General features: G+C 57.1%; 2 protein-coding genes across 5 annotated transcripts; both read right to left on the reverse strand.

Annotated features, from left to right (window-relative positions):
• Positions 1-19,508: 19,508 nt before the first annotated feature.
• GP1BB (glycoprotein Ib platelet subunit beta) lies at positions 19,509-22,530 on the reverse strand. The gene is made up of 2 exons (XM_067699901.1): positions 22,399-22,530; positions 19,509-22,165 (listed from the first exon to the last, which is right to left on the reverse strand). Exons 1-2 carry the CDS (start codon positions 22,406-22,408, stop codon positions 21,558-21,560), a joined length of 618 nt encoding a protein of 205 aa, XP_067556002.1. The 5' UTR covers positions 22,409-22,530; the 3' UTR covers positions 19,509-21,557.
• A 117-nt stretch (positions 22,531-22,647) lies between these two features.
• Positions 22,648-30,829, reverse strand: SEPTIN5 (septin 5). Of its 4 annotated transcripts, none has more exons than XM_067699899.1 (12): positions 30,701-30,829; positions 30,545-30,555; positions 26,232-26,328; positions 26,044-26,130; positions 25,680-25,803; positions 25,467-25,601; positions 25,244-25,361; positions 25,054-25,155; positions 24,160-24,256; positions 23,940-24,075; positions 23,720-23,822; positions 22,648-23,611 (listed from the first exon to the last, which is right to left on the reverse strand). In XM_067699899.1, the coding sequence occupies exons 1-12, from the start codon at positions 30,741-30,743 to the stop codon at positions 23,555-23,557; spliced, it is 1,110 nt and encodes a 369-aa protein (XP_067556000.1). In that variant the 5' UTR covers positions 30,744-30,829; the 3' UTR covers positions 22,648-23,554. The 4 variants fall into 4 exon arrangements, with proteins under 4 accessions (XP_067556000.1, XP_067555998.1, XP_067556001.1 ...); XM_067699897.1 differs by lacking the exons at positions 30,545-30,555; positions 30,701-30,829 and adding exons at positions 26,702-26,764; positions 26,935-29,792; XM_067699900.1 differs by lacking the exon at positions 30,545-30,555 and having other exon boundaries at positions 30,701-30,826.
• Between the last annotated feature and the right edge of the window lie 38,767 nt (positions 30,830-69,596).

Here is a 69,596-nt window from a genome sequence, read left to right on the forward strand (position 1 = left end):
CACGCTCAGGGTTGCGGTTTTAGGAGCTGAGATTCCTCCTGTCTGTCTGAGGCAGCGTCAGGCCCAGCCGGCTGCCCATGGCAGGCTGGACAGGGCCCTCGCCTGAGCCCCCGGGGCCCAGGCTCAGAGGCTGTCGTCCTGAAGCGCGGGGCTGACCTGGGTCCCTCTCGAGACCTTGTGAGGACTGCCGGAGGCTGCAGCACAGGCTGAGCGGAAAGGACCCCGGGCCTGGCAGGCAGGATGCGGACAGGGATCGCTGTGGGGACAGCGGTGGCGCCAGGGCCACCAGGCAGGGCTGGTGGAGCCCAATGGGTGAGGACTGGAGGGCTCGGGGCTCAGAGCATCGATGCGCCGGGGCGATCCCAGGCACAGAGGCAGGCAGCGAAGCCGTGTGGGAATGTGGGGGTGGGGAGGGGGGCAGGAGGGCACCTCAAGGGGCCGACGGGCTGGGAGGCAGGGCTGGGGCGAGGGGAGGGGCCGGAGGGGGCTCTCGCCAGGTGGTCTTAATCTCCTCAGTGAAATAGGAGTCCCGGCCGGCCGGCGGGGGAGGTGGGAGCCTGAGGAGCAGGAGACAGCTGCGGGGAGGGGGCGGCCTGGCGGCCCTGAGGCCCCTGCCCGCGGGCCCACTCCCCCAGTCCCTGGCCTGGACTTGCTCGGAGCTGGTTCTGACACCGAAGCCCCCCCACCCGACCCCTTCTGCCCGCGTGGCCAAGAGGGTCCTGCTTGCATCCATGTAGGGGTGGCCTGGCCCTTCCCGCTGTCTCCCCTGGCAGGGCAGGGGCTGGGTCAATCTCGCCGCTGCTGAAGCCCCCTCTTGGGTTCCCTGCACCCACTAAGCTGTCGGGCCCCCAAGGTGGTGCCAGTGGTGGGCAACCCGGGGACCAGGGCAGAGGGGAGGGACCTCCCAGATGGGGAAACTGAGGCCAAGAGGGGTGGGTGAGACTGGCCTTGGCCCCATGCTATGGGGCAGGAGGGAGGCCCTGTCCTGTTAAGTGGGGACTTGGCATCAGCTGTGCTGGGCAGACAGACAGACGGATGTGAGCTTTCACTGGTGCCCCAAAGCCAACCCAGCCCCTCCCACCAGGGTGTTTGCCAGAACCCAACGCACTGGCCGCCCCATGTTGGGCGGCGTGTAGGTGGGCGCTGGGCTGTCTCAGACCTGACTGAGAACAGCCAGGCCCTGGGGCCAATGGGAGCCCCCGAGGTGCCCACTGGAGAAACCGAGGCAGCCCGGACAAAGCCAGCATGGCGCAGGGGCCCTGACTTCCGTGGCCAGCCCCTCTGTAGAGCGCCTGCCTGCCCAAGTCCCGGACACGTGTCCCCTCCTTCCTGGCGCTGTGCCCTGGCTCTGCCCCCACCGACAAACACGCTGTCTTAGGACTGCCCGCCTCGTGCCTGCTGGGCCCTGCGCTCTGCTTTGCTGCTCCGCCTGGTCCTTCAGCCTGGGGGGTGGGGGGGTGGCATTTGATGGTCATGTCACTGTTCCCATCCAGGCCGGGCATGGGGGGCAGTGAGACCAGACACGGAGGTGACGCACAAGTGGGGCTAAGCCAGCCCTTGTGTGCTGGACCTGGGCTGGGACCCAGGAGTCACCCTGTGCCGGTGGGGAAGGTGGGCCTGGCTGCTGAGCCTTCCTCTCCCCAGAACCTGCAACTCAGCACCCAGAGTCCCCTCAAGTGGCCTCGGACGTGGCTTCTCCTGGGTGCCTCGACCCTCTCTGCGCGCTCAGGACAGGACGCTATTAGTCACGCTCACCTTGGAGGGAATTTTTGCAGATTCTTTCCTAACATCCGCTAAGACCAGCCAGCGCCTTACTTCAGGGGAGACAGGAGGCAGTGATGCCCTGCAGACATGTGCAGGCTGCCTGGGCAGAGGGAGCAGCCAGGTATAAGAGAGGAACGCTCTGGAAGGAGACTGCTGCTCCCAGATGGAGAAGTGTCTGGATGGCAGGGCTGCCTTGGAGGAAGGCTGAGGGGTTGGGGTCTGGAGGGCATTTTCCTGACTCTGGCTTTTGGCTTCTAGCATTGCTTCCCAGACGAGGCCCTCCAGATACAGCATGAGCCTGTTCTTCGCGAGACGTCTGCCCTGGAAGCCGGGCCCCACGCCGCGTGGCTCTGAGACTGTGGCCTTTCGAGCCTGCTTCCCTCATCCACAAGTCCAACGGGAGCCCAGGGCCGGGCAGTGAGGAGTGACCGTGTTATACATCGCAGATAAGGGCAGAGGTCCGAGGCTGCACTGGGGAAAGAAACGTCCCAGCTCGACTGCTGGAGCCTTGGGGGTTGTTGTGAGAAGAGATGGCTGACTGGGGCACCGAGCACCATGCCGCTGTGTCATCTGTATGAATAGACTTCACTGGGCAGAGGTGGTCACTCTGTAGCTGCTGAGGATGTGCCCTGGGGTCTGGACACTGCCCTCTTGGTACGGCATGTCATTTCCTCCATTCTACATGCGCTGTCTCTTTTAATGTGGCCCCAAGTGTCCCTGGATCTGATCTTGAGGCTGGACATCTCCAAATGGGTGCCTAGAACCTTCCAGACCTCCTGGCAGCCCCACCCCCACCCCACCAATCGGTGTATGGCCTGAGCCCAGCCCCAGAGCAGCTCCCGGCAGCCAGTGTGGACATCCAGCATCAAGTATCTTGGATTTCTGACAAAGGGACCCCCCCACCTGGTGGCAGCTGACACCTGAGCCTACCCCACCCAGTGGCAAGGGCAGGGGTGAGTGACCTGGCTGGAGACAGCTGCCATGGGAACAGTCAGAAAATCCCAGCGTCACTCGCCCTGGTGCCAGAGGGAGACTGAGGCACAGGGCAGGGCAAGGCCTCGGGCACCTATGAGGGGCCCTGCCTGGCCAGGGGTCCTACCACAGCCCAGCCTGACCCCGCCCTTGGTGGCCTCCACACCTCTGCTGTCCACCGCCCGCCCAGGCAGAAATAGCCATTTCCTCCGGCTCACGCCCCAGGGAGCAACACGGAGCTGGCAAAACAAACAGGCCGTTCCTCCCGTGGCCATGGCTGGTGATGGATGGCCAGAGGGGCAGGCCTCGCTGACGGACGACCGCCCATCATGTGTGGGCCAGGGGTGGGGGCCAGTGAGGCCCGCGACACAGCCACAGATGCACACTCATGAGCTGCGGTGCTGGTCTCACCCCACCCTGAGACCCTCCCAGGCCAGTCATTCCCCCCGCCTCAGTCTCCCCACCGACGCGGGCCCCCACTGTGGGCAGGGCGCGAGCCAACGTATCTGAGGGTGGAGTCCTCCCCGGCCCCTCCAAGGTGCCCACCTGTCTCCCAGAGGGCTAGAACTCCCACCTCAGTCGTCTGCACTCGGGGCCTGGCCGGACTGGGCACCTCCGAAGGCTCTATCAGCCCCTGTGCGTGCCAGGGGGCAGGTGTGGGGCCTGGTGCCGGCTCGGGAAGCCCACTCAGGGCAGGTGTGGCAGGCACACCGGAGTGTGGGGGAGACGGGCAGTGGGCCCCGGGTCTCAGGGGGTGTGACAGGGCAGGGACCCAGGCACTGCCCCGGAGGGCCCGAGGTCTTGTACCCCAGTGGTCCGGGCTCCAGCCTCTACTGGCACCCTCTCTGTCTGCATCCGGGCAGGGATTGTCACCTCGTTGTACAGATGGGCAAACCAAGGCTCGTGGGAGTTCCAGCAGAATGGAACACAGGCCGGGGCTGGGGTGGGCCCTGCTGGGCACTCCCGCCACACCCATCTGATGGCGACTCCTGCCAGGCAGGGCCGGGTGTGCCGACGGACTCACAGAGGTCGCGCTGACGTGCCTCCAGCCTGGGCGGCCCGGAGACCTTCTGGCACTGACTGCCGGCCACCTGCAGGGCCCGAGGGACACCCAGCTACCAGCCCGAGGCCTGCAGCAGCACAGGCCACCCAGCTGGTGGCTGGCTAGAGAGGAAGGGGCAGCTGGGGCCAGGCCTCTGACCCCCTGGCTGCCCAGCCCTACCGGGAGCACGTCTGGCCAAGAGGAAGCTTCTGAGACCCCCACTTCCTGAACCACAGAGCGGGCTGGGCTGGGGCCGCCCATTTCCCTCCAGAGCCCCCAGCCCTGCCCTCGATTCCTTCAACCCGGCCCCAAAGCCCCACAACCCCCAGCTGCGTGTTTCCTGGGGCGGAGGGTGGAGGGGGGTGGCCGGCAACTTGCCCTGATCTGGGGTCAGCAGGGCCAGGAAACCCCTTCGAGTAGGGTGTGAGGGGCCTGGGCGGAGAGGGAGGGCTGGGCCAAGGAGGGGCCTCCCCTGGAGATGAGGCTGCCCACGGAGCAGGGTTGTGACCTCTGCCATAGGGCCCTTCAGATCCAGGCAAGCCCGCTGGTTCAAGGCCAGCCCTGTGGTGCCAGATGGGCCCGCCTCTGCCATGGCCGGGGAGATGCTCTAAAGCATCTGTCAGCTTACAGGGCTGGGCCGGGGACTGCTGAGGTCACCGTCCACCGTGGAGGTGGGCTGTGGGGGCAGCAGGTAATGCCAGAGCTGGGGTGTCTGATGGGGGGGTGTCTGTGGGCAGGGTGCCGCAGTCCCAGGTAGAGGCTCTCAGGTCCTCGGGTCTGGGGAGTCTGGCTCGTCCCTGCTGGCCCGGGTGAAGCTGGGATGGCCCTGCCCCTCCACGCTGCTGGGGGCAGGAAGTCTGGGTCTGGCCTGGGCTGGCAGAATTGGGGGCAGGACCAAGGCCCACAAGGGGCAGGAAGTGGCCCTGGGCTCCAGCAGGGATGGGGTGGCCTCCTAGGGGCCATTTCCTCCCTGGGAACATCCTGCCGGGCAGCAGGAGGGAAGAGGGCTCAGTCCGGGGCGGCAGGAAGGACCTGGGGCTAGGCGTCCCCTCAGGCAGGGCCCTGGGAAGTCCCAGGAGGGAATGACCTCATGGACATCAGAGCCTCTGGAACTAAAAGGCCAGCTGGGCCTCTCCCACCCCTGACCTGGAGCTCCTGCCCGCCCCCCCTGAGGCTGGACTCCCCGAGTTTCCAGCACCACCAGCCTTACTCTCCACAGCCGGGAGCTCCCACTGGAAACAGGCAGAGCCTGTGGCCCCAGCCTGTTCCCGGCTATGGACAGCGGGCTCGCAGGCAGCAACCTGCTCCTCAGAGCTCAGCCCGAGCCACCAGGTTGGGCCCAGGCAGGCAGCCCAGCCCAGCTGCCCTGCTCTGGGCCCCAGGAGGGGGTCAGCAGCCTGGTGCCCACCTCCCCCCGACCCATGGCCTAAATATAACCTGAGCAGGCGCCTGGCCGGGAATAGAGACCTCTGTCAGTCCCCAGCAGGTGCTGGCGGGAGGAAGGTCAGCATGATTGGCAGGGATGCAGGCTGGGCGGGCAGCCAGACGTGGGTCATGTGAATGTCCGGTGGCGAGGTCTGGGGGCGGGGAGAGCAGCATGTCCTCACAGGACAGCTGGGTGCCCGTCCTGTCCTGCTCAGGGCCGACCTCTACCCTTTTCCCCACCCCACATCTGAGGTGCTGCCAGGTCCCTGGGAAGGTTGGGCCCACCCAGCACCGCCTGGCCCTGCCCTGCCCTGCCCTGCCCTGCACCTCTCTGCCTTGGGCACCTTCTGGCCTCCACAGCCTCTGCCTTGGGCTTGCGGCCCCACGTGGTGACAGACCATCCAGCCAGCCATGTGGGGTTAAGAGTGGATGCTCAGAGCACTGTCTGGCCCTGTCCAAAGTCTCTATGTGCCGTGCTCCTGCAGGATCCCCTGTGCCCTCCACCCTCAGGCCCCATCCTGCCCTGTGTTTGTTCTTCGTCCACCCGCCCAAAACCTTTCTTCTCCAGGCTGTTCTGAGCTTGATTCTGGAGTCCTCTCCAGACCTCACCTCCCGCCCCAGCCTCAAGCTGCTGCAGACTGACAGGTGAGGTCCGGCCCCACACCGCTGCGGTCAGGGCTCCCAGGGAGGCAGGTGGGGCTCAGCCAGGGACCTAGTCCATGGCCAGAGCCCAAGCCCAGAGTCCATGGTGCTCCCCCCAACCTCTCGGCTGCCTTCCCCAGCCCCTCAGGCTGAGTCCTAGGCCCCAGGCCCTGCCCTGGCCTGTGTCCTGAGCCCAGTGCCACATTCCTCCCTGTGGGCGAGTCCTGGACACCCACCAGCCCACCCTTGGAGGTGGCTCTGCCCAGCTGGCCCCTCAACCGTTCCCTTAAAGCACAAGCCTTGCCTCCCACTCCCTTCTGTAGAGGGGAGACTGTCAAATCAAGAACCTGGAGTATACGGGCTCCCACCAAGCGGTCTGGGGGAGACGGATTCTTCCTCGTTTTCTGCTGCGGTCAGCCCAGTTGCTGGAATCCAAACCCACAGTTTCTCCCTCGCTTGACTAAAGTCCCGTGCAAGGCCCTTGGGGCAGGAGTGGCAGGCATTGGCGGGAGGCCTGTCTGGGGCCTCTGCAGGGTCCAATGGTCTGGCCTGACCCACGGAGGAGGTGGGCGTGGAGGGGCAGGAGTTGGGTGAGAGGGGTGGAGGCTGATGAGATGGAGACACCCAGCTGCCCCTGGACCCCTTGGAATAAGCGGGCATTTGTGACACGGCCAGCACTGCACTCGTCATGGGACACGTCACGGTCCCAGAGGTCAGAATCCTGAATCTCGGGTTCTAGGAGGAAGTTTTGGGTCTGGGGACCCTCCATCTGAAAAGGACCTTGGGAAACTGGTGGTACCTGCCAGGCTGCCCTTCCCCTCTGCAGTCCCCGGCTGCAGTCTTCTGGCCCTGTTTGCACACCCCTAGTGACAAGAAGCTCACTCTTGGGGAGCCCACTGCGGCCAGGACAGTGGGCTTTGCAGCTCTCAAGAGCCCGCCCCTGGAGAGACGAGTGGGGCCAGCGCAGGGGAGGCTGCCTGGGTGGCAAGAAGGGTGGGGAGGCAGGAGGGGCCGACTCAGGGGCACGGCACTCCGCATCTCCTAGGTGAACCCTCCACCCTGACCCTCAGTGCCCCAGGAGGGTGGGACCCGGCTCCATGGCCAGACCTGTGCTGGACGCTGGACGTGCTGGAGGCTGCAGCCTGAGCCTGCTTGTTTGTTCTCCATCTCGTTTTTCTGGTTTGGCGCCTGGGAGCCCAAGCAGGGCTAGGGGCCTGGGAATGCGGGTGGGGGAGGAGGGCGCCCTGGTAGGGGTGTGGCCAAGGGAAGGGATTGGGCCTGGGTGCGAGGCCATCCCTGTGCCCTGTCTCGCTGCCACCTCCTATCCATACCTGCCCTCACCTGCAGACAGGTGGGGAAACTCTACCCTGAGCCACTGGGGTCACCCCATGGGCATCCCAGAGGAGGCCTGGTCCTGTGCCCATCCGCCTCCACCCACTGGCCTGGCTGCAGGCCAGAGAGGGGACCCAGGGCCCAGACTCCACGGGGCTTCTGTGGTCACAGGGTCAGGAGTGCAGGCAAGTTCCAGAAAACAGGGGGGTTTCGTTCTTGGCTCCCTCGGGAACAGTGGGCAGTGGCTCAAGGCCCCAGAATGTGGAGCTCCCCCTGGGGGCACCTCCCACCCACACGGCATCAGTCTCCCTTTGATTTAAAACTGGGTTCCTCTGCTTCCCCCGTGGGGGCCCTGAACTTCTCCACGCCTCTGGAGGGGACTGATAGGGTCTCCCTCCTTCCTCCCCCCTCCCGGCCCCCCATGGCCCGCCTCTTGTCCCCACTCTAACCCTAAATGCCCAGGACACCCTGTCCTCTCCCAAATCCTGCCCGCCTGCTTCTCTCCCAGATACACGTGGAAACTGAGGCCCAAGGAATAGAAGGCAGTGCTGAGCTGAAGCAGTGATGGGGACGGGGGTTGGAGCTCTCCTGGGCTGCCGGTGGCTGTGACCACCGGGAGCCAGTGGCTTCTGGGCAGCCGGGATTCCTGGGAGGGGCTGCTCTACAGGCTTCAGCCCCGGTGGGCTCAGCTCCCCAGCCCCACAGGCTGGCAGGGCTGTTAGGCAGGGGTCTGCCTGCAGACACTGGGGCCTGGTGAGCAGCTGGCTGCCCTTCCTCCAGGCAGCCCACCCTGATCTCCCTCCGAGTATTCAGGACACCCAGGGCTCATCACCCACTGACACCCACATCTCCATTTCAGAACTGGGGAAACCAAGGCACGGTGACAGTGTGTCTGTTCTCACAGCAGGAATCCAGGTCTGGCAATGAGAGTGGCTTGTCCAGTGAGGTAAGGGAGCAGGGCCAGACCTGGGAATACCTGAGGGGACTGGTGGTCTCCCAGGGGGCACCAGGCACAAAAATCCCTCTGTCAGGGGAGAGGAATTAGCAGCTGGGGATGGAGTTGGGTGTGTGTGTGACATTCTGGGGCTCAAGGTTCAGGCCCCTCTGGGTTTTTGAGGGTGCACAGGAGTTCGCCAGGGCAGAAGGGCCGTGATCAGGTGGGGAGCCGGGGCTCAGGGTGAGCAGACAGCACCCAGGCCCTGGAGGCAGGATGCTGGGATTCACAGTCAGGTCTGTCCTCCCACAGCTGCCCACAGTGCCGTCCCTCCTACAGGCCGAGACAAGAGGGCCTCAGGGGCCGTGGGGGAAGAAGTCCACGCAGCGGGGCTGGCTGTAGGCTGTCCATGTGGCCCTGGAAGGCCTGTCCCCTCTCTGGGCCTCGGTTTCCCCATCTGTGAAATGGTCGAAGGAGCCCGAGGAGACTCTTGGCCCTGATGGGCTTGCTGGCTTGGGGAGAGAGGTGTGGCCAAGCCCCATCTGCTGGGACCAGTCCAGGGACTCAGCACAGGTACTTTGAGGACTAGGGGCCCGGCTGACTGGGGTCATGAGGATAACCCAGGAAGAATCCCCAGAACATCTGCCCCCCACTCCCCACATTCCCAGCTGGGCCTGGGCTGGTCCAGCGTCTGGAACACTCCTTACAGACGGGGCCCTATCCCTGTCCGTCCTAACAAGGCCCAAGCCTCCCTGCCCTGCACTGTCCGTCCACCCACCTGGGCCCTCCACCCATGATGCTTCAGCCCTTGAAGCCCTGGGAAACTCTCCCAAAGGAAGATGGCTCCACTGAGTCCAGGTAGGGCCTAGAGCCTGGGCCTTGCCCTGACCAGCTCTGCTGGGCCTGAGCCGAGCCTCAGGCCACTCTGTCATCCAGGCACTGGGGAGTGCCTTCTGGTGTTGAGGTTAAGAAACCCGGGCATGTTGCTTTTTCATCAAACCCGTTCCAGCCCATGGATCCCCACTCTCACACCTGCAACCCAGGCAGACATCACCAATCCATCCCAGATCTCCTGCTCCACAGACCAGGAAGCTTCGGGTTTCCCACCTGAGCTCCAGGTGGCTTCTGCCTGTGGGTCAGAGCAGCGCATGGACTTGCCCACCCTGATGGTGGCAGAGCGGGGCAGTTCGGTGGCATCCCTGGCTCCCGGGTCAGGGAAGGCCAGCCCTAGAGGGCTCAGGGCTTCTGATGGGCCTCTCAGAGTGCTGGAGGCCAGAGAGAGGGACCAGCAGAGTGGGGGTCAACACCAGGCCCCCCACCTCAGTCCTGAAGCTGGCCCTGGCTCTGGCCCCTTAAGGGGGCTCCTGCTTCATCGCCCCTCCCACCACCAGAAATTGTGGCCCAGGGAGGGGCAGGATTGGTTTGTGGGCGGGGTGTCCTCTCCTCTGTGGCTGGCCCTCCCCCAATGAGGACCGGGCGGGCGCCTCAGCGCAGCTTGGGCTCCAGAAACATTTGCTTTAAGTCTTAAAATATCAGGTTCCTGGATCACGGGGCTTCCCAGGGGGCAGCCAGGCAGGCGGGAGGGATTCAGGAATAAGAGGATTCCCCCCAGCCTCACCCCAGCAGCCTCTGTGCCAGGCCCTCAGCCTCAGCTGAAGCCAACCGAGTGTCTGGGGGACAGCCAGCTGGGGGAACCCTCAGTGGGCCCACAGCAAACCCCACCTCTTTGGAGCCCGTCTACCTCCTCAGAACACTTAGGTGGGGGAGGGACGGGTCCTGGCAGCCTCAGGGTCCCCCTAGAGGGACAAACTTGCTCCAATAGGACCCGTGGAATCTTTTAGCCAAGGACGGTTCAGCTGGGAAACAAATGCCCAGGGAGCGAGCCTCTCCCTCTCAGCTGTGGAGTTGTGTGTCCACCCTGGCGTCCAGCCCTGGGGCAGGGGCAGGGCCACTAGGAAGGAGTCTTGAAAAGATGACAACACCAGGTTGGTGCTGGGCCCAGCATTCAAGTGGCTCCCAGGGACAGGGACACTTGCATGGGGTCCTGAAGGGTAAGTAGGAGCTTTAGGCTGGCCCTGGTCCTGGTAGTTAGGCTCCCTGGACAGAAGGACCAGACTGGAGTGTTCAGGCTGGGGCCAGGCTTGGGGAGTAGGATGGAAGGCCCTGGGGGTGGGCCCCGAGGGGCATGGAACACAGGCTCCAGCAGGTGGTCGGCCCAGGCTCCAGGTGAGGTGGAGGTGGGGGGCTCGGGTGATTCACGCTTCGGGACCTGCTGCTTGGGGGACAGGGGAGCCCTCCTGGACAGCTAGTACAGCATGAAGGTGGCTCCCTCCTACTTCTGCTGTCCCGGGGACCACCGCCTAGAAGAAGGCACAGGCCCCCCAGCCTGCCCACTCCCTCCCAGGCAGACCACCGGCCTTGGCCCGGGGGACCAGCCTCGGCGCAGAGCGGGAATTGGAGCCAGGCAGCAACAGCTGGCCCTGCTCGAGCGTCCCCAGGGGCCGCTGCCTTCGTTCCCAGGCCCCCATCTCAGCCTGTTCCCAGGCTGCACCCCACCCCCCAAAACACACTGCTCGGGCTGTGGTCGGACGAGGCTGTGAGGGGACCACCGGCTGGGAAATCCTGCCTACCCCCAACTATGAGGGCACAGACGTGTCCTTGTGCCAGAAGGTGGGGGGGTGGGGGGGGAGAGTTGGATGCCCCCGCAGGCCCCTCCCGGCCTGCCCCATCCTCTGCTCTTGTCCTTGGGCTCAGCGTCCCTGTGGGCAGACACACCCTCCAGATGAGTGGAAGGCCCCAGGGGGACGCACCAGGCAGAGGGGGCCATGTGAAAGGTGAGGCCCCCAGAGGCTCTCAGAGCAGCTGCACACAGGTCTGCGCGGGTGTAGACAGACACCATTTTGGTGGATGCAGTGGTACACATGTCTCTGCTTGCCTCCCTGGGAGCTGGTCTTGGGGTCCCCATGTTTCTGTCCTTACCCCCAGCCATGTGCACAGCCTGGCCGCCAATTGCCATCTGAGACTGAGGCTGTGAACGGCCATGAGCCCTCAGCGCCCCCTCCCCGTCCCCACCCCCAGAGGACTCCGGCCATGGCCACACATCGGGGCTTTCGCCTCCCAGAAGGGCCACCTCTGAGCGTCTGGCCACCAGGCTGCCTGTCTGTCTGCAGGGCCTCCCGCACCCAGGCTGGGCCAAACCTCCCATTTTATGGGGGGAAACCGAGGCTGTGGCAGAATCCTGAGGGTGGAGGAGGAGTCCCATGGACATCAGCCATGGCTGCCAAGTGATGTGGAGAGATGGGGGAGGGGTGGGGGAGGGGTCAGGGGTCGGGGGGACCAGGGCCGGACCCCCGAGATCCTCGCTGTCCATGCTGTCCGGCTTCATGGCCAGGGTCAGGGGAGGCAGGGCCAGAGCAGCTCCTCCCTCCCCCCAGCCCCAGGAACCGTGTCCCCAAGAGGCAGGGAGTTACAGCCCAGAGAGGATTAGGAGGTCGTTGGCGCCCCTGAAACCCAAGCCAGCAGCCAGCTCTGGGAATGGTCCTCTGACCCCTCTGCAGCCTCCAGGATCGCAGAGAAAATCCTCGAGGCCGAGTTAATACCAAGACCAATTTTTATTTCAACAAAGTTAATTCTCAACAATGTGATACTGAGGGAGAGGGATTTTCCTGCCTGGAGGGAGGGGGCAGGAGTCTTGAAGCAGCGCCACCCTTCTCCCTCCCCACAGCTGTCCCCACCCAGGGCCGCCTGGAAGATGCAGCTCCTGGGGACAGAGCAGTTTAGGCTGCGCCTCTGGGATGGCCCCCAGCTCTGCTCCTGGCCTGCAATGCCCTCCCCCACCCCCCCACCCCCACCCCGCCCCTGAGATGGGTGGGGGCACCTCCAAGCGCCCCCTTCCCTTATCTCCTCACTGAGGGCAGGGTCCAACCCCTGTCTGTAAACTGGGCAGGGGGGCTCAGGAAGGCTCGCTGGGAATGCAGGAGCCCGTGTCCCTGGGGTCGCACTGACCAAGTGGACCCCGAGCACATGTCCGGCTGCTTCCAAGGGCCTGGGCTGAGATGGCCCAGGGTGCCCCTATGGTTGTGGGGGGAGGAGCAGGCGCCCCCCACCTCTGCGCCCCCTCCAGAAGCCCAGAGAGGGGCGGAAGGGAGAGGCTGGGCTGAGGGGCTCAGCTCGACCTCACTGCCCCCCAGCCGAGCACGGGGCTGGACCCGGAAGCTGCCCTCCAGGGATAATCGATGGTCTGGGGGCCTCAGCGGCTGCGGGAGGGTCGGGAGGCCTGTCAGAAATCCCTCCTGACGATGACCACATGCGCTGCCCGTCGGGCCAGGCGGCCAGGCCCTGCCCCGGCTGCCCTGCCCCCTCCACAGGCCTCTCCACCTCCATCACCTTCACGCCAGGTGCCCACTGCTCCCCATTCCATGGAGGGGAGAGACCTGATCAGGACGTGGCCTCTACACTGACCCGGCCAGTGTCCAGTACCCGCGGGCCCGGGGCAGGAGGGTCGCCCCGGTGGGACACTCGCTGGAGGACAGGGGTGTTCCCAGCAGAGGGACCAATGACTGCAAAGGTTAGAGGTACGTCAGGACTGCCAACGTTGGCCCCGGGCTTCACTCGGAGGGTACTGCCCGAGGACAGGGGTGGGGCCCCCGGGGCACCCTACGACAGGCCAAAGTCAAACCAGATGGGCTGGGGGCCCCGTGGGGCCGGCGGGCCATTCGTCACCGTTATCTGCCCCGCCGCCAAAATCACAAACACATTTTTAAGTGAAGGACTGGCTGCCACCGGCCTGTGGGCCCTGATGCCGCCCAGCTGTGGCCACACTGGGTGGGGGTTGACGTTAAGGGAGGGTATGGAGAGGGGGCAGGGGGGCCAGCAAGCGGCCTGCCACCCCCGACATGCCCCCAAGTCTGCCCTGGAGGCTGAGCCAACGCCAAACCCCCCAACCCCGGTCCATCTGCAGCCTCCCCTGCTCGGAGCAGTCTGGAGCTGGGGTGCAGAGCCCAGGGAGCACCCCCAGCTATGCCCTGGTCACCCTTCCACCTGCCTTCTTCCCCAAGCCTTGGCATCATAGATTCACCCTCTGACCCACACACTGTGCGCCAGGGCTGCTTGGGGGACAGAGGGACACCGGGTGGAGAGGTGCCTTCTGCATGGGGATGGTGGCTCAATGGTCATTCCATGGGGTGAGGCTGGGGGCAAGACCAGAGCCAAAGACAGAAATAGGGACGAGTGATCAAGAGAGACAGAGACGGGAGTGTGAGCCTGTCACCAGAGACCCAGTCCGAGTGTCACCGCAGGGCCAGCTGAGGCTCAGAGGCATGGCCCAGTCTCACTCTCGCTGTGGCCTGACTATTGCGCTCAGATCTGTCCGCTGGCGCCTGCAGGTGAGGGTGGGGCTGGGCTGTGTCTGGCCATCTCTCTGGGAGCCGAACGCAGGTCCTGCCCGGCACCCTGGACCCCCGGGCAGGCCCACGGGGGTGGGGGGCGCCGGGAGAAATGGCCTGTGACGGGGGTGGGTGTCCCGGGCGGGAAAGCAAACAGTGTCAGCGGCTAATGAGCGGGAACCGGCCTGGGGCTGAGGGCCTGGGGAGGGGCACCGCCATCGCTCATCCTGACAGGCTGGCGGGTAGGGGGTGGGGGGCCGGGGACCAGAGCGGGGGCAAGCATGAGAGCTGACAGAGGGGCCCCTGGAGACCCGACCCCCTTCAGAGACAGACGGACAGAGGGAAGTCAGCGGCCCCCATCCCCCACTGTGGCCCAAGGGGACCTGACTGTTCCATCGTCTCTCCCATCTTCGGACCTGGCTGCGCCCACAACGCGCAGACTGTGCTGGACAAAGGGCCCTGGGAGGAGGCTGCGCCTGGGACCCCCGCATTGCAAGCTGGGAAGCAGGAGTCTGGGCCCTTCTCCTCACTCGGCCTTGGTTTCCCCATCTTTACAAGGAGGAGGAGGGCAGGGGTGCTCTCGGCCCCCCGTCCTGAATTTCCACGCCTCCCTGCTCCCTGTAGGCAGCCCCAACTGCCCTCAGGGTCCCCACCCTTCCAGACAATCCTCTCCGAACCTCGATGCCTCCAACAGGCCTAGTAGCAGTGGGTGGGCTGAGTCCACACAGAGGGAAGCAGCCCCTCCTGTCCTGCCTGGTTCATAGGTGGGAGGCGGAGGTGGGGCAGGTTAGAAGCCCCGACCCCAGCCCGCACCCAGGCACAGCCCACCCAGCCTCTCAGCTGCCATCTGTCCCCTGACTTTGCAGGGCTTCTGAGCCGGCCAGACCTTGGGAGCACTCCTGAGTCCCTCCTGGTGGCCCCCACAATGGCCCGGCCAGCCTAGCGGCCCGTAAGTGCCTGCCTGTGGGGTGTTCGGGCCCCTGTCCTTCCTCAGCCAGGAGGGAGGGGCAGCCATAAATTCACACCGTCAGCCGCCCGCGGGATAAATGTGTCATCGGCTGCACGATTTACGAGCACACCCCTGGCCCGCGAGGCAGGGAAAACAAGCCTGTGTACACACGGCACGGCAGGCAGGGAGGGGCGTCGGCCGAGGGCACACAGGGGCACGGCGGGCCAGTGGGACGCGCGCCCGCGGGAGGTGTGAGGACGCGGACCCGCTCACCCAGGGAGGCAGCACCATCCAACTCCCGTCCACACACGCACACTCACGCGTGAGGAGGTGGCCTGGCTGCTCAGAGACACGGCTTGCCACCCAGAGCACGCGAGGTTCTGTGCAGGGTCTCCCTCACCCCCAGACAGCCCACAGGAGGGTCTTGGTGGAGGGGACCCGGGCCGCTGCACGGGGAGGACACAGGGCGAGCGAATTGGGAGGAGGCGGATTCGGAACAGGTATGGGGTGGTGACGCCTCACTTGTGCCTGGGGCCCACCTGCTCTGACTGTCTCGGAGGCCCAGGGGCGCCGCCTGTCCAGCCACTGAACACCCCAGACGCGGGCGCTAATGGAGTGAGGCTATAACTCAGGAGGACCCTTCATAGTCCTGCCGCCACACCTGAGACCACCGTGCCCGCCGCCCACCTTGTCTACCAGGACCCTGTGGGGTGGTGCCAGGCTCCGGGCTCCACTGGCATCAACCTCAGTTACCTGCCAGGACCAATCCAGGTACAGTAGCCCAAGCCTGAGATGCAGGTGGGTCTGGGAGCCTCAGGGAGCACTTGGAGAGGACCTGGAGGGCCCAGGGCAGGTTGGGAGACTCAGGAAGGATTTAGGGAGGATTCAGTGGACTCACGATGGCATTGCTGAAGAGGTCTAGGGAACTTCACGGAGTCAAGGCTGCAGGTCAGCCTTAGCCGTTGATGCCCTTCCACCTGTCCATGGGTGATCTGGGGACACAGTCATGCTCCAGTCACTCCTGCTGGCCTCGCCACAAGAGGCTCAGGAGTGTGGGCCCCAGGGATTCTGGTGGCGGTGGATCCTCAGCCCAGGGAGGAGGGTCTGACAGATGACCCAGAGGCCACTGTGGCAGAGCCACGTCACCCCAAATAAGGAGAGGTGGCACTGACCCCCCCCCCCGCCAGAGGTTCCCACACCAGAGACCCACAGAGAAGAGGCCTGCAGAGCAGAGGCCCCAGATGAGGGGTCTGCAGCAGAAAGACCCATAAAATAGGGACCTCCCCACCAGGGACTCACAAAGAAGTGTCTGCCCAGGGATGCATTTAGTGCCAGGAGACCCAGGGCCGCACAAACAGGTCTGCCCCACTTTTCTCATAAAGCCTCCTGAACTGCCCCTCTGTGCGACGCCCCTGGATGGCGGTATCCCCGGGCCCCTGCCTGCTCTAGGTCTGTCGCTGGTACACCTTTGGTGGGCACAGGGCATGGGTGGGCGTGCTGGGACAGGCAGCTGTCAGGGGCCCTGCCCCTCCCAACCCTGCCCAGACAGAAGCCCTTTCCTCAGTATCCGCAGACGGGCTGGAATTCTTCAAGAGCATCTTTAAATAAACAAAGCACAGAGAAAAGCAAACTCCCCAACACAAACCACATCAAAATAGATTTCTACGTAGAAGCAAGGCCGCCCACAGGGAGCCCTTCAGAGGGAGGCCAAGGGCGTACAATTCCCAGGGTGATGCCCACACTGCCGGGACCCCCAGCTCCAGGCTGCAGCCTCCCTTTCAGGGGTGGGCATTCCATGCCCATCCACACACCTGGGCAGAAGTGGCTGCCATGGGAACCCTCTACTTCCCCTGGGGTCCGTATCCCCACACCACGGGGGTCCATCAGGTAAAGCTTGAAGGATCCCCTTCCAGCCCCTCCCACCTCTGAGGGTTCCTGTGGGGATGGTCCCAGGGTCCTGTGTGATTGGCAGAGAGAGAAGCACCTGGGCTGGGGGGTGGGGGGCTCTGCTGGATGGAGGTCTGGGGACCAAGGGACCTACACCCCAGCCCTCCCCCGTGCAGCCGGCAGCCTCCAGACAGGGGTGCTCACGGGTGCACGGGTGGGAGAACAATTGGGAATGAATGAAGGATTGGACAGCGTCCCCCCGCCCCCAGCATGCTGGGGGGAGGGGGCCCTCGCACCCCCTCCTTCCCATGGGCTGAGCCCAGCGCACCTCCTGCCCCTGCATTCTCTGGATCCTGCGCTGTGAGGCAGCTCCTGGACATCTCCAGGAGGCCCTCCCATTCCCCACCTCCACACACCGGGTCAGTGCTTTTGACGTCCCAGGGCTCAGGGGGTTTGTTCTGAGGGTCAAGGGACCGTCCGCATGACGAGGCCCTGGCCAGCCCCCAGGATACTCAGTGCCTTTCTCAGGCACAGAATTCCCAGCGCTCCGAAGATCTTTTGAGACGAGAAAGCCCCTGTCCTCGCCCCTACCACTCTTTGAGACAAGCCAGGAAAGATGTCATGGTGGACGTGTGTGGATTTCCCCGTGTACAGGTGGCCTTATCTCTGCCACAGGGGTCCAGCGGGTTGTCTGCAGGACAGACGCCCAGGGCAGGGATTGCTGAGGCTGGTCCGGCTGGGATCGGGGTCTGGGTCCACCCTGCAGGTCCTGAGAGCATCCTGTGGGCTCTCTCAAGCCTTGCCTGACCCCAGGGGGTGCTCACACCTGTGGCGGGGGCCCACCTGGCCCATCTCTCAGCACCCTTTGTCCAGCTGGCCCTCAGCAGCTGGGGGTGGTGGTGACAGGAAAGCAGGATGGAAGGAGGGACAGATAGCATTTCCCCTGGGGCAGAGGGGACCCCCTGGAGGCTTCACTGGGGAGGACCGCTGACCCCAGTTCCTGCAGGGCCAGCCCAGGGTCTCCTGATAGGACAGGACGTCTCCCTGCAGACGTTTCCTGTCTGCAGACAGAGAGAAGAGGGAGGATAGACTGCGCATCCAGTGCAGACAGCACTGGGTGTAGACAGCTCTGGGTTTGTGACTGGGCTGCAGAAAGAGAGAGCTGGAGCAGGGGGATCCCCTAAGGACTGTTAAAGGAGCGGGGGATACAGCTAGGGCCAGGCCCAGTCACCAGGGCCAGTGACCCCAAAGACCCCCCTCAACCTGGGGGGGAGGGCTTCCCGAGAGCCCCCTGCTGATTTATGGTCCTCCAGGGGGAGGGGAGTTATGGCTGCAAAGTCCTTGCTCCCTCCTCCTCTTCCTCCTTGTTGGGGGTTGGCAGGCTGGGTGGGGTGGCTCTCAGCTGGTTTCCAGATGGGCCTGGTGGAGGGGGGTCTGGGGGTGGGACGTAAGGGGACCTGGCGGTGTCCTTGGGCGTCTGTAGCTGCCTTTGTCTCTGAGGTTGTCTCTGTCTCTAGGCCTGTCTCTGTCTGCCTCGGGCTCTGTCTCTGTCGCTCGAAGCCCCCCTTCTCCATGGCAGCACCGGTGGGTGGGGGTGGGAGCTGGTGATTTATCACCCGCTGCCTGTCCTCCATCGGAAACGCTGGGGGTGGGCGCAGACTCTGCGCTGAGCTATGGGCCCCCAGGGCCCCGCCACCCACGCCAGTGTTGTTGCTCCGTCTGGGCGGCGCGCCCACCCCCCATCATGGCCAGGGCTTGGCCCCCAGCCCTTCCCAGGGCCTCGTCCGCGTGGGCCCCTCGAGTCCAAGCCCAGCGAGCGGCCGGCCCCTCCGCAGGCAGGAGGCGCCCACTGGGGACCCGCACTCCGCCGCCAGGTTGGTCAGGAGGTGGCGGATCCCATGTCCCACTCCCTGGGCATCCGGGAGCCAGCCAGCCTCTCACGGTCCCCTCCACGCGGCCTCGCAGCCCCCGTCCGCCCGGTGCACACAGCAGGGACTCAATAAGTGTTTACGGAACCAAAAAGCGGTGGAGGGCGGAGGGCTCACCTGGGCTGACCACCCCCCCCAACTCCCCTCCGGCGGAAGAGGTCCCTTATCTTCCCCGCGACCGGCTGTCAGCGCGCTGCGGGGGCGGGGGGGCGTCCCCTCGTTCTCCCTCCCCGCCCCGCCCCCACGGCCGCGATCTGCGGACCCCGGGGCCCGCCCCCTCCAGCTTGGGCAGGTCCTGCTCTGAGCACCGCTCCCCGGCGAGCCTGGTGTCTCTGCGCCCTGCGCCCCTCCGCCCCGGGAGCCCTGCACAGGCTCTCCTGCAGGTCGCGAGCGCCCTCTGCTGCCGGGCTGGGGTCGCGCGCCCGGGGAGGACGAGACACAGGCATCAGCCCATTTCAGGGATGAAAACACCGAGGCTCCCCGCACAGGTCAGGGTTTTGTCTAACTGCGCCGCCGTCTGGCCCTGCCGGGGCTCACTCTATGCAACCCCTCAGTCGTCGCTCACTAGCCAGGATGTGGTTTGAGCCCCGGGGCAGTCTTAGGGTCCTGCACCACGTGTCTGGGCAGGGCAGGTCCAGGACGCGCCCTGCTGAGGACATGTTGAGTGGAGGCCTTGAATAGTTAGGACATAGAGCAGGAAGGTCATGCCTGCCCTGGGAAGGGCTGGGCCTTGATCTAAGACTGGGGGTCCTGGGAGCCACACCACTGGCCACCCCCCTACCCCCCGGGAAGCTGGGGGGCCAGTCTGTGGTCAGGGGATCCTGGGGCTGCAGGGCAGGGGGCCCTGAATCAGCCAGCCTGGGGGCTGCAGGTATGAGGGGTTGGCAGAGCTTTGAGTGGACCCTGACCTGTTCCCATCTGGAAGGAGTCTGAGGCCCCAGAGGGGACCAGCCTATCAGTGGGGAAGGGACCCTGGGGCAGGTGTGTCATCCATGAGATGGAGGACAGTGCTGGAGGGAGGGGCACCATAGGCCCTGGAGCTGGGGGAGGGGTGTCCACTCCTCATTCAGGGTCCCTGAGCTGGAACTGTTCCAATTCCCCACACTCTGGAGGCTGAGGCCCCAGGGTTAGTGTGTGGAGGGTCAGCTTAGGGTCAGGATTGGGACTGGGGGCTCCAAGCAGGCTGGGCCAGGTCAGCCAGCGAGGCCAGGCCGGCATCCCCCTGTGGTCAGTACCTTGGCCGGAGCCCATCAAAATCATGGAGAACTGGCAAAAGGGAGGGGCAAGCCTGGAGAAACCATGTGGTTCCCCTGCCCCGTTGTCCGAGTGGGAAGTTCTTCCTTAAGTCTGACCACACTGTGATGCCAGCCTTTTCCCTCTTTCAAAGAAGCTCCAGTCTTCTGCATCTCCTGGCCCTCGGGGCCCTCATGCCCACCCTCTCAGCAGGACACTGGCCGTGGAGCTGGGCTCCTGCTCACCACTTCTCACAGCTCGTGCTGGGACCTTGTCCCATGGCCCAGGGGGGCCTCCTTCTCTTAGCTTGGGGTCACCTAGGACCCCAAGGCCACTTTCTCTGGGCCCTGCATTTGCCCCCCAAAGTCCTCAGTGAGGAGGAGAGTGGGTCCCAGGGGCCTGGTTTCAGCTCTGCTCCCAGTGCAGCCATGGAGAAAGCTCTGGGGCCCAGCAGGGAGACTCGCTTCTGGGATCTGGTTTCCTCCTCTAGAAAGTAGGGGTGACACCCACTTCCTGCACCACATTGGGGCTGAATTTAGGGGGTGGCCTCTGACCCACACCAGGGGCTCTGGGACACTCCCTGGGGAGGTAGGGTGGCAGTTTATTTGTACAAAAGGGGCCGCTGTCCCAGATGTGGTGATAAGGCTGGATGGACGGCCAGACAGTCAACTGCAGCCCACAATGGGCCGGATGCCATGCACCTGCCCACAAAGGAGGGGGTGGCTCCTGCCTCACGTCCCACCGGCAGCCCTGAGATAGCATCAGCCTGACCGGAGGGCCATCTGTCTTGTCCCACAAAGGCCAGGACAAAGGCCGTGTCAGTGGCAGCCTCCCCGACCCGGTCAGAGGAGCCGGGGGCCTTCCTGTGCCAGGCAGCTGGGGCTCAGGCCCGAGGCTCCTTGTCAGGGTCCTGTTTGGGGTGAACAGCAAGCAGCCTTCATTGTTCACAGGGCCAGACAGGTGGGGGCCACACCTAGGGCGGGAGCAGGACCCCAATAGTGGGAAATGCATCAGGCCCTCTTTGGGTCCGCCAGGCCCTCATTAGCACCTGAGCCTCACTGGGACACCCACAGAGGATTTCCAGGCCCTGGTGGCTCAGCCTGGATCCAGGGCTGGGACGGGGAGACAGGGACTGAGAAACAGTCGGAGGTGCCTTCCTGCAGGAGGCGGCGGCCAGGTGGAGGACACAATTCAGAGACCTGCAACCCCAGGTGCCTCCTCACCCCTGCAGGGAACTTTACGTGGACCCCAGCTCACAACGCTCGCTCCCTCCTCACCTGCCCTCCAGAACTTCTCTCTCAGATGCCCCGGAAGCATCTGCTGGGCCACTCGACCGCCCTCACCATCCCCAGTGCACCCCTGATACCCTGAAAGCTGCCTGTGTGGCGCAGTCACTGCCTTCAGGGAAACCTCACACCCTGGACTGTCCTCAGAGCCACCTGGAAGACCCTCACTGACTCCCGGAAACCGCCACTCTGAGCATCTGCTCTTTCTGGCAACTACACTTCCTGTGGGGTCCTCACCGTCCCCACACTGTCCTGTCCAGTGTCCTCACTGCTCCACAGTGTCCTCACTGTCCACTGTCCTCACTGTCCCCTGTGTCCTCACTCCCGCCAGTGTGGGCACTGTACTTCCAGCTCTTCTGTGCCTTCTCACTAGAACTTCTGGGAGAGTCGGTGGCAGGTGAGTTCACTCCCAGACCTTGTGCGCACCCCAGAAGGTGATTTTGGGTGTATGAACATGCGATGTGTCCCCTTGAATCATCCCCGGAGCTCTTTCTGGGTTTGAGGGGGGGGATTCCGAGTCGCACGGTGCAGAGATCGGTCGGATGGAGAGCAGGGTTTATTCGCACTGGAGATGGCGTGGGGGGCTCGACTGGTCTGGGCAACGGCTCGCCCCGGGCCCGCTTCGGCATCCAGGTCCAGGGGGTGCGAGCGTGTCGCCAGCGGTGCGCGCGCAGCAGTGGGGCCCCTGCGCGCGGCCGCGGTGGGGGGAGCGTCTGGGAGATCGTGTGGGCGGAGGATGCGGCCGGAGCGGGGGGCCGTCAGCGGGCCGGCCGCACGGCTCAGCGCCAGTCGCTCGGCTCGGGGGTCGCGGGCTCCTCCGCCAGCGGGGTAGTCAGCGGCCACCGGCGCGCGGCGCGGGCGCGCAGCCTCCGCAGGCGGCACAGCAGCAGCGCCAGCAGCAACGCGTGCAGCAGCCCAAGGCAGAGTAGCAGGAGCTGCGCCGCTAGCGCCCCGCGGCAGAGCGCGCCAGGCGGGCAGGCGGCGCGCAGCTCCTCCTCCGCCAGGTAGGACAGCAGGCGGCCCCGTAGCGCGGGGGGCGCGGCGCAGCGCAGGTCGCGGTAGGGCTCGCGCTCCAGCCGGCCTGCCAGCCAGGCGCGCAGCGGCACCAGGTGGCAGTCGCAGCGCCAGGGGTTGGCGCCCAGGTGCACGACACGCAGCACCGGCAGCACGTCCAGCAGCCCTGGTGGCAACGCCGTCAGGTTGTTGCCCGTCAGCACCAGTTCGGTCGTATCTGGCGGGAAGGCGGCCGGCAGCGAAGCCCACGTCAGCCCGCGGCGCCCGCAGTCCACGCGCGTCCCCGCGCAACGACACGGGGCCGGGCAGCCAGCGGCCGGGCGGCCCGGCGGCGCGAGCAGCAGAAGCATTAGGCTCAGCGCCCCGCGCGGCCCTGGAAGGGAAGCGCCGCGGTGAGCCCGGCCCTTGGGGCTCCTGGGCGGGGTCCCGGGGCACCCGCGTGCCCCCCATCACCCGCGAGCCTCTCCACCCCGACAGCCCGGCACCGGCTGGAAGTGCCCTCTAAGTCTGACCCAAACCTCTCCCGACTACAGCCCAGAGGACAGAGCACCTCCCCACCGGACTCTACTCAGGGAGCGGCCTGGCCCGGGCAGACCCCAGACTCACCGGAGCCCATGGCGAGAGGACAGCGGTCCAGCTAGCTCTGGAGCGCCAGGCAGCAGCCGCAGAACCGGGCGATAAAGCCGCCCCGCCCCTGCCAGTCCCCGGCGCACCCGCTGAACCGACCACAGCCCCGTCGCAAATAACCAGTAGGCCAAGCCGGCAGCGCAGATAGAGCGCTATCGCCAGGCTGCCGGCCGACCGGGCTTCCGCCCCACTCGCTCCCAGGGGCGCACGGAGCACTTGGACACCCTCTTCGACGTTCACCAACATTGTTCTCCCGTCACCAGGACAGGACGCAGCATTCACAACTGAACAAACTGGAGGATGGGGCTTGGGGGCAGGGATCATGCGGGTGGAGGGATGGGGGACCAGGGGCTCAGGAACCCGGGGCAACAGTGCTGCTGCGGGGAACAGGCCTCCAGCGACCAACAGGGAAGGGTGGTCCAGGGATGGGGGTTGCCAGTTTGCCCACCACCCACTGCTCCTGGAGCCGGGCCATGGCCGTGGGGGAGGGGCGTAGGCAGCCCCATTATTCCTCCCCAGCAGCCAGCTGGCCTCCTAAGGTCTGGAGGGATCCTAATTGCTTCGGCTGTCCAACCTGCCCGCTGAGCTACCTGGTGAGTGGGTGAGGAGGTAAGAAGGACCTGGCCCACCTCAGCACAAAGTGAGGGCTCCCAAGTTCACTCTGCAGCCCTGGGCAGGGAATAGGCCCAGGATCCTGCGGACCTGCTCCCCTATTCTGCCTTGGTTTACCTGCCCATCTGAGTAGGGCCTGGAATCTAAGTGCTGTGACCTTCTGGGTTGGGGGGAGATCTCAGAAGTCACCACTCAACTTAGCTCCTGCTCCCCCAAGGCCAGAGAGGGCTGGCTGTGGGGGCCATTGTCCAGGCCCCTTGGAAGCAGACACAAATGACGGGAGGGGCTGATGCTGAGAATAAATTAGGGCTGGCTGGGGGCTGCGACCCCGCGTCTCTGGGTCAGTTCAGGAACAGTAGGAAAAAGTCCAGGTCTGGGCCACTCTGCAATTGGGGTTGTGTCCAGGCCTGTTAGCGATCCAGACGAATCCGGTGTCGAGTCCAGGCCAGTCGGGGTCCAGGGGTGGGAAGGGCCAGTCTGGAAACTGGCAGTATATCCATGGAAAAGTGGGGCTGTGGTGGGGTCACTGGTCCTGCATTTGCTGCTTCATTTTCTGCAGCATCTCCTGCATGCGCCTTAGCTAGGGGGGCGGGGCAGGAACAACGGAGGGTGGGGTGAGAAGTGCAATGGGACGGGCCTGGCCCTGTCCCCACCCCCAGCCCCTGCTCCTCCCCTGCTGCCTACCAACCTCCTCATCCTTCATCCTGATGAGCTTCTCCGTCTCAGCATCGGGGGTTGGCAGTGGCAGGATGGGGATGGGGCTCTCCATGCGGCTGTCCTGCGTCAGTTTGCTGCAGGGTGGACACCAGGGAGAAGCTGCTGGGGGTTGGGCTGACCCTCGATACCCTGTGGCTCCCACACCTCTGGGTGGGGGTCAGGGCAGGTCCGAGGGCGGGTGGGTCACGCACCTGGTCATCTGCTGGATGCAGTGCGCTCGGTAGTTCTCGTAGTGCACGTCGCATGTCACGTCCTTGAGGTCATGCATGTGTGTACGGATGAGCATGTTGCGAAGCTTCACGAAGTCGCAGTGTGCCTGGTTCTCCACTGTGGGCGGGGGCAGGCAGTGGGTGAGGCGCCGGCCCAGAGGAGCCTTCCCACCCAAATGCTGTGCCCCAGGCCTCGACTCACCCTCCACGATCCCCCAGGGGTACAGACGCCCCCGGACCCGCTGCCCCTTGGCCTCCACCACCGTGTTGCTGCCGATGACAGCGAAGGGTGCGCTCTCCTGGGGGGGCAGGTGCAAGGGCTCACTCCCAGTTAGCATGGGTGTGGGGTCAGTGGTGGGAGAGGGGCATGGGCACTAAGCACCTGGCCCGCCCCTCCACAATGACCCTCAACAAGCTCTCCCCAAAGAGACCCTGTTGTCCCCACCTCTGGCCTCTCTGTTGCCAGCTGAAGCCAGAACTGGTACAGCTTACACCTTAGGGCTTTTGCTGGGCCGTGCCCATCAGATGTACACCCCCTCCTGATACCCCCACCACCAACAGCCACTCCATCTAGTGCCTCCCCATTCCTTTCCCAGGGCAGAGCCCATGCCTCCTGTTAGTGATAGCCCTGCTGACTTCGGGGTGAAAGGTCCACCCTGCTCCTGGCTCGGTGGCCACCTGTCCCGAGCTTGGGCTTGCCATCACCACTCTAACCCCCGGGGCACTCAAAGCCACACCCCCTCCCCCTGGAGCTCAGAATTCTGGGAGCCAGGACATGCACAGGCCTGGGGCCATTGGACTAGGCCCTTCTGTGGGTGAAGCATGGCGAGGGGCTGAGAGAAGGGCCAGGGTGGGGGCCTGGCCAGTGGCTGTGCCTTTAGATCCTGGCAAGCATTCCATGACCTATTAACTACATGGGGACCCAACTACACAAGCCAGCGGGGGACCTGGGCCGCCCTAGCCCCAGCCCCAGGTGAAGACTCTATGGCCTGGACAAAACACTCCTGCCCCCCAGGTCAGACCTGGGCCCGGGCCCTCCTCCCGACCTGGTGTAAAGTGGCCTCTGGGTCCCTCACCCCCAGTGCTGCAGCCTCACCTTCAGTTCCCGGTCCTGCTGCTTAAACTCCTCGTCCTCGTCCGAGTCACACTCAGGAAACTGGTAAACGTGGATCCCAAACTTGTCGATCTCCTCCCGGATCTGCGGCAGGCAAGGGCCATCAGGTGAGGGGCTGGTGCCCTTGGCCCCACCAGAGTCCCCGCTGCGCCCTGCGACCGCACAGGCTCACCCGCTCCTTCAGCTTCCGGATCTCACCGGGGACGAGACAGTCGGCTTTGGCAATGAGGGGCACGATGTTCACCTTCTCGTGCAGGGCTTTCATGAAGCCCACGTCCACTGGCCGCAGCCTGTGGAGAGCAGCCGGGGCGAGGGGCTCATGGGGTGGTGGTGGTGGGAGGGGGCGCCGCAGGGATGGGCAGGACCCGCACCCCTGGCCCGGGGTAGCCACCTACCCGTGCCCAAAAGGGGAAATGAAGTACAAGCAGCAGTGCACACGGTTGTCCTGGATGTTCTTGCGGTTGAGGCCGCTCTCGTCCCGGAAATACTGCTCAAACTGCTGGTCCACGTAGTCGGTGATGGGCTTCCAGCTGGGGGCAGGGGGCACATGAGGCCAGGCTGGTGGCTGGTGGCCAGGGGCCAGGGCAGACCGGGCAGGCCTTCCTCACCACTCAGAGTTGTTGACGGCGTCCCCGAAGCCTGGTGTGTCCACAATGGTGAGCTTCAGCTTGACCCCCTTCTCCTCAATGTCCACCGTGTGCTTCAGGATCTCAACCGTCTGGCTGATGCGCTCTGTGGCAAGGCGGGTGGGGGGACAGACCCTCACAGACCCTCTGTGACCCTCACTCCCACCCCGGGCAGCCCAGACCCTTGTTCTCATCCCTGGCTATGTGGCCCGGCGGTGATCTGGACCCTGAACGGGAGACCCATGCTTCGGGGACAGAGGAGCAGGGCTGGACCTGGAAGGAGCCCTTGAAGAGGTCACCCAGCAGGGGATGGTGGCAGCGCCAGGGCCGCGTGGGGCCCACTCACCCTCAGCACTGAGCAGCTTCCGTTCCTTGTACAAGTCAGTCAGGAAGAGGCTGTGGACCAGTGTGGACTTCCCCAGGCCCGACTCCCCTGCCCACAGGTGCAGTGAGGACATCGGGTCAGGTCCCAGGCCCCAGACAGAGCCTGGCTGCCAGTGCGCCACCCCACGCCCTGGAGGCCGGCCCACTCACCCGCCACCATGAGCGTGAAGTCGAAGCCCTTCTTCACAGACTTGCGGTGCACCTGATTGGGCAGTGTGGCGAAGCCCACGTACTGCTTGTCGATGTCCTGGCGGGGGCGGGCGGGTCAGGGGCACGCTGGGGTTCCTGGGGCAGCCCGGTGCCTTGGCCCCTACCCAGCTCAGGCCAGGGGGCAGCAGGGCAGAGTCCCCAGGGAGGGGGCATCTCAATGGCAGAAGTGGGTGAGGGCCTGTGGGCAAAGGCCCTGGAGGTGGAAGGCAGGTGGGGGTGGAGGGTGGAGGCGCCCGCGAGGGCTTCGCAGGGACCGAGATGGAGTCTGTGTGCATGTGGAGGGAGGTGGCAGGCACAGCGGGCAAGGCGGTGTCCCCCCTTGGGCGGTGGGCAGAGGGCACCAGGACCCAGACCCCTCACACACGCCCAGGGCCCTCAGAGGCTGGAGAAGCCCCCACCTCAATACTCACCCCTCCCGAGTGTAAGGGGTGGGAGGCCCCGTCTGGCCCCGATCCAGCCGCGGGGGTGGCTGGCTGCGGCGACGGCGGAGCAGGGGCTATTTATAGACAGCGGCGCCCAGCCTCCCGCGGCCTCCGGCGCCCACCCCAGAACCCCGGCCCTGCGGCTCCCGTCGCATCCCCAGTCCGTGCGCGGGGGGCGGGCGCACAGCTGACCCACCTTCCGCTCCCCTCTCCACACACACCTTGAGCCGCCTCTGGGCCTGGGTCCGCGGCGACAGCAGCTGCTCCACCAGGCGGTCCTGGGGTGCCGCCAGCGAGTCCATCGCAGCGACCCCGGGACCTTGCCCGCTGCGCTGGGGCCCAGAGTGCGTCAGGCCCACCCGGCGTAGCTGTGCGCCAGGGGCTCGCGCGCTGTGCGGCCCCGAGGCCCTGTTCTCGCCCCCGGGTTACGGGTTACGGACGCGGGAACCGAAGCCCGGAGGGGCGGCGCTCACGCGATGCCGGGACCCCGAGGCCACCAAGCCGCTCGCCGGCCCTAGGCGGGCCTGCCCCTGGCACAGGCGGGCCCTCGCGCCGGAGAGGAGCGCGCGGTCTCCGGGAGACAGTCGCCTGGAAATTGGGCCGCGCGGGCGGAGCCACGGAGCTGAGGAGGGCAGGGCCCAGCTCGGCGGGCTGGCGGGCGGCTGCGCGCGGAGCGGCGCGGCTCAGGCCGTCAGTCCAGCGACTACACAGCCGGGTGGGCGGGGGACCGGGTCCACGGCCGGGTCTGCGCTGCCGCGTCCCGCCTGCCAGAGGGCGCCCGAGTACGCCCCCATCCACGCGTGCGCCCGCGGGAGCCCGCCCGGTCCCCCTACTCTCCCGCGGCGGTGTCACAGAGGCGCCCCCAGCTACCCACCGATGCACGGCCCGCCCCTCGCGTGTGTGCGCGTGTGTCTGGAGAATTCTTACCGCCGTGGCCGCCGAGAGAAGTTGGGAACCTGCGAGGGCAGAGCCCACCTCCCCACCCAGGCCCGCGGAGGCTTACGTTTGGGGAAGGGAGCGATCCGAGCACTAGAGGCCCAACCCCTACCCCCACCTCTGCAAACTTGGAAGCTGTGGCCAGTGCGTAGCTCCACAAACCCGCCGGCCAGCCCTGCGCTGCCACCTCTGCCCCCAGACAGCCGCTGCCAGCAGAGGTAGGGGGTGCTGGAGTGAACCCTTCCCCCTAAGGGGGACACTCCCTCTGAGCTTCCACCCTGCTCTCACTTACAGGACTGGGCAACACAGGGCCTGTAGGGCTCCAGCCAGCTCAGCCCTCACACCTGTGCGGCCACTCCAGGGACCACAGGGGTCTCCTGAGCCCCCAAACCCTTCCTCACTGACCCTACCCGCAGGACCCACCAGAATCTGAACAAGCCAGCACCAGCCCGGTGGCAAGGGAGGCCTGCAAAGGAGCTGGGGATCCAAAGAGACGTGTCCCTGGACTGTGCGTCAGTGGGAACGGGGGGCCCCACAGTTCTCCCCCACCTAGGCCCTCCCTTCTTGGCTCCCCGCTTAAGGGGCCTCTGTCCCCCTGTCTAGGCTCATGCTGCTGCTGTGTGGCCTGGAGGCCGCTGGCACCTGGGGAGGAGGGGTGGGCCCGCTGCTGGGAACAGGGGAGCCTTTCATCCGAGAGGGGGGGGAGCCACAGGCCCCAGCTCCCCAGCCCGCCCCCAGCCCTGGCTCTGAGAAAGCCTCTGCGCTGGCCCCAGCCCTCCACCACGCAGACCTGCGAGGGGCCTTGGGGCTGAGTCCCACCCAGCCTCCACCCCCGGCTCCAATTTAGACATGGCCCCTCAGCCCACTTCCTGCCCAGACAGGCTGACATTTCGGGCCCAGGGCATCTCCAGGAGGACAGACAGAGCTGGCACCCCACAGCCTGGTGCCTGATGGGCTCGTTGCCCCCAGAAGGCCTCAGTTTCCCCATCGGTAAGGCACAGCCTCAGTGGAGGTCCGGGTCAGGGGGACAAGACCAGCTCCCTGCCTGCCTGCCCTGTCCCCTGACTTCGTCCAGATGGGGCCTGGGGATTCCCTGGGGGATCCCCAAGGAAGGGGCCCTTCCACTCCCTTTCTCTGGCCCCCGAGGCACAACAAATACTCCTCAGGACTTCCCGAGCCACAGACACTGCTGCGCCCACCTCCTCCCCACCTCCTCCTGGTGCCTGACACTCTCGAGGCATTTCCATTCTTAGAACCACCCCAGCTGCCAGAGCCAGTGAAGGCCCCACCACTGCTAGAGATGGGGTGGGAGTTGGAGGAGGGAGCACAGAGGACCACCAGAGCCCTCCCCAGTGTCTGAGATGGGTGGGCACAGAGGGGGCCCACAGAGCTCCCCTGCCCCCTTTCCCAGAGTGCAGACAGACTGAGTCTCAGTAACACCAACCATGGAACAGCAAAGTTACTGCAGGCTTCCGGCTCCCCCAGACCCACGGGGAGCCTTCCCCAAACACCGGGCTCCCTGGCCCTGCGCCCAGGGAACCCCACACCCCACCCGCATAATGCTCTCTCCCTCTGGTCCTAGGAGCAGGGGACAGGTAAGGCTGGTCCTAGCTGAGCTCCAGGAGGGGTAGACAGGCCTGAAGGGGCTCGAGCCTCAGCAGGGGGGTCCCTGAGTGCCCGCAGGCCCAGGACAAGGGGGGCTGGTCTCCCAGGCCTTCCCTCTTTCTCTCCCTTGAACAATAGCTTGGTGGTAGTGTGTCCCTGCATCTCCTTCATTGTTTGACCCGCCATGATGGGGAGGCAGCTCTTGTCCCAGGCTCCCCGGGGAGCCCCTTGCTGGCAGGATGAGGTGGTCGTGGCCCCTCCCTGTGAGCCTCACCCGTCCCAGGGTGGGGCGTATCCCTGCTAGGGGCCTGGCACTGGGCAGGAGTGACTCCCAGCCCCCACCCCACCTGCTGGGCCACTCCTGGCCCGCCTGCCGCACCTAGGCCAAGACTTCGGGTTCCACCCAGCATCCACCCAGGGTGTGAGCCCCCATCCCAGACGAGGGTTGCCAAGGCCACCCTGATGCCAGAGTTGGGCTCTTCTTTTCTGCCCTAAACATGGCTGAGCTCAAGCCAGAGAGGCCCCCAGCAGGGCTGCCCCAGAACCCCCAGCTCCCCCCGGTTACCCACCCCCCCACGCCCTCTTGGGGTCTGCTAGCTGTTTAAACCTGACCTCAGCTAGGTTCACAGCGAGTACCCAGGCCAGCCTCCTGTCCGACCCTCTATTCCTGGAGGCTGGGGTCTAGGCCGGCCCTTTGAGAAATCGGTTTGTACCCCCTAGATCTGAAGACTGGTGCTGGGCACCGGGATGACTCAGACCAGGCCCTGGAGACTCCCAGTCTGGGGAAGAGGCCTGGCCACAGATCAGCCCACTCACATTGGTGTGTGTGGAGAGGAGGCATAAGATGCAGAGAAGTTGGGTGGGGTGGCCAGAGGTTCCCCTGTGGGGCTGCTCAGGGACTGGCCCTGGCTGGTGGACTCAAACCCCTCCCCCCCAGCCCGTGGCCTTTCATGACCATGGTCTCACACAGGACCCCCAGCACACGGCCACGGGCCAGGTCAGCAAAGAGAGGCTGGTGCTGGACCAGTGGGAGAGGGGCACCCGGCCCATCCCCCATCCGGGGAGGAGCGCACGCCATGCCTCGAGGGTCAGGAGCCAGGCCCGGAGGCACTGCGGCCGCTCCTCCCCTCTGCAGCCCCGGGTTGGCGGCACTGCCCAGGCTGACAATCGGTTATCGGTTATCGCGACAGAGCGGGATGACGGCCGGCGGGGGCGGGGTCGCGTTGGGGCGCCGCGCGTTGGTGGCACAATGGGTGACAGCGGGCCAGGTGAGCGACGGCGCACACGTACCTGCTTGTCCTCTGCGGGGTCGGGTGGGTCGGGGGTCGGGTCGGGGTCCGGGCCCGGGCCGGCGGGCGGGGGAAAGACCGAGACACACGGTGAGAGGCGTGCGGGCGGCGGGGACAAAGGAGTGCGCGCGCGCGCGCGGGCGGGCGCCGGGCTCACCTGGGGTCGCCAGCTTGCTCTTGTACCGCAGGCCTGTGCTCATGGTGGCCGCCGGGGGGACGTGCGCGCGGGCGGGGCGGCGACGAGCGGAGGCCGAGGCCGGGCTGCGGGGTGACCGGCCCCTCCGCGCCGCCGCCCGCCCCGCCCGCGCTCCCGCCAGCCAATCGGCGCCCGCCGCGCCCACGCGCGACCCGGCGCGGCCAGCGGGGGCGGGGACCCAGGCGCCCCTACAGACCCCGCGCCTGCTGCCTGGGGCGACGCCCTCGCCTCCAGCCGCCCGGACACCGCGAGACCCGCTCTGCGCCCACCCCCGCGGCCGCGCCCCCTGCCCACCTCCCCTCCCCGCTGCCGGGCCCCTGCGCACGTACCCCGCCCTCCACCCCGTCCCTGCCCACAACCCGGCCCCCTGCCCAGACCCGGGCTGACTCCTCTGCCTTCGTGGGACCCCAGTCCAGGCCTGACCTCTGGCCATCCTTGGTGTGGCCCACCTGTAAAGCCTGCCCCTGGGGTCTCCCGCCTCATGCCACTTCCCCGCCCCCCCCCCCCGGCATGCTCTGCCCACTGAGGTCAGTGGATGCCCCTCCTCACCTCATCAGGATGGACGCCGGAGGCTTTGGCCTGGGGAGTCCTGCTCCTGGCCGTGGCAGGAAAGGTGATGGTCACTGTGCGGAAAGCTTGATGCGTGGCGGGGGACCAGCCCCAGCTCCTCTCCTGCAGCTGCTCCGTGCTCTGCAAGCCCACACACCTGGGCCGTTAGCCGGCCCCCTTTCCAGGATTATTGGTGGGGAATGAGCCGCCATCCTGGACAGGATGGGCCCAACCTGAGGCCTGCGCCCCCCATGCCCACCTCGGCACCCTCTGTTCTGCAGACCCAGAGGCAGACTGCTAGCACCCTGAGAAGGGTTGCAGGGGGCCCCCCAGGGCACTGCGAAGGCGGGGCAGGTCAGGGCCTGCACCCCACTTACAGATGGGAAGCTGAGGACTCACCAGCATGAGTGCCTCTTGTCTCTTCGGTCACTGCCACACTCCCAGGTGCCCTTGGCCTGGACCTCCCCGGAGTGCCCCCAGGAGGCACGTCTGGAGCTTTCAGTCCCCCAGAAAGTGACAGTTGGGCCAGTGGTCACCAGCTTCCCAGGTGAGGGAGGGTCCTGTGTGGGAGAAGGCCTGCTGCCCCCTCCACAGGCAGGAAGCCCCGTCCCTCCCTGCCCTCCTGCACCCCCTCCTCCCTCCGCTGGCCTGTGGGCTCCTCCACCTCTGAGCACCAGCACCGGGCAGAGTTGTTTCACCTCTAAGTGAAAAAGCCACGAGAGCAGCACCATCACTCTGCGAAATCCTGGGGCCAGGTTGAGCCTGTTTCCCTTTACCAGACTATCGCCTGCTCCAGCACTGCGATGTGTGGGGACGGTCCACCGCCCCCACCCCTCACCCAGGCCTTGGGGCCAGATGTGTTTGGAATTCAGAATTTTTGTACATCTCATACATTACATGATACCTCATTGGACCCTGGGGCTGCACCCCGTAATCAGGCACATTAAGATTTTTGTACTGAGGGACTTCCCTGGTGGTCCAGTGGTTAAGACTCTGCACTTCCACTCCGTGCTGGTTTGATCCCTGGTTGGGGAACTAAGGTCCTGCATGCCGCTCTGCGTGGCCAAACGATATTAAAAAAAAATTTTTTTTAAAGATTTTTGTACTGAAACACAACCATTCACACGAACTGGAATAAATAAAGATCAGAGTAAATGTATATCAGTTCAAGGCTGGCTTTGCCACCAAGTTTTGAAAACCTTTGTTTCATATCTTTAGGGAATTTGGAATTGTGGATAAAGGAGTGGGGCTGGAGGGGACACTCTGAGTGCCAGGCAGGACTTCTGAGCCTTCATCAGCCCTGAGGGGCTCGGTGAGAACCCCGTCTCAGGGGACCTGGAGCTTTGCAAAATGGGTCAATCGGGCAGTGAAACGTGACAGTTCGACATTTAGCACAGACTGAGCCAGGCGAGCTTGTGCCTGTGGGGACATAGGAGGAGAGACAGGAGCCTGTCCCCAACAGGGCAGATGTGCCCCTGCAAAGTGCCCAATAGCACTGCCCTCCTTGGGTCGGGAAGGGCTCCAGGCAGCCCCCTGTCAGGGGGTTTGAACACGGCCTTGAGGGGACTGGACTGCAGGTCAAGGGCCTAGCTTGGCTAAATCACGGATTTTAAAACAATCCTGGAGATGGGACCAGAAAGGGTGAGGGGTACCATATAAACAGGGTCTTTTTCATTAAAGTAAGTGTATCCAAAGGAGTGTGTGCATAAGCGCAGTTGGGCTAGAGCCCAGCATCTCAGGCCTGGAGAACCAGCATGGAGCTGATGGAAAGAGGACGGGGAGCCGCTCCCGGAAGCAGACGTCAGGGGCAGGCCTGGGTCAGGCCTCCTGTGAAATCCCTGGGGCTGACTGTGGGCTGCTGGCCAGGAAAGGGGAGGGGCCCGCTTCGAGCCTTGGGGCTGTGGTCGCCTACCACTGTGAGTGCAGGGGACAGCCTGGATCCCACCACAGACACTGGGGCTGCCCCGTCTAGTTGGAGACCTCAGGTGACAGCATCCATGGCTGGACAGGCAAAGTAAGAGCCTGGGCACTGGCCAGCGGATTCAGAGGACGCGTCTCCAGCTCTGCCAGGTGGGACGGCAAAGGGCTTTTTCTGGTTTCTTGAGCCTGGATGCTGCCAACTGACGGCCAAGTGAAACACTTACATGTCCCCTGCCCATCAAAGGGCACAACCCTGGGGACGTGTGACTTTGGGAAGGAGCGTGGTAGGCGTGGCCCAGCCATTGCACTTCCCACTTCAGGGCTGTGGTTGGAGGAAAACCCAGCCTCCCTGGTGGGGTCTGAGCCTGCTCCCCCCACAGGAGCAGAAATGCTGGCTGTGGTACAGAGACAAGTAAGGAAGATGTTCCTGGGTGGGAAAAATGCTACTTTTTAATTCATAAGAAAAAGAAGTTAATGAGTGAAAAAATAAGCTACACCCAGAAAAATCTCTTCAACCAACGTGGGCTACAAATAGCTTGACGCTTTTCAGAAAAAAAACTCTTTTTAGTTAGGAAATTCTCAAGAGGCTACATTTAGCCAGTGCCGTATCTCTCTTTCCGTCAGCACAGGCTTGTGGGCATCTGTGGTCACACAGGACAGACAGGAGCTTGTGCCTCCATGTGAACCACGGCGACGGTTCACCGTGAAGTGAACACCATGGAGGTAAGCAGTTTGTCCAGGTGACACACGGGTGTCAGGTGGAGCAGGGACCACTGGTGACAAAGCTCCAGAACAGTCCATCTGAGGCCAAGGATGAGGGCAGAAGTCAAGCTGGACGCAGCTTTGTCATCGACACCCCCTCACGGGGGGCTGGAGGGAAGGGCCTGCGGGTCACGCCAGCCCGAGGAGGTCAAACCACCTCTTTGAAGAAAGGGCCATGACGGAAAGAGGAGAAACACACTGCCCTTCAGGGGGACAAAGAAGGACCTTAGTCAACTCAAAAGGGAGTTAATCCACTGAGAGAAAACTTCCTGATGTGCAGTGACGACCTCGCCCCCATCCCTGCATCCAGACCTGCTCGGAGCCTCAGACCCCATGTGGCTGGGACTGCAGTCCTCGTGGTGATGGTGTGGGGCTCGAGTCAGACCTGCCCTTCCCGGGACGTGAGGCTCCCAAAACCAGGAGCCTGAAGACAGCCCTCCTGCTCTGACAGCCCTTGGAGAAGCCCCAGCAACGGGGAGGCCCACTCCCCCAGACAAGGCTCAAGGCTGTGATTCCCACAGCCCACCCCAACTGGCCCCAAGTTGGTCCCCTGGGTTGTTCCTGGGAATCTGTGGCCGGGTTTGGGACCAGTGTGCAGAGCAGGCCCAGGTCAAACTCAGTGTCAGCCCAAGAGGAGGATCTGCCGCTCTGGTCGATGGGAGGTGCTCTGCTCAGGGCCCCGCCCATGGTGAGCACCCACCATGATCTGCCCCCCACCCCCACCTGCTTGGCCAATTTCCACATCCAGCCCCGCCTGCCACGCTATCCTGGACACTGCCGTGCGGCGTCCACCTGCTTCTGGCTCAGGCACTGTCCCCTCTGAGGCCCCCGCTCCTCAGTGTCTGATGTTGGGGCCATGGGGGAGCCCAGGCCGGGGTCCTGGGGTCCTCCTCTTTCAGGGTAGCTCCTGGTGTGCAGGAAGGTGAGTCACCTTTCCCACCCCCAACTCCACAGGGGCGAGGGGGCAGGCACAGGGCGCTCTTCCGACCTCCCACCTACACAGCCCTCTCTAGGCAGCCCTGCCACGTGCTGGGAGTGGGCATTGGTGGGCTGGTGCACAGACCAGGAAGCGGGGTTCAGAGCGCAGCGAGAGCAAACAGCTGAATGGGGACCTCAGAGCACAGACCTCAGCCCACAGAGGGAAGTGACCTGTCCTGTCAAGCAGCCCCATTCACCCCTTCCGCCTTCCGCCTCTGCCTTTGACCACTCACGGGCGCTGCTCCCTCACCCCAACCTCCCTAGTTCTGTTGCCCTGGCTCAGCTACCCGGGCACCTGGGCTCCCCTGCTTGCACCTTCTACCCTGCATTGGTGGGTGCGCCCCATGGCTCTGAGCCTCCGGTGCCCTCTGCCCAGACAGCCCTGCCCAGGGAGCCCTGGCAGCGGCTGCCTAGAGCACGGGGTTGGGGGGAGACACGTGTATGCAGGGAGGGGCTGAGGAGAATGCTTTCCTTCATATCTCGTTAGATCGGTGTAACGGGGTCACGACGAGTGAGCTCTCCCCTCTGGTGGACAACAGGCCCATCCATCAAAGGGACACACAGTCCAGAGCAGCTGCCCAGCCAGGAGGGCACTGCCAGCCCTGCCACAGAGGCCCGTGTGCTACAGGGGACAGAGCCTTGGTCCACACCACGTTCCCCATTCACTGGGCAGCTGGACAGAGGGACAAAGGACGCCTGTGCTCGGCAGCAGTGGGCCAGCCGAGGGACCCAGAGCAGCAGTGGGCGTCCCCTCCCTGGCAAGGGTCAGGGGGACTCCATCCACTGACGATGAAACATGGTCCCTAGGAGAGGAGGCTCAGTTCCGTGTGACTCAGCAAGTTGGCGCTGCCTGACCGTGTGCCCCTGGCCCTCTGAAGGGATGCACGTGGGAGTGGCCGGGGGATGGCTAGGGCCTCCCCCACTGTATGCTGCACCTCTGACTGTCCTCAGTGCAGTTCTGGGCTTTCAAGAGTGGCAGAGGTGGAGATGGGAAAAGGCGCTAACACGGAGATGCTCCCAGAGGTGCTCATGCATTTAAAAATCCCATGGGAGCACACACTTGCGAAAGGCAGTGCACAGTGACCCAGATCCCGAGGCAGCCAGCCAGGCGGCGCCCTCCCCCGTGACCGCCTTTCTACCAGGGAAGGCCGAGTGTTGGGGTTCCAAAGGCTGGCTCCAGCTCCCCACGGCATCCCAGCCCCGTGTCTGTTGTCTGTCATGTGATCGTCAGGTCAGAGACAGGTCAGAAAATCCCTCGGGAGTAAACAGGATGGACTCAGCTGTGGGGAGGGCTCCAGCTCCCCCTGCCCAGCCACAGCACCCGCCCCAAGCACACGGGCAGCAGGCCCCGGCCACTCCAGGGAAGGGCAAGGATCCAGGGTTTCAGCTCATTCCCCTCCCCCCCCCCCTTGTTCTGGCTGCAGGCCGCCAGGGGCTCCTCTGCAGAACTCTGCCCACCCGAGGCACACACTGCTGAGACCGTGGGGCTGCTCCAAGGCTGAGGGGAACCACAGCTGGGGTCCCCTCTATGTGGGGGAGCAGCAACAGGAGCCCCTGAGCCTCAAATCACCCGTGGCTCGGAATGGAGGGGGAGGCACCCACTCGGCTGCCAAGCCTGAACGCTTCCAGCCAGCATCTCATCAGGGCTGGGCGAGCACGTTCTGATCTAAGAAGCATCACCAGGGTGCATTTGGGAGCTGGACCTGGGGCCACCCAAAGGGGCCATGAGGGAGAAAGGAGTCACCGGGCCTCACTCCCCTCTCTTAAGCTCTTGCCAGAGGCTCATCTTTGCAGCGATGACTCTTCACAAGTGCCCTTGGGTGCCAGCACCTTCTGGGGGCGGGGGAGTCCTGCCCCAGGCTCTCACCCCCCAGCTCTCAGCTGGGCCTGGTCTCCTAGGCAGGAGGTACCAGTGATGGCTGAGCCTATCCTTCCAATAGGCGGAGGGCACCGGGTGGGCAGGACTGTGCCACTCGCCTGCCCCGCGGCTGCTGCCCTGCCCGGCTGCATCACACAGCAGCACAGGTAGGAGGAAGTGGGGGTTCCTCCCTCCTTCCCTGGGTTTCACACTGGGGGGCCAATAAGCCACAGGCCCCCATGAGATGCTGACCCAGGCCTGGAGAGAGGAGAGGCTGGGCATGAGGGCTGGAGCAGGGTAGGGGGGCCCCAGAAAAGCAGAGAAGGGTGAGGAGGGCATCGTGGGGCATTGCTGGGCTGGTCCCCCACTTGCATGCCACTAGCAGTGGGCCCAGAACACCGGGTTTGGGCCTGGCTGCCAAGACAGCCCTGAAGGCTCTGCCAGACCTCCTGCCCAGGGCCTGGGTCCATAGTTCCCACAAATGACCCGAGTCTAAGCAGGGGTCCAACCAGAGCCCCTCCGAGCCCTCGGATGCTGTGGCCCAGCTGTCCTGAGGTCTGGAGCGGGCCTGCGTCAGTTTCCCAGGGCCCAGCGGGACTGTTTTGGCTGCACCTAGTCCTCGAGGTTATTTTGAGAATGAAAAAGAGAGACCATCAACAACAAAAAGACAACTTAATTCAAAAAGGGCAAGGAACTTGAACTGATGTTCAAGAGGAGCTGGCTGAGGATTCCTGAGACCCACCTCATCCCAGCCTCGCCACACCTGGTCCGCACGCCCAGCCCCTCCATGGGCCACCCTACACCCTGGACCTTGGGCCATCTTCAGAGAACCTTCTGGGTGCCACGATACCATAACTGTCCCTGCTTCGACCACCCTGCCCACCTTTCTTTTTATGGCTCATGCTTTGGGGGTCAAATCTAAGAATTTGTTGCTTAGCCCTAAATCCTAAAGATTTTCTTTTTTTTTCCCTAAAATTTTAGTTTTACATTTTAAATTTAAGTCCATGATTTTATTTTGAGTTAATTTTTATATAAAGTGCAAAACTTAGGTTGAAGTTTTTGTTTGTTTGTGAATGTCCACTTGCTCCCACAACATTTGTTGCCTCCTTCCTTGATTGAATTGCTTTTGAACTTTTGTCAAAAATCACCTGGGCATGTGTAGCTATTTCTGGATACTCTACTCTGTTTCACTGGCCTAAGTGTCTATCCCTCTGCTACTACCATACAGTTTTAATAACTTTGGCTATAGAATATATATAAATACATAGAATGTAAAGAAATCAGGTAGACTGTTTCTTCTCACTTAGCAAGGTTGCCAAATACAAGGTCAGCATACGAAAATCAATTGTGTTCCTATATACTAGCAATGGACACATGGAAACCAAAATTAGGGGATTACCTGGCGGTCAGTGGTTAGGACTCCCTGCTCTCACTGCCGAGGACCCGGGTTCAATCCCTGGTTGGGGAACTAAGATCCCACAAGCCTCATGGCACAGCCAAAAAAAAAAAAAGAGAAAGAAAACAAAATTAAAAATAAAATGCCATTTACAACTTTCAAAAAAATGAGACAGGTGTAAATCTAACAAAACATGTATAGGATCTATATGCTGAGAACAGCAAAATGCAGACGAAAGAAGTCAAAGAATATCTAAAGAAAAGAAGAGACATACCATGTTCATGGATAGGAAGGCTCAACATTGTAAAGATGTTAGTTCTCCCCAAATTGATATATAGTTATTCCTATCAAATTCCTATATATCAAAATATAAAAATATCAAAATCCCTGCATGATTTTTTGTAGATATGGACAAGGATGTTCTAAAATTTTTATGGAAAAGCAAAGGAACTAGAATAGCTAACATTGTTATTTTAACCCATTTAACAGATTGGTCACTCATTTCACTTTTTTGGTTTATTTTAAATTATTTTATTGAAGTAAAATTTATATGCAATGAAATGCACAGATCTTAGTGCTCAGTTCATTGAATTTTGACAAATGTATAGACCTATATAACTGAAACCTCCATCAAGAGCCATTGTCATTACCCCGTAGAGTTTCCCATGCCCCTTCCCAGTCAATCCCACCACCACTATCAGCCCCTCAAGCCCCAAGCAACCACAGATCTGCTTTCTGTCACCACAGATTAATTTTGCCCGTGTAGAACTTCAAATAAAGGGAATTATACAATATGTATTTTTAAAATCTGACTTTAACTCAGCATAATTATTTTGAGATTAATCCATGTTGATAAGTGTATCAATAGTTCATTATTTTTTTTTTACTGCTGAGTAATATTCTATTGTATAGATATACCACAATTTTTTATCCATTCACCACTGATGGACATTTGAGTTATTTCCAGTTTCTGGCTATTACAAATACAGCTGCTATGAGCATGCATGTACAAATCTTTGTTTGGACATATATTTCCTTTTCTCTTGGGTACATAATTAGGAGTAGAATGGCTGAATCATATAGCTGAATGTTTAACTTTATAAGATGCTGTCAAACTGTTTCCAAAGGGGTTGTACCATTTTATTCCCACCAGCAGAGTATGAGAGTTCCAGTTGCTCTGCATCCTTGCCAACACTTATCAGTCTCTTATTTTAGCTATTCTAATCGGCACATAGTGGTCTCTCTCTGCACTTTTCATTTGTATCTCCCTGATGACTAATGATGCTGAGTGTCTCTTTGGTGCTTATTGGCCATTTGTATGTCTTCTTTTATAAAATGTTTATTCAAATCTTTTTCCCATGTTTAAATTGGATTGTTTTTTATAATTGATTTGCAGGAGTTCTTTATATATTCTGGGTATAAGTCCAATGCCAGGTATGTTCACTGCAAATATTTTCTCCCAGACAGTGGCTTGGTTTTCTTTCTTTTTTTAATTTTTTGGCCACACTGCACGGCCTGTGGGATCTTAGTTCCCCGACCAGGGATCGAACCCATGTCCCCTGCATTAGAAGCTTGGAGTCTTAACCACTGGACTGCCAGGGAAGTCCCAGTTTTCATTTTCTTAATGATGTCTTTTAAGAAACAGATGTTTATAATTTTGATAAATTCCAATTTATGGATTTTTCATTTTCTATCTCAAGCTTCTTTTGGCCTCTCCAAGAAATCTTTGCCTACTTACTCCAAGGTCATGAGTATATTCTTTTCTGTTTTTCTATAAGCTTTATAGTTTCAGTGTTATATTTAGGACTGTGATCCATCGTGAATTAATTTTTGTGTATGGTGTTAGGTAGAGGTCATAATGCACCCCCACCCAAGTTTATCCAACAGTTCTAGCACCATTTGTTGAAAAAATTTAACTTTCTCCATTGAATTGCCATGACACCTTTGATGAAAATCAAGATTTTGGCTATCTTGTGGATCTCTTTTCTGGACCCTGTTCTGAAATGGTTATCTGTTGCTGCAAAACAATTCAAAACATAGTGACTTAGAACATCAATTTAGTCATTTTTTAATCCACCGTGGTTTCTATGGGTCAGAAATTCAGGAGGGCTCAGCTGGGTAGTTCGTGTGATTTCAGGCAGGGTCTAGAGCTGGAGCAACTGTCTGGACGCCTCCCTTTCCATGAAGTCTTGGAGCTTCTTCCCATCTCTGCAGGGGGCTGGCCTGGCATCCCGCACGGTGGGGGCCTCGAGTCCCCAGCCTTGGAAGTTGTGCAGCATCACTTGTGCTGTGACCCACTGTCAATGATATAGATAAGTTCCCTTATGTTCAAGGGGGCATCAAGGCTCCAGGAGAACGTGTGAGCTGGAAGACATGTCATGACTGTCTGGAAAATACAGTCTGTAAAATCTCATCTTTTTTGGCCAATGCTTTTTCTCTCTGTTCAGAGCCTGGCTAATCAATATTGACCTGTCTCTGGGCCAGCGGTTGGGGGTGACCTGGATCGGGGGTGGGGAGACTCCCCCATAGAGGTGAGTTACCTTGACGCCTGCAGGACGAGGGAGGGACAGAGGGGGGGAGTGGCCATCCGAGGTGTGTGGTCAGACGTGGGGGTGGGGACCTGTGACCCCCATGTGCCTCTGAGACATCATGCTGGGTGCCAGAGTCTGTATCCCATGGGGATGGGGACGGGTCCGGGGGCTGAGGACTGCTAAGGACTGGGTGGGTGACGGGGCTCAGGGACAGAGGAGGAGAGCCTGCGGCCACACTGCTCTCACTCAGAAAGAAAGCCCCACACAGGCGTGTTTGGGTTGGCCAGGGTTCCCATGGAGGACGTCAGAGCTGAGAACAGCGTCTCAGGCTCTGGGAGACGCTGAGTGAGGGGGTGCATTCCGTACTGGCGGCCACGCCCCCGCCTGGCTGCCGAGGACAGGCCCAGTGCTGTAGGGCGGCTGGGGAGGGGGTACCGGCTGTCTTTGGGGGCTCTCTCCAAGGCGTTGACACCCCCACCCCCCGCCTCCTGGGCCCAGAGAATCTGAGACCATCTCAGTGCTCTTCCTGCATTCACGGCCCCCTCCCCTTCCCAACTCACGGATCCAAGGAGACCCTTCAGACTCACTGTTGATGGGGGTCAAGTTGCATGACCCTCCCCAAAGACACCATGCTGCGTGCAGCAAACTCCTGGCATCTTGGGTCCAGTCCAGGATGGGGGAGATGGTCTGGGGACCACCGGCCCCACCTCCTCCAGCAGCCTCCTGGGCTCTGCCATCTTCCCCTCCCACTGCAGGGTCTTTGCTTGGCCAAGGGTCCCTCTCAGTTTTTGTTTTCATCTGCTTCAGTGCAGGCAGTGAGGCGACCTCGCCCTGGCTCGGGAGCCTGTGAAGGGGGCTGCAGACCAAGCTCAGCTCAGGGCTGCCCAGGGCTGGCTGTGTCCTCGTCCTGCTTACGGCAGCAGCAAGTGATACTCTCGGGGGCCCGCTCCGCTCCTGCCTGGCTTTCCCATCTTACTTGTGGCGTCACCACCACCCACCAGTGGCTCAAATCTGAATCTCAAATCACACTGCTCATCCCCTCCCTCTCCCTCCACATCCAGCGTGGATTCTGCTCCTGAAATGCATTCATGAAGCCTCACTTGGCTCTGTCAGCCCTGAAGCAGTGAGCTGGGGCTGCTGTAACAAGCACCACTGCCCCAGGGTTTAGACAGCAGGGATCTACTTCCCTGCAGTCTGGAGGCTGGAAGCCTGAGGCTGAGGAGGTGTTGTCGGGGACTGGCTCCTCCCAAGGCCTCTCTCCTTGGCGAGTACACACCCTAGTCTCCCTGTGTCCTCGCGTGTGTGTGCCGGTGTCCTGATCTCCTTTCTTATAAGGACACCAGTCCTGTTGGGTGAGAGCCCCACCCAAGTGACCTCATTTTATCTTAATCACCTCTTGAAAGGCCCACCTTGGGAATTCCCTGGCGGTCCAGTGGTCAGGACTCTGCGTTCTCGCTGCTGAAGGCCCAGGTTTAATCCCTGATCGGGGAACTAAGGTCCAACAAGCTGAGCGGCACGGCTGAAAAAAATTAAAAACTAAAAAAATAAAGGCCTATATCCAAATACAGTCACATTCCGAGGCACTGGGGTTAGGGTTTCAGCATATGAATTTGGGGGACACAGTTCAGCCCGTGATAGCACCCAGCGCCACCCTCGTCTGCATCACCCCAGCGCAGGCCTTGGGTCTGGCCCACACTCACCCCTGCCCGCAGTGGGGGCCCTTTAGAACCACGGTTCAGGCCTTAGGCTCCACCCTTGCCATGCACACAGCCCTGCAGGAGGAGCTGAGCCCCAGCTCCCACACCTGCCTCAGTTCCTCCTTCACCCCAGACTCAGCCAACAGGCCTCCTCGCCTCCCCTTAAACATACCAAGCTCGCCCCAGTCCCCTCGTCGTGTGCCTATGTTTTTTTTAAATAATAACTTTATTGAGACAATTCATTACCGCACAATTCACCATCTAGTGTGCACCATTCAAAGGTTTCCAGGACGTTCCCAGGGCTGAGCAGCAATCACCACAAGCACATTTCGAAGGCGTCCTACTGAGGCATAATTTGCATGCCAGAAAACCCACCCTTAGAAAGGGTGTAATTCAGTGGATTTCAGTACATTCCAAAGCTGTGCATCAATCACTATTCTCCGTCGCCCAAAAGAAACCCGTTAGCAGTTACTCCCCACCCCTCCCCCAGCCCCCGGGGATCCCTAATCTACTTCCTAGGTCCACGGATCTGCCCACCCTGGACGTTTCCTATACATGGAATCACATGGTATGTGGCCCTTTGTGTCTGGCTTATTTCACTGAGCATCCGCTCTCAAGGATCATCCACGGGGCAGCCTGTGGCAGAACTTCATTCCATTGTGTGGATGGACCACACCTGTGGTCCACCCGTCTGCTGATGGACACTGGGGTTGTCTCTACTCTTTGTCTATCATGAACAGGCTGGTGCGAGCAGTCGGGATATGTCTTCGTGTGGACACACATTTTTGCCCCTCTGGGGTAAATGTCCAGCGGAGTGGAGTTACTGGACCCTAAGGTCACTCTGTTGCCCTGATCACCTGGATTTACTGTCCATCTCCTCCATCTAGGAGGAAGGAGGCATGAGGGCAGGGACTGTGTCCATTGTGTGTGGAATGAGGATTGGGCTGGCCCCAGGGAGAGGACGGTGCCTGGGTGCACCTGGGCACACCTGGCACACCCCCTTAGCTCCCAGGGCCTCAGGCTGCTCCCTGCACGGGCTTTTGGCTCCTCCCCCGCTCCCCACTCCTTCACCTCTGAGTCCTGCCAGGAGCACTGTGAACACATGTGGTCTGTACATACGATGGAATATTGTGGGGCCTTAGGAGGAGGGACACTGTGACACAGGCTACAACGGGGATGAACCCTGAGGACATGATGCTCAGTGAAATAGCCAGACACAGAAGGACAAATACTGTGTGATTCCACTTACATGAGGTCCCTGGAGTCATCAGATTCACAGAGATAGAAAGTAGACGGTGGGTGCAGGGGCTGGGGGAGGGGGTAGTCAGTGTTTAATAGGTATAGAGTATCAGTGTGGGAAGATGGAAAGTTCTGGAGATGATGGTGGTGATGGTTGCATGACAATGTGAATGTACTTAATGCTGCTGAATGGTACACTTAAAAATGGTTAAGATGATAAACTTTGTGTTATGTGTATTTTGCTGCAATTCTTTAAAAAAAAAATAAAAAATAGTTCAATGGGTATAAAGTTTCAGTTTTGCAGGATGATTAAGTTCTAGGACATGCTGTACGATGTCCCCATAGTTAACAAAACTGTAAAACATTTGTTAAGAGGGCAGATCTCATGATGTGTTGTTATAATAATAATAAAAAAAAAACCCAGACAAACAGTTGCAGACCTGTGGGCGGAAAAGGCGGCCCAACAGAAAACGTGTTTATGCATGCACATCTGTGCTGGCACACGCATAAGGCGCCCCAGAGGGACACCGAGAAGCTGCCCATCAGTGGGCAACGGGAAGGGGTTCTCGACGTGGGAACTTTCATGTTCTGGAAGCTTGAATCCTGGGACTCAGTTAGGGTTAGGGTTAGGTTAGATCGCCTTTGGAGGCCAAACTGAGGAAGAGAGAGGGAGCCCAGGGACGAGGCCGCCCCACCCAGCTGAGGGGCGTTTGCTGGGCAGGGAGGAGCCAGTGGCCCTGCCCCAAACCGGCTCCTTGTGCAGACACAGCAGCCCTGCCCTGAGCCCCACTCTCGGTGAGAACCTGAAGGTCCCGTTCTGCAGCGAGCTGACTAATGGTGACGAGTGTCTGCAAACCCGGTCAGCTTGGGCTTTCTTCCCTCCTCTTCCTTCCTTGCACAGCCTCGTACAGAGGTCCAGCCGTGTGGTCGCCCCAGTGGCCAGACCAGAGTCTGGAATTCAGAGCAGGAGACAGGCAGGAAGCACTTGGCCTTCCCACGGCAATGCTCAGGCCCAGAGCACAAACTCCCGGCCAAAAACCACGTCTGGGGCTCTGCTGGGCAGGAGTCTTACAGTGAAGGATCGTCCACGGCGGAAAGAGCGAAATGGAATAAACAGAAAAAGCCAGGGTTTGCAGAAAGGCAACTAAAGTTTGCTGCGTGTAAAGTCAGAGATATTAGCACAGACACAGCCTCCTAAAAAGAAAAACACAGCCAATTTTGTTCAGAATTACATCCCAGCAGCCTAGGAAGCCAGGCATTCACCTAATTAGACAGCAATAATAAGGTATATTACTGGCTTCTATTTTTATTTTCACAGTTTGTCAAATTTCCTAAGAAGTTACCTCAAAGCTGATTTGAGAATCAGAAGAAAATTCAATATTCAAATTAAGAAGTCATCTCACAGAATCTAGCAGATGAATAGACTTCCATTAGCAAAATGAGAGAGACAAATTTTCCTAGAACAAATTCCCAAACAAATAGAAATTTCTCATGCTTTCTCACCAAAATGCCAGCTGCCCCCAGTGCTTCCGAAAGACAGCTCCCTCTGGAGAATGAGAAAGTTCTCTGGGGAGAGAGGCACCGGCATTGAGTAGGCAGCCCCAGTGTGGAGAGGAATATGGCCCCGCCAGACATGCAAACACCCACTACACTCTCACAGTGATCACAGCGCAGGGTGGGCCCCAAGCAGACGGGCGGAAGGGACAGGATGGCACATCCCTGCGTGTCCACACGGCCGCTTGCGTGTCCACTCGGCCACTGAGCCCTGGGATGTGGTGGTCCTGATGGAGAACAGCACACCCAGTCTTGTGAGCCAAAAAGGCAACCAATGCATTAATCTTGTGTTTATACTGCCTGCACATTGAAGTGATATTTGGATTTATTAAGTTAAACATATTAAAATTAGTCTTACCTGTTTCTCTTTATTTTTTTAACATGGCTCCTAGAAAATTTTAAATTATGCACGTGGCTTGCATTGATATAAAAGATTCAGGAACAGACCCAAGTTCAATTGGAGATTCAATATATAACATGGAGATTCAATATATAACAAAGTTGGGGGAAAGATGGGCTTCCTAAAAATAAATGACACTGGGACAGTTAGGAAGTCATTTAGAAACAGGTAAAATTAGATGCACACCTCACACCTTTACGAAAGGAAACTGCAATGGACCATATCAAAATTAACAAACGAAACCACACAGGAGCTAAATACTGAAATGTGGGTAAATTCCTTTGCAGGCGGGGTATGGGGACTCAAAGCTCTACATACAATAAAAGAAAAGACACAAATTCAGTGACATAAAATCGCATCCTGCCCATGAAAAAAGGGAGCATAAGAAATGAAAATGACGAGCAGGGAGGGCACATCTGGGAGTTATGTGCCAATATCCTGAACATACAAAGACTCTTAACAATCAGGGTGGGGAAACAGGAGAATGGGCAAAATACAGACCATGCCTAACACACAACGTAAAAATGGGCCAGAGGCCCAGGTTCACTCACACCCAGGAAGTGCCAAGCGGACACGCAGAGGTGGACAGCTCACGGCCAGAGGCTGCGGGGACAGGCAGGCCTCACACGCCTACAGGCCGGGGCTGCACACGGTGGGGGTGGAGGGGTCAGGAGGGATCTAACGAGATTGCATATCCCTTTCCACTGGGATCTGCAACCCCACCTCTGGGAATGTGTCCTGAGGACACACCTCCGGCAATGGGGAGACACATGGACAGACATCCTCGTTACCGGGCATTGCAAGCATGGAACAATCTGGAACTGCAGAGCAGTAGCCCAGATGGGGGTGTGCCTCGAAGGCTCGGTTCTGGGGGATAAGATGTGCCAGCAAACCCTGGCTCCAGAAAAGAGAGGGGGAGGGGTCAGGGACAGAGCTTCCCTTCCCCGATGTAGCACGTGACACGCGAACCTGGAGAAGGGCAGGCTGAAGAGATGGCCGAGGGCAGGGCAGTGGCTGGAAACAGCACAAAGTCCCAGGTGCCAGAGCCGCTCGTGTGGGGTTGGGGGGAGCTGCCCTGAAGAGGTCAAGGGCCCCACTGTAACTTGTTGAAAGAAACCAGGGTGGTTTTTGGGGGGTGGAATGACCAGACCAGTGTCCTGGGGGAACAGTGTAGCGGGGTCAGCAGCCGTCCAGATCCCCAGGGAGATGCCTCACACCCAGTAGGCTGCAGACGGCTGGGGTCCTTGGGCTATTAGGGAAGAAAGGGCGAGGGGCCAATGACAGAAGGAGGGCAGGAAGGAGGGCAAGATGCAGAGTGAGGACATGGAGGTGAAGCAACTCCCTGGGTTGTGCCATTCGAGCCCGTCCTGCTGTGGTTTCCACACTCGCTGGCTGTGGCCACAAACTGAAAAGCAAACTGCAGGCTCAAGGGCGCTGTAGCTGTGATGCCCCACTCCTCCAACTTCCTTCGGACGACCGGTGCGGGGTCCGTCCACCGGCCCTTGCAGAAGGCCCCTCTGGTGCACACCGTCCACCCAGCTGCAGGCAGGCAGGGTCTCTCTGTACAGGGCATGTTGGGAGCGCCAGCCTGGAGAGGCGGCTGGTGGCGAGGTGTGCAGACTGGGATGCAGAGAAGCACCTCCCAGCCCCCTCAGCAGGTCCCTGCCCCCGAGGGCCCCACTCCTCAGATGTGTGGAAAACTTGCTGTGCTGTAATGCATTTCTTTGGCAACTGTGACCCAAGAGGGAGCCAGGCCTGCACTGAGAGCAGAAGATAACCGGGCTCTGGGAGGGGGACCGGCAGGCAGCTGCCCAAGCAGCCCCTGTGCAAGGCGAGGACCCCCATGCCATGCCATCCCTCGGGTGCCCTGGTACCCTTCACCCAGCTCCTCCCAATGGTTACATCTTGCAGAACTGTGGTGACATCTCAACCCAGATGCTGACGTTGGCTCCATCGGGACAGAAGGCGGTACATCAACATAGGATCCCTGCTGTGGCCTTTTATAGCCACGTCCACTTCCCTCCATTCCCCACACCCTCCCTACCTCCTGGCAACCACTAATCTGTTCTTCATTTTTATAATTTTTTTCATTTCAACAGTATATAAACGGAAATGGAATCGTATGCAGGCACACCTCGCTTTATTGCACTTGACAGATACGGCTTTTTTTTTTTTTTTTTTTTGACAAATTGAAGGTTTGTGGCAACTCCATGTAGAGCAAGCCTATTGGTGCTATTTTCCCAACAGTATTTGCTCACTTCTTGTCTTTGTGTCACATTTCGGTAATTCTCGCAATATTTCAAACTTTTTCATTATTATTATATTTGTGTGGTGATCTGTGGTCAGTGAACTTTGATGTTACTACTATGACTGCTGAAGGCTCGGATGATGGTTAGCACTTTTTAGCAATAAAGTATTTTTATTTTTATTTTAAAATATTTATTTATTTGGCTGCACTGGGTCTTAGTTGCGGTACACAGGATCTTTTAGTTGAGGCATGTGGGATCTAGTTCCCTGACAAGGGATCGAACCCAGTCTTCCTGCATTGGGAGCGTGGAGTCTTAACCACTGGACCACAAGGAAAGTCCCACAATAAAGTATTTTTAAATTAAGGCATGTACGTTGTCTTTTTGACATAATGTTATTGCACACTTAATAGTCTACAGTCCAGTGTAAACATAACTTTTATCTGCACTGGGAAACCAAAAATATGTGTGACTCACTTTATTGCAATATTCTCTTTATTTCAGTGGTCTGGAACCAAACCCTCAGTATCTCTGAGGTCTGCCTGTAGCATTCGACCTTTTAGGATTGGTGTTTTTCACTCGGCATAATTTTCTGGCGACTCATCCAGGTGGTTGTGTGTATCAATAACTCATTTCTTGTTTCTTCCATCAGTGTTGTACAGTTTTCTGTGTCCAAATTCTGTATCTGTTTTGTTAGACTTGCAACATTTTGTGAAGAATTTTTTAAAATTTATTTATTTATTTATTTTTGGCTGTGTTGGGTCTTTGCTGCTGCACGCAGGCTTTCTCTGGTTGCGGAGAGCGGGGGCTATTCTTTGTTTTGTGGTGTGCGGGCTTCTCATTGTGGTGGCTTCTCTTGTTGCAGAGCACGGGCTCTAGGTTCGTGGGTTTCAGCAGTTGTGGTGCATGGGCTCAGTAGTTGTGACTCGTGGGCTCTAGAGTGCACGCTCAGTAGTTGTGGCACACAGGCTTAGTTGCTCTACGGTATGTGGGATCTTCCCAGACCAGGGCTCAAACCCGTGTCCCCTGCATTGGCAGGTGGATTCTTAACCACTGCACCACCAGGGAAGTCCCTGTGAAGAACTTCAAATGGTATGTATTTATTGTTAATGTACAGAAATACAATTAACTTTTGGAAAGTTTATATTATGTCCTGTGACCTTGCCAAACTCAAGTATTAGTTTTAGGAGGATTTTTATTTGTTTGTTTGTTTGTTTTTAGATTCCTTGGTATTTTCTATCCACAGTCAGGTCATCTGCAAGCAGGAGCAGTTTTATATCTTCCTTTCCTATCTGGATGCCTTTTATTTCCTTTTCTTGCCTCATTGCTCTGGCTGTTACTTCCAGCACTGTGTTGAATGAGTGGTGAGAGCAGACCCCCTTGTCTTATTCTTGACCTTGGAGGAAGAGCACTTAGTCTTTCACCATTAAGCATAATGCTAGCTGTAGGTATTGTGTAGATGCTCCTTATCAAGTTGAGGAGGTTTCTCCTTTATTTCTGTTTTTAGAACTTTTATCATTAATGAGTGTGGTATTTTGCTGAATGCTTTCTCTGCATCAATTGCTATGATCATGTGATTCTTATTCTTTAGCCCATCAATAGGGTGGACTACTGTGATTGCTCAGTAAACACTGAACCAGCCTGGCATCCCAGGAATAAATCAGCCTTGCTTATGGTGTTTATAATTATCTTTATGCATCGATGAATTTTATTTGCTAATATTTTGTTAAGGATTAGTGTGCCTATATTTATGAGGGATAGTGTTCTGTGATTTTATTTTTTTTGTATTGTCTTTTTCTGGTTTTGAGAGCTGAGTAATTCAAACAGTATAAAACAAACTGGGCAGTGTTTCCTTCTCTTCTATTTTCTAAAGAGATTGTATAGAAATGGTGTTAATTCTTCTTTAACAATTTTTTAGAATTCCTCATTGAAACTATATGGGCCTAGAGATTTCTTTTGGGGGAGTTTTTAAATTATGAAATAAATTTCCTTAATAGAGTTATTCAAATGATCTGTTTCATATTGGGCAAGTTGTAGTAGTTTGTGGTTTTTTTTTTTTTTTAAGTGATTGGTTCATTTTACCTAAGTAGTCAAATTTATGTGCATACAGTTGTTTGTAATATTCCCTTATTATCCTTCTGATGTCTGCAGCATCCTAGAAATGTCCCGTTTCATTCCTGATATTGGCAATTTGTGTTATCCTTGTCAGTGCTGCTAGAGTTTTGTCAATTTTATTGATCTTTTCAAAGGATCAACGCTTTCTTCATTGATTTTCTCTATTATTTTTGTTTTCAATTTCATTGATTTCAGCTCTTGTTTTTATTAGTTTCATCCTTCTGCTTGTGTTGGGTTTACTTTGTTTTTCTTTTCCTAGCATACTGGGGTTTGAGCTTAGATTATGGATTTAAGACCTTCCCTCTTTTCTAACACATATATTTAGTGCTATAAATTTCTTTCAGCACTGTTTTATCTGTTTACAAGTTTTGACCTGCGGTATTTTATTTTCACTCAGTTCAATGTACTTTTTAAAATTTCCCTTGAGATTCTTTTTTTTTTCCCCCATAGATTATGTATAAGTGTGTTCCTTGGTTTCCAAGTGTTTGGAGGTTTTCCTATTCTCTCTCTTATTGATATCTAGTTTGTATCCACTGTGGTTGGAGAATCTACTCTGCATGACTTCAAACTTTAGGAAATTGTTGAGGTTTGTCTTATGGCCCAGGATGTGGTCTATCTTGGTGTATGTTCCAAGGGCACTTGGAAAGAACGTGTATTCTGCTATTGTTGGGATAAAATGTTCACTAAATGTCAGTCAGCTCCTGTTGGTTGATGGTGTTGCTGTTTCTTTTATTTCCTTGCTGATTTTTGGTCTAGTTCTTCTATCAATTGTTGACAGAAGAGTGTTGAAGCCTCTAATTGCAATTGTAGATTTGTCTATTTTTCCTTTTAGTTGTATCAGTTTTTCTTTTACATATTTGCAGCTTTGTTGTTTGATGCATACACATTTAGGATTGCTATGTATTCTTGGTGGATTGACCCTTTATTATTACATATTGTTAGTCTCTTTTCCTGGTAATTGTCTCTGCCTTGAAGTCTACTTCACCTGATGTAGCCCCGTATGCTTTCCTTTGATTAATATTTGTATAAAATAGATTGACATGAATTTCTTGTAGATAGCATAGAGTTGAGGCATGTTTTTAAATCCATCTGCCAATCTCTGTCTTTTCATTCAGTTTCATTCAACAGTCTCGTTGTACCAAGAACTAACTTTGTGGTTCTTAGTATGATGAATGATATTCTATTGAAGCCTGGGAATTATCATGCTATGAGACTTTGGATCTTAAAAATTTTCTGCTTTAGTTGTTTTATTTTAAAACAGCTTTCCTGAGGTATAACTGATATACAAGAAACTGCACACATTTAAAGTGTACAGTTTGACGAACAATCAAGGTAATAAACATATCCATCCCCTCCAAAAGTGTCCTGCTCTTTGTCCAGTTTTGTCTTCTGACACTGCTCTGGAACCTTGTGATGTCCAGGTTCCTCACTCAGGCTCCACCGACACCCACAGCGGATCCTTTCCTCTACTCTGGGCAGAGCCCTGACTCCCCATGGGGGTGGCCCCTGATTGCTGGGTGGCACAAGTCCTGGCTCCCACCTGGCCTCCTCTGACGCCTCTCCCCACAGGGAGGGGCTGGGTGCCTGTTACAGCTTCTTGGTGGGCTTGGGGGTTGTGCTGTGGCCTGTGCCATTGGCACATGCCTGAGAGGCCTCGGTGTGTTAGACACTGGACAATAGAAAACTACTTCTAGATCTGAGCTGAGTGTCCGCCAGGCCTGGGGCGTGGTCCACCCAAGGGGCTCAGACCTGGGCTGGAACCAGAGGTTCCTTCTGGCTGCACTGCCCCCTGCCCTACACCCCCAGGGCCTAAGGGCCGAGTGACCTCTAGAGCAGTTCCTGGGGGTGGAGGTATGTACTTCCCAGAAACCCTCCTCCAGGCTTCATTGACTCACAGGGGACTCCAGCCTGTCTTAGACACAAGCTGTCCAGTTGGCAGGACTCCAGATCACCCAGAACTCTCTCAGAACACCTGAGAGGGAGTTACACCTGAGAGGGTCTTGCTGGACATTCAGTCCAGTTGGGGCCCAGGGAGGGGCCGCCCGACCCTCAGAGGCTGGCTGGGCTCAGGACTTCGACTGGCGCCAGACACCTGGGTGTCCTGTGACACCTTCTGGAGTCAAAGAAGGACCCCCTCAGCACCCTGCCTCCAACCCACGGAGTGTGATGCAGGCTGAGGAAGCCCACCTCCTCCGGGAACTCCTCCCCTTCACCCCCCAGCAGCCTCTGGGATGGTGCCATAGCCAGAAGGCAGTGGGTCAAAGCATGGCCCAAGGTCGCTCAGATGACCCCCCCCCCTCCGCTAGTCCAGGTAAGTGCGCCTTTCAGGTTAAGAAAATACTCACATTCCTGTCCAAAGACAGACATGACTATCTACAAAACTATTGTGTCTGGGTTTAAATATGCTGCCAATTGCTGATATTTATAACTCAGTTAAAGGGATAAATCAAAGACCTAGAGATTTTCTTGTTCCCCAAAGAGAGCCTAAGTGAGTAACTAGTTGTGTGATGCTTCAACTGGGTTCTCTGTTCTGATAAAGTGCGTTATTACAATAAACGAATCTGGGCCAGTTGGTCTCGTCGACAGGCCTTCTGCTTGTGACCTACGTTCACCTCAGGGCTCCTGCTCCTCGTGAAGGTCAGGAATTGGACCTTGTGGAAGAGGTGTCAGAAGGACGTTTTTGGGAACCGTGACGGCCGTTCCAGGCGGGGCCGATGGCACCATGACCACGTGTGGGTCCCAGGATCGGGTGGGCCAGAGCAGGGCACGCGTGAGCCTGCTCCTGCCCACTGCTGTGGGCTCCACCCGTGACTGCTTTTATCTCCTTAGGGGTCCCACAACGGCCCAGGTCCTGCACAGCCAGTGGACACCTGCTGTTTAGCCCAAGACCCTGACCAACAGTCACCAGGTGTAGAGCAAATTCTTCAAAATCCAGCAAAGCTGAGCCAACTGTGTCTGGGTCAAAGGAAAGGAGGCCTGGCCACCTGAGAAAGAGCCACATCAAACGGTCATGATGGTCGTTCATTGTGACGTGCTCCACGTGTGAAGCAATCCCTGGTCTCAGGGTTTACTGTGGAGCCGTCGCTGGGAATGTGAACAATGCCGCTGTTCCAGCAAATGGCCCAACGTCACAGGCGTCACAATCGTTTTGGAGCCATTTTGACTTGACACATGCATGACCAGTGGTGCACGTCTGGATAAGCTGTGGTCCCAGAATAGAATGTCCTCCTTCCAGAGGTGACCGGGAGAACGGCCGGGAGAGGAACTGCTGAGGCCCTGCTGCCTACAGGCTGTGGGGAACTGAGAATCGAAACAGAAACATAAGGTCCCCGACTAGCAAACACGAACCTGCCCGACCAAGCACAGTGGGCGCCCTGTGTAATGCCAGATGCTCTAAAATAAGCTGTTGCGATGGTCTCAACGTCCGAGTCCCCCAGATTCATGGGTGGAAATCCTACCCCCAAGGTGATGGTGTTGAGGGGTCTTCGAGGTGACCGGATCAGCAGGGTGGGGCCCGCATGCCGGATTAGTGCTCTCATAAAGGGGACCCAAGAGCTCCCTCATCCTGTGTGAGGACACAGCGAGGAGGCACCAGCCATGGACCAGAAGGCGGTCCCCACCAGACACAAATTTTTGTCTGCTGTAGGCTGGGTGGCCTGTGGTATTCCGTTACGGCAGCTGGAATGGACAGATGGCCCTGGACAGACTGCCTGACGGTGGCACCACATGAGCTGTGTGTTCTAGAGATGGTCACTCACTCTTCCAGCAAGCTCTGTACCCCCTGCCACCAAGACGTCCCATAACTAACTCTAGCCCCAAACCCTGGAAGTCCCTCCCCCACCCCCAGAGACGCCCTTCAGACCCCGAGGTGTGCAGGCTCCTCCTGCCTTGCTGACCAGAGATGGCCCCTGGTGATCTCTGTCTGAGGGACATTGACGCTGGTGAGAGGCAGAAGAAAAAACTGAGGAAACAGAGGAAACGTGGAGCAGCATACACAAAATGCAGCTCTGAGGAGCCATAACGAAAATACCAAACAGTTTGACTTCATAAATACTTAGACTTCTCTAAGACAAAAGACACCAAAATGAAAGTTACGAGAGAACTGGCGGGCCGGGAGAAAATGTTTGGAACACACATAACAGGCGAAGCATTGGGAGCAGAGTCCATACAGAATCTTTCCTTTTCAGTGGGGCCTTCTGATGAGACCACAGCCCCGACTGACACCTTGATGGCAGCTTTGTGAGAGACGCTGAGCAGAGGCCCCAGTGAAGCTGCACCCAACCTGACCCGCAGACACTGTGCTGTTTAAGCCACTGAGTTTGTAGCGTGTTGTTACACAGCAGTAAATAACTAATACAACTTCCTTAGTGGGATCTCAGTTCCCCAACCAGGGGTTGAACCTGGGGCATGGCAGTGAAAGCCCAGAATCCTAACCACTAGGCCACCAGGGAATTCCCCACCTTCCTAACTTGATGACTCCTGACGTACCTCACTTTTGTTTTGCTTGTTCCCAACTAGAACCTGCAGTTAACTCACAAGGGGCCAGGAGGCCTCTACCTGCCCACCTGGAACATGCCAGACGGCCTGGCCCCTTCTACTGTCCACTTTACTTTCACAGGTCAGGAGCAGGAGAAAGAAGTGACTATAGGGGGGCCAGTCTCTGTGGTTCTGTCCACGCCTCAGTTTGAAACCTAAACAAACAAGAACAGACATCCACTGAGCGACTTGGAGCTGCAGGGAAGGAGGCAGGGGGCAGGACGAGGCTGACTGTAGACTCCAGACACGCCAGCAACTTCAGGATGTTCCCACGATACTGGCTGCATTTGTTAAAAATACCTTCAATTCCAAAAATTACAGAGTGCAACCAATCCTGTTCATTCAAGCCAAGAAAAACACACCGAGTCAAACACACTGCGTGCCTGAGGGGGGTCTACCAAGGGGAGGAGCCTGCAGGTGCCCTGCAGGCCACGCACCGCCCCTGCACCCACAAAGCGAGCCCGGCTCCCCACAACTTGGCTGCCTCCAGGGGCTTCTGGGAGGCCCCATGCCCTCTGCCCCCTCAACTCCAGTCCAAACAGGCTCTTTTATGCCGGCAGAGTCCTCACGGGGCACCAGGAACACCCTGGGCAGGGCCGGGTCCCTTGACCCCATACCCAGGGAAGAAAGCAAATCGCTGGTCTCCCTTGGTGCTCCCCTGGAGTAGGGGGCCCGCTGGCTGCAGAATCCCGGGCAAAGGAAAGGGAGTGTCCCAGGTGAGAAGGACACGGTGGACTGAGTGTGACTGTCACCTACAGCCTCTGGCCTGACCCTACAGACAGGAGATCCCGAGGCTGTCCAGGTGGCTGTGAGGCCACCTGGTGGTGCCTGGACCTGAATCAGGCCGCCATCCTCCGAGCGCCCGTGGTGCCCTCCCTCCACTGCCCACGGCCTCTGCTCCCGACCCGGCCGGTCTGTGTGCTCGGAGCTCCTCATCTCCTGCTCCCCCGCAGCAAGCCCGGGGACAACAGCTCGAAGGAACACGTCCTGCAGGAAAGGGGCAGGGTCTCTGGAAGGAGAAACTTCCTCCTGGGCTGTCCTCGTGCCATCCCACCCCCACCTTCAGGTCGGATCTCCTGGTGGTTTGCAGTGAAGGGTGCGCCTGCCAGTGACTGGAGGTGACTGTGCCCGAGAGCCTGGGTGAGGCTGCAGGGCTGCCGGCTGAGCGGGGTCAAGGAGCAGCCTGCCCGCCCGCGCCTGCTCTGTGCCTGGAACCACGGCAGCCGAGCCTGCGCTGTGACCCAGCCTCTCTGGGCTCACATTTACTTGTATTTTTTAAAATGTGTTAATAGACTTTATTTTTAGAGCAGTTGAGGGTCACAGCACAATGGAGCAGGAAGCACAGAGATTTCCCACGTCCCCGACCCCTCAACACACAGCTTCCCCCAGTAGTGACATTTATTGTAGAGCAGGACATTGAGACAATTGACGCACCTACGCTGACATGCCTTCATCACCCAGAGTCCATGTCTGCATCAGGGGTCATGCTAGTACATGCTACAGGTTTGAACAAATGTTTGATGATGTGTATCCACCATCATAGTGTCATACAGAGTAGCTTCCCTGCCCTAAAACCTTCCTGTGCTCTGCCTGTTCATCCCTCCCTCCCCCAGCCCCTGGCAACCACTGATCTTTTTACTGTCTCCATAGTTTTGCCTCTTCCAGAATGTCGTGCACTTGGAATCATACAGTCTGCAGCCTCTTCAGGTTGGCTCCTTTCACTTGGCAATTTGCATTTAAGGTTCTGCTATGTCTTTTTATGGTTTGATAGCTCATTTCTTTTTAGTGCTGAATAATATTCCATTGTCTGAATGTACATGGTTTATCTATCCATTCACCTCCTGAAGGATGTCTTGGGTGCTTCCAAGTTTTGGCAATTATGTATAAAGCTGCTGTACACACCCCTGTGCAGGTGTTTGTGTGGACATAGTTTTCAATTACTTTGAGTAAATAAATACCAAGAAGCAGGACTGTGGATCGTAGGGTAAGAGTGTGTCCAGTTGTGTCAGGCCCTGCCAGACTGTCCTCCTATGTGGCTGGGATATTGTCCATTCCCACCAGCCACGAATGAGAGTTCCTGTTGCTCCACACACATTTGCTTTTTAAAGCAACACTTATTATTTAAAAAAATATTTTTTAAATTTTATATTGAAGTATAGTTGATTCACAATGTTGTGTTAGTTTCTTCTTAAAAATTTAAAATTTTATATTGGTGTGTAGTTGATTCACAATGTTGTGTTAGTTTCATCACTTATTATTTTTTTAGTATAAAATGTCTTTGTAGAAAATTTGAAAACCTAAAGGAAAACATAAAGAATAAAATGAAAATCCCTAGTGATTCCCTGACGCTTCACCTGTTCATCAGATAAATGAGCATCTCCCTGGAGGGGTGTGTTCCAGGGCCACCCAGCAACCTGCCCGACCTGTCCTCACGTGGGGGAGGCTGCTGACTGACCAAACACCAAGCAGGTCCTCCCTACAAGCCGCTCTGCACGTTTAGGCAATAGGCCATCCCACTCCTGGCTGGTGCTAACAGATCCCAGCCCCATAGCCACACGCATCCTGCCAACCTGACTATAAATGCTGGCACAGCAATCTCTGGGATTCCGCCAGTCCCCTTCTGAGAGCAGTCTGGTGTTCCCAAGATGCGACACCGTAGATGATCCAACAGTGAAACCCCGCTTCACAACTGGTCACCAGCTCAGGCTGTCACTCCCGGCCACTGGACGAACAGCTGGGGCATTTGGGGTGTGATTTTATGTTTGTATTCATCTTGATAATCTAAAGGGTTTCTAAATCTTATTATTCTATTTCATTTCTAGAAGGACAAGATTGTAATATCTGGCATTTTTGTTCAAAGAGAACAAAATAATTTAGAAGTAAGTGAGTTAAGTGGGAAAACACCTTCGAATGTGCACTTCCACTCAGCCACTTTTTTAATGGAAAGTCTTCATATAAATAGAGATATTTATCTATATGTGAGAAAATATTATCTGCAGATATATATATCTAACATCATCTATTTATCTATATCTATGAATGAGATAATATTAAATGGAACCCCATATACTCATCAGCTAATTGTTAAATTATTAACATTTTGTCATATCTGCTTCATCTCTTTTTTCCCTTTGCTAAAGTATTTTCCAGCATGGCCCAGACACATTTTACCCTTAAATATTCTGGGACACATTAAAAGGTGAAAATTTTAAAATATGATCACAATACTCTCCTCATATCTGACAATGTAAAAAACAGTGAAACACAATTCCTTTCAATCATCCAATATCAGCTCACACCGGCTTCTCCCCAAGGGTTCCCAGGACGCCCCTCTGCCTTGACGTGTAAGTATTTTGAAATCTGGACTCCATCTTGCTCTGAGACCAGGCCCCATCTCCTAACCCCTGAGCAGAGTGAGGGCCACAGAGTCAGACACCACCCCCGTGTGTCTCCTTCTGTCCCGGGAGAAGGGAAGGTGTGGGGAGAACTTTGCCCCACCAGGCACAACTACACTCCAGCAAACCTACCCATAACCAAAAAGACATTTATTTTACTTTGGAAGAGGAGTTTAAAAAGAAACACAAATTATTTCAACCAAAGTGATTTTATTTTATTTTTTTTTGCGGTACGTGGGCCGCAATTGTGGTCTCTCCCGTTGCGGAGGCACAGGCTCCAGATGTGCAGGCCCAGCGGCCATGGCTCACGGGCCCAGCCACTCCGCGGCATGTGGGATCCTCCCAGACTGGGGCACGAACCCGTGTCCCCTGCATCGGCAGGCGGACTCTCAACCACTGCGCCACCAGGGAAACCCCCAAAGTGATTTTTATTTTACCAATATCTTATCTATAAGGAAAATGGTCCATATCTACTCCTTAGAACCCTCACGCTCTGCAAGACACATTTCAAATGGGGCTCCCTGTAGAACAGGGTTCCCTCACGATTCCTCCAGTCAGCCAGATCGCTCTCTCTTTGGTTTGGATTTTCATTTTTTTTAAATGGCATGTAATTCATACATCATAAGATTCAAACATAAGATTCCTAAGTGTACAATTTATGGTTGTTAGCATATTTTAAAAGTTGTGCAACACCATGGGACTTCCCTGGTGGCACAGTGGATAAGAATCCGCCTGCCAATGCAGGGGACACGGGTTCGATCCCTGGTCTGGGAAGATCCCACATGCCGTGGAGCAACTAAGCCCATGCGCCACAATTACTGAGCCCGCACTCTAGAGCCCGTAAGCTACAACTACTGAAGCCTGTGTGTCTAGAGCCCATGCTCTGCAACAAGAGAAGCCACCGCAATAAGAAGCCCGCACACCACAAGGAAAAGTAGCCCCTGCTCGCCGCAACTAGAGAAAGCCCGCATGAAGCAACGAAGACGCAATGCAGCCAAAAGTAAAAAAAAAAAAAAAAAAAAAAGTTATGCAACACCATAAACTATCTAATTCCAGAATTTTTTCATCACCTCTCAAAAAGCTCTGTAACCAGCTGTCACTCCCCATTCTCTCCTCCTCCAGCCCCTGGCAACTGCTAATCCACTTCCTGTCTCTGTAGCTTTGCCTACTCTGGACTTTTTGATGTAAACGGAAACACAATGTGTGGCCTTTTGTGTCTGGCTTCTTCCAGTTCAGCATCATGTTCTCAAGCTTTATCCATGTTGCCACATGAATCAGGACTTCGTTCCTTTTTATGACTGAATAATATTTCATTGTGTGCCTATACAACACTTTGTTTATCCATATTTCTGTTGATGGACGTTTAGGTGGTTTCCATGTTTTTGGCTTTTGGGAATAGTGTTATGAACATTTGCGTACAAGTGTTTGTGTGGACACATGTTTTCAGTTCTCTTGGGTGTATGCCTAAGAGTGGAATGCTGGGTTTTAAGGTAATTCTGCATTTAACTTTTTGAGTAACTGTCAGATTGTTTTCCAGAGCAGCCGTGCTGCTTTACATTCTCACTAGCAATGTGTGAGGGTTCCAATTTCTCAACATTCTTGCCAATACTTATTATTGTGTATCTTTTTGATTAAAACCGTCCTAGTGGGTGTGAAATATCTCATGGTGGCTTTGATTTGCATTTTCCTGACAGCTAATGACGCTGAGCATCTTTTCATGTGTTTATTGACCATTTTTATATCTTCTTTGGAGAAATGTCTATTCAAGTCCTTTGCCTGTGTTTGAAATGGGTTATTTGTCTTCTTATTGCAGAGCTGTAGAAGTTCTTTATATATCATGAACACAAATCCCTCAGGCCTGCACGATGAGATTTGGTTTCACCCTCTGAGCTGATGATCAGCTTTGCTTGTGGGCCTGTGGGCTCCCCGGCCGCACTCCAGCCCGAGAGCTACACGGGTGGGGAGCGGGCCCTCAGCAGCTGGGGTCTGGCTCCCGGCCGGCCCGGCTGGCAGGGTTGGGCGAGCCTCAGGTGTGTTTGGGGAGGTGGGCCAGGGAATGGGGGAAGGCCCTTCTGAGGTGCCCCCAACCAGCACCCAGAGCGGGGGTGGGGCGGTGTCCTCGGACACACTCAGGGGCACAGAGCAGCACCTGACCTGAGAGGGTCTGACGATCTGCTGCTCCAAAGGCCCAGTGCCAAGTGGGACGTGGAGCAGCCCAGCCCCCCCGAGGACACGGGTCTGAGGTGAGGCACGCTGAAGATCCCAGACCCCTTGTGAGAAGGCGCCTACGCCTTCTCACTGAGCCCTCACGTGGTCGTCCCTGTGTGTGTCTGGGCCCTAATCTCCGCGTCTTATAAAGAACCTGCCATATCGGAACAGGGCCCACCCTGAGGACCTCATTCAACTCCAGTGCAGTCACATGCTGAGGTCCTGGGAGTCAGGACAGATGAATTTTCGGAGGACACAACACAGCCCATAACAACGTGACCTTCATCTCGTCCGCCCACAGCACCCGACACACAACACGCACAAACTCACGCGTGTAACAGAAACGGTGTGCGGTAACGATCACGCTGTGACCCCAGGAATCACCAACTTCCAAGGAGAAACTCCGCGCATCCCGCGCGCATATCACCACTAGAGGGCGGTGTGCGCTCGTGAACGGAGGCCAGGACCCTCCGCGCTCAGTGAAGGGCCCAGGCCACCTTCATTTTTTTTTTTTTTTTTTCAGTTGAAGTATAGTTGATTTACAATGTGGTGTCAATCTCTGATGTACAGCAAAGTGACTCAGTTATACACATATATACATTATTTTTTTTAAATATTCTTTTCCATTATGCTTTATCACAGGATATTGAACACAGTTCCCTGTGCTATACAGTAGGACCTTGTTGTTTATCCATCCTATATATAGTAGTTTGCATCTGCTAATCCCAAACTCCCAATCCTTCTCTCCCCGCCCCTTGGCAACCACAAGCCTGTTCTCTATGTCTGTGAGTCTGTTTCTGTTCCATAGATAAGTTCATTTGTGTCGTATTTCAGATTCCACATATAGGTGATACCATATGGTATTTGTCTTTTTCTGACTTACTTCACTTAGTATGATCATCTCTAGTTGCATCCATGTTGCTGTGAATGGCATTATTTCATTATTTTTTTATGGCTAGCATTCCATTTTATATATGTACCACATCTTTATCCATTCATCTGTCGATGGACATTTAGGTTGTTTCCATGTCCTGGCTATTGTTAATAGTGCCACTATGAACATTGGGGTGCATGTATTTTTTTCAATTCAGAGACGACCTTCTGAGTGTCCCTGTCCCTCTCCCTCTCCATGCCCTGTGACCTCACTGAAGGCACCTGCTGACCCAGCATCTCTGGAGCGGACCCGGGCACCTCCTGTCCTCAGCAAGGGGAGAGGCTCCTGCCATGCACATGCCCTGTGGGATGGTCCCCCTGTCCTGGAGGTGGATCACAGGTACTGACACAGCACAGATTCCAGAAAGACTCAGGGAAGAGTGATTCCAAGCAGTGGTGTCATCACTAGTAGCCCCGGCAGTCAGTCAGGAAGGGACCTCTGCCCCTTCTCTTGACCCTCCTGCCCCAGCCTGCAGCCACGCCTCCCCCTGACCCAGGACTCCCAGTGCCGCCTCTCGTTCAGTGACCCTTAACTTCGTGCTGTGCAGTGCAATCAAGGTGGCCACTGCGGGTGGTGACCTGGGGGTCTGGGGAAGCTGTATGTAAGCCCAGTTTTCTCCAAGAGGCCGCTGTCTACCTGTGCTCTCAGGGGAGCAGGCTCCCATCACAGCATCTGGCTGGTTTCACAAACTGTTGCAAAGTCTGGGATTCAGGGCCCCCACGCACCCCCATCAGATTGGCCTCCGCCTCGAGAACTGGTGGGTCCACTGGCTGCAGGCGGGGTGCCAGTCCCCGTGAGCACACGGGGCCACCACACGTGCCGGGAGCCTGAGGGAAACTAAAGGGAAACTCTTGGCTATAATGACTCCGGATTTCAGCCAAGCCTACTCCAAGGGTAAAAACATAAATAAATAAAATGCTAACTTTCACAAAGGCAAGAGGCTTTCAGATTTCTAAAACACCCCTCTTTGCACCCATGCTCACGGCAGCATCATTCACACCAGCCAAAATGTGGAGGCAACCCGGGTGTCCACAGACAGAGGAACAGAGAAACACAGTGGGATCCACACAAAGGAATATTATCCAGCCTTGGAAAGGAAGGACATCCTGACACATGCCACTTGGATTGACCCTGAGGACAGTGCGCTAAGTGCCATGAGCACACCACAAGAGGAGGAGCCCTGCGTGATTCCACGTGTGTGAGAGGTCCCTGGAGGAGTCAGGTTCCCAGAGACACAAGTGGGACAGTGGGGGCCGGCGCTGGGGAGGGAGACAGGGAGTCAGTGTTCAATGGGGACAGAGTGTCAGTTCGGGAGAATGAGAAAGTTCTGGAGGTGGATGGTGGGGATGGTCGCACAACGATGTGAATGTACTTAATGCCACTGAACCATGCACTTTAAAATGGCTAAAACACTTAATTTTATGTTATGTATATTCTACCATAATAAAAAATGACAATGTCAAAAAGTCCCCCTCTTCAGGAGGTGCTCCATCAGAAAGGACCCTGAGGCCCTCGGCATGCCCCCCACCTGGTCCAGCTCTTCGCCCCTTTTCCTTCCCACCATCTGAACAGCACCCCACCTGCGAGGTGCCCACACGTTTCAGCTCCAAGTGCGATGCTCTTGGACCCTCACCCTGGCTTAGCCTTCAAGGGCAGTGCCCCACCTGCTGTACGGTCATCAGGACCTCGGGCCGCAGGTCCATATGGTAAACGCTGCCCTGTGATCAGACCTGGCACAGCCTGCGCGCCGCAGGCCAGGCCCTCCCAAACCCGCCACCAACCCCACCACTGGCACCGGCACTGGCACCGAGTGCGCGGAGGGGCTTTCACTCGAGGTGGATGCCGGCCTGGCCGCTAGGCTGGGGGATGCCTAGGGATCAGTATAGCTGAGCGTCCTGCCGACGCCCCGGGCGGGTTTCGCGGCTTCTCACACGAGAGGGTGGTAACAGGGCTGCACACTGTCACCCACAGAGCCCGGGGAACCGCAGGCAGGCAGCCCAGCACTGGGAACAAGCACAGGAGAGGAGAACAGCATTTAACTTGACAGAGATCTCGGTGATAAAAAGGCAAGTGGAACAATGAGGGGAAAGCCAGGACCAGGGGCGCAAGAATAATCCAACAGGGCTCTCAACCCAGCGCTTTCCTGAAGGGAAAAGAAACGCTAGGAAAACAAACTCTATTTCGTGGCGGCAACAATGAAACAATCTCGATTCTCCTGGGCTCTGTATTATTGGCCTCCAGAGGCTCTGTGTTTCTCAAGATTAGCCTTCCCTTGAGAAATGAGAAGAAAAGAAGAAACAGCAAATATTAGTTCCCCTCTCATGAGGTCACTCCTTGGAGCCGTCTTCTCCGGGGCCAGCTCTGCACAGTCCAGCGTGTGATCCTGGAGGCCAGACCCTCTCAAGTCAAGTGGGGGAAAGGCTGACAAAATACTCTTGAATTCCAGTGAAGCAAAACAGGAACGGTCCCCAGCCGTGCTTCCTCCCCAGCATCATTGCAGGAGCTCCTTGGGCTCAAAGAACGGAACCTGGGCACCCGCCCCCCACGTCGTGGGGCAGCAGGTGGGCCAGCAGGGCCAGCACTGATTTTCAGTCCTGATTAGTCATTGTGTGTGAGAGAGATATTTTCAGCTGAAATAATAGACAAGAGTTTCCCTAGAGAAAATATACACGCTCATTTTTTGGAACCACTTAACACAACCCTGTACCAAGTAAAGGTACATTTGGAACAACATGACACATTTCTCTACTTGGAAGAACGGCTGGTACAAATTGATGTCATCACAATGAAGATGAATGTGCCTGTTTTATGAGGCTCCCAGGCCACAGGTGAACGGCGAGCCATTGTTATCCAACTGGTTAATATTATTTTTACATAAATCAAGGTAACGCCTAACGACTGCCGAGCCTCTAAATCAACCCGCCTTTTCCTATTTGGAACATAAAGTTGGGCTGCAGCCAAGGGCTTCGGGAAACAGAGGGCTGCGAGCGGCATCTCAATGAGGATCATACTGTTCATGGCCGGATGTGGGCTCTCGGCTCTCAGCCACTTGCCCAAGTTACTAGCCAGCCTGGGAGAGCTTCGCGTGGACACTGCCAGTGACGCAGTGCTGCTGGGGTTAATGCCTACTTGGGCAGCGACGCTAGGAGAAAGGGGGTGGGAGGGGGCGGCCGTGTCAAAGTGCCGCAGCCTTGGGCTGAAACAACAGTCATGTCTGAGATCAAGGTGTTGGTGGGAATAGTTCCTCCTGAGGCCTCTCTCCTGGGTGTGTAGATGCTGTCTTCTCGCTGTGTCCTCACGTGGTTGTCCCTCTGTGTGTCTGCGTCCATCATATAAGAACACCAGTCATATTGGATTAGGACCCACCCCAGTGGCCTCGTTTTAACTTTAAAGGCCCATCTCCAAATACAGTCCCATTCTGAGACACTGGCGGTTAGGACTTCAACACATGAATTTGGCAGCAGGGGGTGGGGTAACACAATTCAGCCCATAACCAGGGGGCACAGGAAAACGCTGGCATCTTTTTGCTGTTGTAAAAGAAGATGGAAAGGAATGGACAGTTCCCAACTCCCTGCTGTTCTTTCTACTCTGGCTCAGAAACAGCAGCAGAGCAGGGAAGAGAAAGGAGGGCGACAGCAACAAGAAATTGAGTGAATTTTTTTTTTATTTTTTGCTACTCTATATTATTTTCCCTTATAAAAGAGGAATAGAATAAAATAGATAACTAATAAGGACGTACTGTATAGCACAGGGAACTCTACTCAATACTCTGTAATGACCTATATGGGAAAAGAATCTAAAAAGGAGTGGATAAAAATAAATAAATAAATAAAAAGGAGTGGATATATGTATAACTGATTCACTTTGCTGTACAGCTGAAACTAACACAACATTGTAAATCAACTATACCCCAATAAAAATTAAAAAGGGGGGGAATAGATATGATGAAAATAATTGTAAAAGATACAGAAAAGCAGCAATAACAATTATCCTTATTTCTTTTAGATCGAGGGCTTTTTTGAGGTACAATTGACACACAACATTATATTAGTTTCAGGGGTGCAACATAATGATTGGATGGTTGTAAGTATTGTGGAATGATCACAGCAAGTCTAGTTAACATCTGTCATCATATGCACTTATGGAATTTTTTTCCTTGTAAGGAGACCTTTTTTTTTTTTTTTTTTTTTGCGGTACGTGGGCCTCTCACTGTTGTGGCCTCTCCCGTTGCGGAGCACAGGCTCCGGACGTGCAGGCTCAGCGGCCATGGCTCACAGGCCCAGTCGCTCCGCAGCATGTGGGATCCTCCCAGACCGGGGCACGAACCCGTGTCCCCTGCATCGGCAGGCGGACTCTCAACCACTGCGCCACCAGGGAAGCCCCAAGGAGACCTTTTAAGATCTACTCTCTTAGCAACTTTCAAATATGCAGCACGGTGTTATTAACTATAGCTGCCATGCAGTACACTCCATCCCCAGGACTTATTTATTTTATAACTAGCAGTTCGTACCTTTTCTCCCTCACCTGTTTCATACACCCGTGAGCAACCACCAATCTGTTCTCTGTACCTATGAGCTTGTTTTGTTTTTTTAGATTCCACGTATAAGTGGAATCATACAGCATTTGTCTTTCTATGTCTGACTTATTTCGCTTTAAATAATGCCATTAAGATCCATCCATATTGTCACAAGCGGCAAGATTTCACTTCTTATGGCTGAATAATATTCATGTATATATATGAATATCATATGTGGGGCTTCCCTGGTGGCGCAGTGGTTAAGAATCTGCCTGCCAATGTAGGGGACATGGGTTTGATCCCTGGTCTGAGAAGATACCACGTGCTGCGGAGCAGCTAAGCCAGTGTGCCACAACTACTGAGCCTGCGCGCTACAGCCCGCGAGTCACAACTACTGAAGCCTGCGCACCTACAGCCTGTGCTCCACAACAAGAGAAGCCACTGCAACAAGAAGAGTAGCCCCCGCTCGCCACAACTAGAGGAAGCCTGCGCACAGCAACAAAGACCCAATGCAGCCAAAAATAAAAAACAAACAAATAAATAAATAATATATATATCATATGTATACTTCATCTTCTTTACCCATTTATCCACTGATGGACACTTACATTGTTTTTACACTTTGGCTATTGTAAATAATGCTGCAACGAACATGCGGGTGCATGTATATTTTTGAATTAGTGTTTTTGTTTTCTTTGGATAAATGTCCAGAAGTGGACTTGCTGGACCATATGGTAGTTCTATTTTTAGATTTTTGAGCAACCTCCATACTGTTCTCCATAGTGGCTGCAGCAGTTTACATTCCACCAACAGTGCACAGAGATTCCCTTTTCTCCACATCCTCACCAACACTTGTTATATGTGTTCTTTTTAAGGACAGCCATTCTGACAGGTGTGAGGTGATATCTCATTGTGGTTTTGATTTGCATTTCCCTGATGATTAGTGATGTTGAGCAACTTTTCATGGGCATGTTGGCCACCTGTATGTCTTAGAACGAGGTTATGAACATTAATTTTCCTGGGAAATTATCCATTTTAATGAGATGTTCAAATGTATTAGCATATAGTCATGGGTCGCGGGTTTCCCTGGTGATGCAGTGGTTGAGAGTCCGCCTGCCGATGCAGGGGACACGGGTTCGTGCCCCGGTCTGGGAGGATCCCACATGCCGTGGAGCGGCTGGGCCTGTGAGCCATGGCCGCTGAGCCTGCGCGTCCGGAGCCTGTGCTCCACAACGGGAGAGGCCACAACAGTGAGAGGCCTGCGTACCGCAAAAAAAAAAAGAAAACTTATGGGTCGCACTCTCTTATTCTTTAAAAATGTCTGCTGTATCACACCTGCCATCACCCCCTACGTTTCAACCTGGCAGTGATGATCCTAGGCCATGTCAAAGGTCCGCTACAGGGTGTGAGAGTTAGAAAGGGACAGATAGGGGTATACTCGTGTGGCAGGTGATGGCTGGTTGATTGTCAAAGGGAGTGAAAAATTTCCCAAGATCAATGTTCAAAATTCAATTGCATTCATACTGACCAGCACAAATTATTAGAAAATGTAGTTTTATAGAATCACAGACATAGAGAACAGACTGAAGGTTGCCAAGGGGGAGGGAGCTGGGGGAGGATGGAGTGGGAGGTTGGGGTTAGCAGATGTGAGCTTTTATAGAGAGAATGGATAAAGAACAAGGTCCTACTGTACAGCACAGGGAACTATATTCAGTATCCTGTGACAAACCATACAGGAAAATAATATTTTAAAAAAGAATGCACATATATATATATATGTATAACAGAATCACTTTGCTGTATAGCAGTAATTAACACAACACTGTAAATCAACTATTCTGCAATTAATTAATTAAAAAAGTAAAACTAACTTGAAAAAAAGAAAATGTAGTTTAAAAAAAAAATCCTTTACCATAGCAACCCATTTTAAAGGTACTTAAGGATAAATCTTAAAAACACTATATAAGGCCTTTACAAATAAAATAATAAAATTTTACTGAAAACATAAACAGCCTAATAACATTAAAAAATAGCAAGGCTCAATATTACAATCATGTTTGTTCTGCACAAATTTCTCTCTAAGTTCAAAACAACTGCCATCAAAACCTCAATAGGATTTTCCGTGGGACTTCATAGGCTGATCCCAAAATGTGCAGTGAGAGAGCAGACTGCCAAGAAGCGCCCAGCCTGTTCTAAAGAGCAAGGTGGGAGGTCCCCACCGGATGTAACGATGGACCCAGAAGCTGAAATCACTGGGAGCCACCCCAGCACAGGATGGACAAGTGGTCCAATGGTGAATGGAGTCTAGGGCCAGTGCCGAGGATGCCTAGAACGTGGCGGAGGGCCACCGGGCACTGCCGTCCGCAGGGGAAGAAGGGACTTTGGTTGATGTCCTGAGACAGTGGGCTACCCACGTGGGGAAAAACAGAACTGAATCTCCACCTCACAACTTACCCCAAAACACCTAATGCAAAACCTGACCCCCTGCAGAAGAAAACCCGGACGGCTACCTTTATAACTTTGGGCAGAAAAAAAATACTTAACTAAAACACTGAAAGCGCAAAGCAAGTTGATAAAGAAGTCTACACTCAACTTTAAAAGGTCTATATATTAAAAGACACTAAAAAGTAGTGAAGAGATGCGCCACAGCCTGAGAAAATATCTGCAGGGGACAGAGCCAGCAAAGCACAGGACCCAGGCCAGCCAAAGAACCCTTGCAGACGAATAAGAAAAAGACCACAATCCAACAGAAAAAAGGGGAAATGTGAACTGGCAATTCACAGGCTGGAAACGGAATGGCCAATAAATACAGGAAAAGGCAGCTCTCACGCCTCCTGGTGGGAGGTGACCTGGAGCAGCCCTGGCTGGGCTGGGCAAGTCGTGTTTTAATGCAGACGTACCCTGTACCCTCGGGAACCTGTTGCCTGCCCCAGAGGACGGAGTTGCTTCCCTAGACAGGCAGACAACTGGAATCTTCTGTCGGCCCGTCCGTAGGGAAAAGAGTGAACAGACGTGGCACCCCAGCCCAGGGCTGGCATTCCTGTTGTCAACAGACAAAATTCAAATGAGTACAATTTAAAGATCTAATTGGTTTTATTCAATGATTCATGAATCATGCAGCATCCCACCTAGCAGACAGGAGCTCTGAGGGGCTGCACACAAGGCAAGACTTCTATAGGCAGAAGGCAGCAAGACAAGGAAGTTATACTCGGTCAGGAGCAGGTTGGCTGTTTCCGGGTCACTTTGCTTTAGGGGAGGGCGGGGGTCTCTCAGCCAGATGACCTCACCAGTGCTCATCAGGGGATCCCTGAGTGGCTGGCTTAAGATCCCATTTCTGGGAGAGCCAAGGGTGTGATGACGTCAGATCTCAGTCTGGTGGTGTGGGCTGTGTTGTCTTGTTTTCAACCCTGTTGTGCTCTGAGAGGACCAGGCCCCCAGCACGTGCCCCAGGAGCTGAGTGTCCAGCGGCCCCACCCTGAACACGAGGGGCTAACTCACTGTGGGGAAGGGGGTGCTGCAGAGGGAGAAGCAGGTGCAGACGTAGGTGCAGGCGCGGGTAGAGACAGACACATGGTCTACACCCAGGGGTACGTACCACGGAGGGGTGTGAGCCCAGGAACCAGCAGCACAAACACACACAGGACAGTGACACCAAATTCAGGTCACACCTGATCACTCTGGGGGGGCTCTGGGATGCTGCCTATGTTTGTAGTATTTTACTTCTTAAGCTGGATGGGGGACACACTATGTTTCTGAGATAAGCTTTTTGTCTTCTGTTTTTCTTCTTTTTGCTCTGATCTACTTCATATAAATAATGATTAGAAAACCACAGTATGAGTGTGGGTCCCTGGAGCCCCAGGCTGACACGCAGCCCCGGGCGGGTCCTGTGAGGGGCAGGAGGTGGCCGGGGAGGGGCAATGGTGGGAGCTCATTTTTGAAGAGAGCATTGCTCTGTTGATTTTATCTTTTAAAAGCTGCCCAAGTTCATGCAGGATGAAGCAGGCTCCGAAGGCTGGCTACACA

Source organism: Pseudorca crassidens, chromosome 12, assembly GCF_039906515.1.
Source record: "Pseudorca crassidens isolate mPseCra1 chromosome 12, mPseCra1.hap1, whole genome shotgun sequence".
Lineage (NCBI taxonomy): Eukaryota > Metazoa > Chordata > Mammalia > Artiodactyla > Delphinidae > Pseudorca > Pseudorca crassidens.

Bases quoted from the DNA above. Each gene is read 5' to 3' on its own strand.
- SEPTIN5 (XM_067699897.1), bottom strand. From the start codon at position 27,015: ATGGACTCGCTGGCGGCACCCCAGGACCGCCTGGTGGAGCAGCTGCTG. The intron at 24,257-25,053 runs GTGAGGCTGCAG...CTGCCCCCCCAG, and splicing joins AGCAGGACCGGGAACTGAAG to GAGAGCGCACCCTTCGCTGT. The intron at 24,076-24,159 runs GTGAGTCGAGGC...CCCCGCCCACAG, and splicing joins CCCCTGGGGGATCGTGGAGG to TGGAGAACCAGGCACACTGC.